The 72,089-nt window shown below is 42.1% G+C and overlaps 1 protein-coding gene across 1 annotated transcript; it reads left to right on the top strand.

Annotated features, from left to right (window-relative positions):
• Positions 1-39,183: 39,183 nt before the first annotated feature.
• LOC139286041 (piggyBac transposable element-derived protein 3-like) lies at positions 39,184-41,222 on the top strand. The gene is made up of 3 exons (XM_070906702.1): positions 39,184-39,310; positions 39,626-40,697; positions 40,940-41,222. The coding sequence occupies exons 1-3, from the start codon at positions 39,184-39,186 to the stop codon at positions 41,220-41,222; spliced, it is 1,482 nt and encodes a 493-aa protein (XP_070762803.1).
• The last annotated feature ends 30,867 nt before the right edge of the window (positions 41,223-72,089 follow it).

Genomic DNA, 72,089 nt, shown 5'->3' with positions numbered 1-72,089 from the left:
CTGTGACACGACCACCACACCAGGATGTTTCGTATATGTCGCTCAGTGACTTAATGAGTTAAGATCAAGCACAAAGCTGTATAAGGAAGATTCTGGGGCCTTTGAAGTGTGTGTTACACCGGTGTCACCATGGGTTCTTATGGGTTAAATCTTGCAAATCTCATTGGATTCAGTATGATTCAACTGCATTGCATTGCAGTTGTGGAGAAAGTTTCTCAACAAGATGAATTTTCAGCCCTATTCCAGAAGAACAGGGGGTACCTCAGCCGGAGTGGGAAGGTCACTCCAGTGCTGGAGAGCCAGGAGGGACAGGGGTTGAAAGTGGAGCAATGACCAGGTAGCCGCAGGGAAGGGGGAGCTATGCAGGGGGGCGCAGAGCTGGTGTGGAGGGCCGTGGCCTGGAGGTGCAGCAGTATGAGGGGGTGGTTCCTTCTGCAGCCTTGTGCACCAGCAGCAGGGCTTCACATCCAATATAAGCAGCCAGAGGTAGCGAGCAGAGAGGGTGCAGAAGGGGGCTGACACAAGAGAATTTTGTGAGGTTGAAGAAAACGTGGGCTGAAGTATTGTGAACAAGCTGAAGGGGTGAGAAGACCCTAGCCAAAACCAATTTCTCATTCAGAGCAGCTTACAATGGGTTTTCTTACAGCTCAGGCTCACGCAATTTTGTGAAACAGAGCTTCATGAGATGGGGTTGCTTTGTGATTTTGAAACTTTAAAATGCCATGCTCTGGACAAGAATTACAGATTATGTTCCCACACCATGAATTATATCATGAGGCAATTATGTTACGCTTCAGGTTAGGCAACCAAAACAACTTCTCCTCACCAAAAACAATAGCATTAGCTGGGTTTTTTTTCCAGTATGAGTAGTGGGCAAATTAGTGTTGTAAAAGTCTGGTACCATTTGCTAATAAGGCACCCTTCATATAGAGTTTCTAAATTGGATTGATTATGTCAATAAATAATGTATTAATGCTTTATTAGTCAGTAATAAGCCATTAAAAATGATGTGTTTTGCATTGCAATGTTTAAAACCACTTGCTTTTTCTTTTTAACCAGTTATCAGGACGACCCTCCAGCTCACTGAACTCTTACCTTACAGAAAGGTGCTGCAGAGCATCTGGACCAAAGTCACTTATTAGCAACTTAACATTAATGACTTATCAACATTTCAAATAGCAGACAATTTACTAATTTACTAACCTCTTCTGGCTTAATACAGTGGTTCCCAACCTGTGGGGTGGGACCTCTCAAGGAGTCACAAATTAAATTAAAATAAATAAGGGATCCTATAATGATTAACAAGAGAACATAAAAGGGAAAATAATATGCTTTGCAATTATGTTTCTTTTTTTAAACTTTAAACTTTAAATAGTTTTACTTCTTGAGGTTTTTAATAATTATCACGATAAAACAAGCAGGGAAGGGAACACCACTCTTTAGTTAAAATACTTTCAGCTCATAGATATGAAACTTATGACTAGGGGTTGCGAGTCGACAGTGCCTTGCCGTAAAAAGGGTCACAAGCCAAAAACGGTGGGAACTTCTGGCTTAATTGAAAGCAAGAAACCTGTGACCCATTATTAATGACTTCATTAACGTTTTACAGATTTTGCAGTCTTAATACAACGGTTTCCAACCTAGGGGTTGGGACCAGGTTTTTCTGACTTTTCTCTAATTGTTGCTTTTCTATCATGCAATACTATATAGATTTACCTCTTGAAGCCTCAAAAAATATATAAAAAAGAGAAAGTATTCTTTTGTTAAACTGCTCAGAACACACAGATCCACAGTATGCAATCTGTATGAGGGGTCATGCCTTGCCTTTGCTGATGACTTAATCATCAACCAGGGGGTTGAGACCTTCAAGGGGTCGCAAGATATATCAAGAAGAGTGTGAGATATATGTGGAAAATATATAGATATTTTTTCTCGAAATGTTTCCCTTTTGTTTTAAAATACTGGGTAGTTTTAACTCTTCAGGACTCTAAACACTATCTCAGAAAGTAACATTGCTCTGTTGGTGAGATGCTCCCAACTCGAAAACATATGCAACCTGTGATGAGGGGTTGGTAGGAGACAGTGCGTTGCTTTAAATGGCTTATTATAATGTGAGAAACCAATTGGTTATAAAGGGTACCATATTAGTTAGTGATGACTAAAGTCTCCATAGGAATGAGCCTGGGGTGGATGGTTTGGCATACAAAGTGGGGACTATGGTGTGCGTCCAGCCAATGGTAAAAGCTGGTCTCTTGTAGCTGTGGAGGAAAATATTTTCCTAACCTTAACTATAAATAAATAAATATATTATCTAAAGATATAATAATGATGCCAAATAATGTACACAAACGTATGTGTCGTTTTCTTGAACACTCATTCAGGTGATCTTGAAACGTCTATAGCTATTAGGACTTAAATATCATTGTAGCTGTCATTATTATTATTATGAATGACTAGAACAGTAGAATATGCAGTATTACAAATGAGATACATGCGAGACATACATAAGATTATTTCAGTACATGTTCTGTCCACCTGTCTTATCTCTCTGTCACTCTCCACACCATGCCGTTGATACAGAAGCTATCTCTAGCCAGAGATACCCACAGCTGAGAGTAAACTATTGATAGTTGACTCTGCCACGCTGGCTTAATGTCTCCCACTGCCTGACCTCTTCCGCAATCTCTGTGTTTGTCTGAGGGGAGGCCATGAATATCTCCCACCTGCTTTAAAGAGAACACCATCAACACAGGCTGAGCGAGGAGACATGTTCCGCTCCAACGGCCAGTGTGGACAGAGTGATAGAGGCCACTACGAGAAGCGATCCTCTTCTCTCTGGCCTCAGTGTCTGGCTGGCAGCCGGTCAATCACCTGTGACTTTGTAATATACAATTGGATTCCCCCTTGCCTGCCATAACATCCTTTTGCAGATTAGACTGCGGATGACCCTCCAAGGGGGTAGGTTTGAACATATTGACTCCTGTGCATATGCAACAGCTTGCTGGAGCAGAAAGAGAGAGAGAGAGGGAGGGGTGGGGTGTTGCTGCAGGGACCATTGACGGAGAAGGACACGCAACGTGTCAACTCACTTGAGGAAACCTGCATCCATTCCCCTCAGAGATAACGCATGCATCACACAGACGCAGGATGTCCAGCAGTGCAGCAGAGATGGATTTTTCCTCTTTCACGAAACAATGCTCTATACAGATGACAGTAAGGGGGGGGATCATTCAAAGTACAGAGACTTTGCAGCAACAAGCCCTCCCACTGACTGATGAGACTGTCCAGGTTTCGTGTGTGAAAATATTCCTAACACTGAGGGGTCTTTTTACATCTCTTTATTCCTGTCAGAGACACATTCCCACGCTGAAAAGCTGTGCTACTTTCCAGTAGATCATCTCTCTTGATTAGTCTGACTCTCTTCACTGTAGTTATACAAAGGCACACAATACCCTTTTATTGATAAAAGTAGTGATGTTTTACGCAAAATGTTATGCTTGCTTTAACCTCTTAATTATAGTGTGGAAGCGGTTTATCTAAAATACAGCTCTGGCTATGAAGAAAGAGCTAATTTTGAAGGCTGGATGTCCCCGCCTACTTTCCCTGTGTCTCTGACTTACTGTTCCAACCGCTTCCGTCTCTGTTTAGCTATTTTTATTCCAACATTTTTTTTTTCTTTCGATTCTTTCATCCAATTTCCTCTCAGACACAAAAGGTGTCTTTGTAAAAGAATAGGAAGAAGAATGACAAGTCCTGGATCGCCTGAAAAGTGTGTCAGCGTGTGTCATTTGGAAACATCATCTGAATATTGAGCAGGCGGACTGCGTTTGATGAGCAACCCTTAAAAACTGTCACATCCTACGTTTTATTAAATAACACGGTCGATCAGGGCTGTTTTTTTTCTTTCTTTTTCCAAAAAAAATTAAACGGTTCCACAATTTATTCTACAGCTAGATGTCACATCTTAGCTGTAAAATGTATTTTGCCACTGCGGAAACGACCCAAATGTTGAAGAGCGAGAGCCAAAAGTGCCTGATCAGGGTGACCGTTCGAGGCAAACACAGATCCAGCGTTGACACAGGGCCCTTGTGGGACTGACCTCGGTGGAGGAAGTGACACAGAGCCGGAGCAGAGAAAGAATGGCCCAGGTGTGACCTCTGACCTCCGGGGAAGTTATAACTAGAACACTGAGCTCAGTCGTGATGCTTTATCTTAATTTAAACCCAGGTTGTCTCAGCCTCTGTGGCCCGGACTGTGACTCATGTATGAAGGTGGCAGAGCTTTTTGTTACTTTACAGAAACTCCTCAAGGTAACAATAGAAACGAGGTTATTGGGATCAGTAGCAGGATTTTAAGCACTTTTGAAACAAAAAGCTGGGCTAAATTCGCAGAGGACAATATGTTATATACTGAAGGTACGGGACAGTGATGAGAAGACGGGCTCTATATAGTAACCCGGTTCGTTTCGTTTCACCCGCCTCTCATGAACATACTCATGAACGACTCTTCTGGTTCTGTATTTTCTAACGCCACCCAGCTCGCTGAATGAGAGTCTGTTGGTGAGTGGCGTCTCTCACTCGTTCTTCGGTTCAGGGGGCGTGTGCAGAGCAAACGAGTTACGCTACCCTGGGTCAGGTCAGATTTTGGATTCACTTCCGCTTGCGAATGGAGTTAACTCGTTCCTCTTTAAGAGTCGTTCAAAAGGAAGGATTTGTTCGCCAATCTAACGTCACTAATACTAAGACCAAAAAGTTGAATCAGCATAATTCCATTTATCAAACAGGAACTGAATTATTTACTTGTCATGTCTTTTATTTGTATTTTCACTAAACTACTGTGCCTTGTAAGCGCTGGCCTGTTCCTCAAGCGCAATTTGGGGTTCTGTGATAACGCGCCAACAGAGAGAGCCAAGGTTGTTACCATCAACTCCAACTCATTCTTGTAACAAAGCCAGTCGACAAGCAGCGCGTACATTGGGGAGCATGTAACCAATCATGCACACACCATCACTCGAGGTCTAACCACATCCAGTCCTATTAACACTGGAATCGAACACAGTGTAAAACAATAACACCACTAAGAAAACAGGGGCACATATAAATTATGTCCATTAGTCTGTTGCACTGGTGCATGCTGGGAGGCTTCCCTACAAGCCTACGCCAGGATGCTAAAATATAAACTCGTATAAACCACTACTTTTAGGTTGACTCTGATAATATGTCTTCAGCTGCCAAACGCAATTTAATTCAAATAAGAAATACCACTCAATAATAAAGACTGTTGCCATTATGTAATGTACACTGGATGAACGTACAGCTTTGTTGTACTTTTTTTCAGTGTAACACTTTTGGATCTCATCCTCCACACATGGCTGGAGGTTTAGGTGGTTGGAACCCCTGCATATCAAAGCAAGGCCAGCACCTCGCATGGCAGTTCTGTTCTTACATGTGGATGAGGGGCACTGTGGAGCTCAGGCAGATAAGCGCTACATAAGTGCAGTCTACTTACCGACGAAGCGTATTAAACATCATACAACATTAAGCAATTCAACACCACTAAGCTTTACAATTCAGAGTATTAATTGTAAAACTCCTCTCTTTCTGATGTAAAGCCCTTGGAGGCAAATTTGTGATTTTGGACTATGGAAATAAAATTGACCTTTTGCAAGATTTCACTTTTCTTATAGACTAAATCACTCTCCGTCCATACCCATGAACAATTCTTGTTCTATGTCTGGAGTATTACGAATAACATAAGAAACAAAATAGATGCATTGTCAGGACCCCCAGTTTGTCTCCCTGTGTTTCTTCTCTCACTCTCTCTCCCGTGTGTGTGTGTGTGTGTGTGTGTGTTTGTCTCCCCCTGTCCGTCTTGGAGAGTTGCCACCGAGCGGAGACAAGGAGGTTACTCCAGTTCACCTGTCCACACACCTGCTCCAATCACACACCTGCTTCAGATCAGCCAATCAAGCCAGACCCCGGTTCAGCTGCACCTGCCGGCCTGCTCCTCCTCATCTCCGCTCCGTTCCTGTGGATCTCCGGCCCTGTCAGCTCTCTCCCCGGCCCTCGCCTGCTCCAACCACCACGGCTTCCAGCCTCCTCCACGACCCCCCCCGGAACCCCCTCTCAGCTCGGCCTTCTCTCTGGCTCACGCCTGCTTCAGTTCCACGGCATCCAGCCTGCACTACGAATCCCCCGGAACTTTCTCTCTCCCCCATTTAACAATAAATCATTGTTTCAGAACTCTGAACCTGCTCCGCCTGTGTTCTTGTGTTTGCATTTTGGGGTCCAGCCAGTTAGCTTTCCTCACATGCATACTGCGAAAAAAAACAAAAAAACAAACTGGTTATACCGTCACATTGTTGAGACATTACACAGTCCAGCTACATACATTGGATGAGTGGATTACTGCTGTTATTGGTATTATTAGACCACAAATTCAATTAAATTCAGAAGGGACTATCAGAATTCTCAGGGTCTATCAAAGTGGGATATTTAACCAAGACCATTATCTTACACACACATTTGTATACGAATTTGCCAGATGACCCTCGCAGCGCGTGCTTAATTTGTTCTAACCTCATGTAATAGAAGATATTCCTGATCCACAGCGTGTCCGTGGGATTAGCACAACATGTCACTGGACAGACTGAAAAACTGGGTTGGATTTTCTGGGAACAGTCATTTACATTGTCATATTTTACTTTTAAAAAACACACACGTGGCAGAATCACACCTGATCATTGTCTTAAAATGACCTCTGGAATGACCATAAATGACTTTTTCCAACTAAAACCAACTCATGCAAATGGGGATAATGTGAAAAATGGGGTGAAATAGCAAATAATAAAAAAAGATAACAGCAGTATTGCTTACTTTATTTGTGTCCTTCCTGTAGGGACTTGTTTCGCTCTGCTTTTCTTTCTTTCTTTTTTTTTTTATTTCTCACAGAATGGAAAATTGTTAACAATAAATGTAAATGTAATAAACTCTTTTATGACAATAGCACGCAGCTATTTAGCGCTTTGATTTTACAAAAGCAGCAAATTAATTCCTCCCTCTGTGATCCTTCACGGTGTCAGAGGATTTCTCTGGTGTTTGTCATCAGACAAATGCTTAAGCTGATATCCTTGGAGAAATAACTTCATTCAATTCAATTTCCTTTAATTAGTCGCAAACATAATTCTGCTATTTTCTAACATCTTGGACAACGGGGGAAAGAAACTCCTTTCATGTCTGCTCAGGACAGAAACTGGCAAAGATTAAGTGAAAATTCTTTGCAGTCTTTGAGCCAAACTCACCAGAGTAAAGGCCCGATATTTTGTTGTTGTTTTCATTCTATATCACATCGGATGCATGTAGATTATCAAGAGATTTATGTGCATGCGAGATACAAGTTGATGACATATTAATCAGTGGAGGCTTCCAGGTATAGCCTACTTTTGTTCTGAATAAATATGAGATAACCAGCAACGAGGAACAGAACATTTAACACTGTTGTTGCCTGCCAACATTCAAACAGAGGAAAATCCCAGGCTGATTAAAATCAAATGAAAACAGGGAAGACATTGCCCAAAGCTTACTAGATGTTAAATCTCAACATTCTCTCCCTGTATTTGATTCTTACCGCGAGACTGCTGTCGACTAAATGTTAAACTGTGGCTCATCACGCGTGCAAATGAGATGCAAGCTATTAAAGCCTTACAGTGAATTGGCCATGTTTAGCTGTAGCTGTCACTGTCGTTTTTTCCCCGCTGTTTTCTTACTGCATCCATATATGCACTTCTGCCTAACAAATAAATGCCAAAGCAGTGTTATGATTGAAATATTTATTAAATAAATGGAGTCAACCCTGAGCGTATGATGGGACATGACGCCAAAAATCCCCAGTTAATGTAAAATGAACTGTATAAATGAGTGGTGATCAAAATATTGACTTTTTATTTTTTTAAGCCTGGCAGTTTTGTCCATGTGGTGCTTTGTGCGCCTCTGGCAGGTACACACACACACACACAAACCCCATAAAAAAGAACAAAAAATGAACACGACACACCTCTGATGCTGTACTTAAGATGAAATACACTCCCAGTGTTCATGGGTGCATAAAATGTTATTGTCCAACTGATCTTCAGCACACAGTGGGAGCTCTGCTTGACTTGCTGCATCTTGTCTGGGCCACTGGGTAATGACTGATGTCCGCCCATTCCCTCCCGTCTGACTTGGCCGCAGCCAAGCCGCTGCCCCCCCCCCTCTCCCTCCCACTGCAATCAGCCTGCCCTCGGCCCAGGCCAAATGGGTCTAATTCTAGGTGACACATTTAGCGCATGATTTACCTTGCAGACCTACAGCTGTGTCCCCGACTCTCAAGACAAGACCATTGGGGCGTCTCATGAGCATAATTAACCCCTTCATTATGGAAATAAGCAAAAACATTATGAATAATTGTGGCGTGCTGGATTGGCGGGCTGGATTAAAGCAGATGTGGCAGCGTGCTTGGCTGACTTTCCGCTGTCCATTCCACCAGAGATGATATCATTCAGCGGTCAGGGACCTTGACACGGGCAGCAAAAATGAGTTGTAATGGTTCAAGGGGAAAGAAACAGATTCATACACTCAGGAAATGGCTCCCACCAAGGTTCCTCTCTTTGGCTCAAGGTCCCTGTGTTTGGCTCATCTCATCACTCTCTATTCACCATTGAATTGTGAGTTTGAAAAATGATATGAAACTTACAGTCCAGAGCAGGGTCTTTCTTCCTTTTTGCAGAACGGGTAGAGACTTTCTCAAGGTATGTGCTGTAAGGCATACAGCTTAGAGAAATAGAAACTGTGGTCTCAGTTGATACATAGATCCATTTGAAAAGTGAACATTGTATAGACTGTAATGTTAACTCGAAAAGCTGACTACCGGTGGTACCTTGGGTTTTATGCAGCAGACAGAGGCAAATAACAGGTGATGACGCCAACCACTAGTGCATCAGAGTGTAATGTTCAAAAGGCACTTGTATAGATGTCTGATATTGGATGTCAGATTCAGTCTAAAGGCCACAGACTGGCTCTATCACACACAGCTGTAAAGCGGCAGGAGCACAGCTTATGGATCTTTCTTGCTGAATCAGTGTGCGTTTTCTTTTCAAAGTATTGATAAAGTGAAGTGATTATCAAAGTGCTTTGTACATGTTAGCCACCAATAGGACCCTGGAGGGTTGCCAGTGGTAGAACTAGTGAGTGTCTCTCACATTTGAAGACATTAGTTTGATGCTGAACGGAATGGTCTGACATTTTGGCAAATCCGCTCGTTTGCTTTCTTTCTGCCGGTGACCAGCTCCCCTGATTTTTCCAATACTCTGATTTATGACAAAATGACCTGCTAATTGCAAATGTTAGCATGCTAACACACTGAACTAAGATGTTGAACATGGTAAACATTATTCCTGTTTAACATCAGCATGTTAGCATTGTCATCGTTTCACCTCAAACGCTTGAGGAAATTCCAGGTATCCCCTCAAATACTGAGGAATTTCTACTCCTGCGCCATGGAGAGCGTCACCGCCTGGTACGGAAACAGCGCCAAACAGGGACCACAAGGCCCTGCAAAGAGCTCAGCTGACGTACAATAGGCGGTGCTCTACCCTGCCTATTTACACCATGCGCTGCAAGAATAAGGCTGGGGGAATCATTATCATTAAGGATCCCAACGTCCCGGAGAACGGCCTCCCTCCAGCTCAAATCTAGCAATATCACTGCGCCTCACAGAGCCTCTGGCTGTAGACTCTTAGTCTTGTTGCATTACTGTTTGTGTACAGATTAAACAAATGAGATATGGCGTGTCAAATTTATTACAATTCAAAGATGCTAGTAGGCGGTAGCTAATCGCCTGCTGGTCCTGGCTTAATCCATCTTGCCGACTTGGGGGTCGTCTAACTCTAAAAAATGTCGAAACTATTCCTTCAACCTGCTGAGCAAATTGAACCAACAGTCACCCAATTAAAATATGTGAAAATCAGACCATGTCTTACTTGCCTGTCTGGATTCACAAACCCAAAAGCAGTTTGGAATAAAGGCTCAGGGCCAGTTGGCAGCAAACAGTCATATTTTTAATTATTTGTCATTTTAGTGCGCACATAAACATTATATATTCTTTCATTAGAACTTCTATTCCAAGATTATAGGGTTAGATGTTCAGTCAATAGAACTATAAAACTATAAAAATATGTGTATTTTGTTTCGGTACAGTACATCAGGGCACCATAGCTGCCTTTTGGTCTTACAGTCATGTCCCCACGAGAACCTCTGCAGACACAAGAGGCTCTAAACACTCTTTCCTAAAGCGTAAATATGTATTTGACTACACGTTTGTCTTGTTCCTGCCTTCCACCAAATACACGTTGCAGACTCGTAACCCCATAAACTTGAAACACTGAACTGATGAATTTCAAGCACAGGCCCTAGATCAGTGGGATTAATCCAAAGACATTATACTGTGTGTTGGAATCACATGTCTATGTGTTTCCAAGTAACACGGATGCTAGACTCAGTTACACTTATTAACGCATACTGTGTTTCACAGTTATTTATCTGGCGAGGAATTCTTTATCTGGTCCGTCTGATGCCTAAAGACAATACCACACTTCCACTGTGTCAAACAAATATTCTACCTTATAGCTCAGTCACTGTATCTTCCTCTTCTTCGCTCTGAAGAAATCCAGTCACTTCTGTTAACCTCTGATCCTGCATGTTGATCATTTATTATGCAAATGATGGACAAATTTGAGGTTTATCATACTGAGCACAGTGTCAATGACATTTATGAATGGGAAGACACAGCTGGGAAGTAGCCCTTCAGCATATGCGTGTGTGTGTGTGTGTGCGTGTGATGTTTATGACGTGAGTGTATTTAATAGGGAGCATGGGCGTGTGTGTGTGTGTGGGTGTGGGTGTGCGTGCGTGTGTGTGTGTGTGTTGGGGCTGTTGGAATTCAATAAGGCAGATGGGCCTTTTTAGAGTATTATCTTTATTGCCAAAGAAGGGGCCAATCTGTTCCTCTCTTTTGCCAACAATACGCATCAATATGTACAGCACATTTCCATTTTGCTTACACTTTTCCCTTCACTTGCCTTGTTTTTATTTTTTCTTCGCCTTTTGCTTCCATTGGTCACAGCCGTTGATGAAAACACAAACGCACCTGAATCCCTTTCACAGCCAGAAAATGAACTGGAGGAACACAACAGGGGTGTATCGCAGGTTCCAAGAGAGAGGAGAAAGCGTGAACCTTTAGTGCGAGGCTTTTACTGCAGGGATTACTCTGTTCGGCTTGACAGCGAAAGCGAGTCACGGAGCAGACAGCCAGGGCCTCGGCGGAGTGAGGAGAGAACAGAGATGATCCACCTGTACCGTGGCTCTCAGAGGGCTGGCTAAGTCAGAGCTGTGTGGTTTCTAAATGACACGAGCACCTCGGCTTTAAATACCACTAAGCATATTCCTCCTGTTCAGCCTGGCAGAGAAGATTCGCACCTGCAAAGCTGCGAGCATAAAATATTACAATGAGAGCAGGGATGACATTTAAAGGCGAATTTCTTCTCCGTTGATAGGGATAATGCAGGGCTGAAGTCAAGTTTAAGTGCCAGATGTAGCTGTCATGTGATAAAGGTTCCTGCGGTATCAACAGATGGATGTTATTTAGAGAGGAATAAGTAAATAAAAATAAATAGGAAAGGTGCATGGAAGAGGAAGATATGTCAGTAAAGCAATATTTGCTGACGTCTAAACAGACTTCAGCAATATTTCTCCTGGTGCACTTCAGTCCAGAATAATATCTTCTGAAGGCATGTGGATGGCCGACTGAAATATTGTTCTAAATCCATCTACGCATTTTCTATACCTTTTTTTTTTTTTTTTTTTTTAATCTTGTGCAGCCTCTCAGGGACAAGTTATATCATCAATGGTAAATGCCACGTTTGCTTGTCAGTCCTTCACAGTCCTTCAAAGATAGATGACGGTGCACAGCCGGCGACGACTCCTCAGGACTTTGGCGATCTCTTGGCTTTTTAGTGCCACCATGAGGTTAACATTTGTGGTTTTGAGTGAAATGCTCCTGCAACTGTTGGATGGATTGCTGTGAAATGTTGCATCTCATGTCCCCCAAAGGATGAGTTCCATCTAGCAGGTCAAAATTTGTATTGGTCCAGAACTTGATCTATGACCGAAAACCTCCAACACCAGTGAAATCTCCCATCAGCCTCAGCTGTACTTTGTGTTTAGAGGTAATTAGCAAATGTTAGCATGCTATACTGTACTATACTTACAAAACATCAGCATGTTAGCATTTTCACTGTGCCAAAGTGAACACAGAGAAGCTAGCAAGGCTGTGGTCTTTTTTTTCTTCTTCTTTTTTACTTTAACATCCCTGTGTCTCTCATGGTACGTCAGTCTGACAACAAAAGGAGTCACCCAAGTCTCCTTTTTTTTTTCCTTTTCTTTGTTCTGCTCTTCTTTCCTTTTTTTTCTTCTCTGATCTCTGACCTCAAGCCTGGGTTATCTGATGAGACAGCCAGACTGGACCATCAGACTAAACCAAAAGAGCCCCACTAGTTTGAGGTTAAAGGTTAGCGCATGTGGTTAACACTGGGAGGCTAAGACGGTAAACATAATAAACATTATACCTGCCGAAGGTCCGCGTGTTAACATCTAGCTCCAAGCAACGTTGTGTCTAAATGCAGCCTGAAAGCACGGCTGCAGACTCTCAGCTCTTGTTTCAAATAGCTCTGGTGCTCATTGACGGTGGCTTTCCTAGTCGATGTCACAACAGTTAACTACCCCATGCAACACCTACCACGGATTCCATGTTGACTGAAAATTACTTTGTCACTCCTGTTTGGTTTGGGCTAAATAACTCTCCCTCCCAACAAGAAAATTGGCAACCATGAACACAATGACAGACTGAAGTGAGAATGCAGTGACAATTCAGTCTGAGGCTAGTTTTGAAAGTTCAGTTATCATCTAAGAAGCAGTTTCACCATCCATCCTCCGGTGGCTAGGGAAAGGCCCTTTGAGACATGTAGGAGAGACTCAGGTGGAGAGAACGTGGTCACGCCAAGAAATTAAGTAAAGCAATTAAGTAAAAACCACAATTTGTAGCACAGTAACTCCTGTGCTTGAGCATAACAGTGTGAGAAGATTTGATTAATGTCCCTTTGAGCAGAGGTCACATGTCTTGTTGAAATGGAAGTGATTTTACACCCTGTAATCAAAACTGGAACAGAAAACACAAGATATGACCGTGTCATTTGTTGACACGGGTGGTTTTCACGAAAAAGAAAAAAGAAAAAAAAACCCATGTTGCTGAAAACAGCTGTGTATGTGTGTGTGTGTCAAATGTATTAGCATGCTGGCACATAGTATTAGCATGTGGTGCATTTGTGCTTGACTGTAAATAAACACAAGCATGCACGCGTATGTGTGTGTGTACTTGCAAGTATTAGTATGTGCAAGCATGTGTGCATGTTTGTGTGTATGCCTCTGTGTGTGTGTGTGTGTGTGTGTGTGTGTGTGTGTGTGTGTGTTGCACAGCTGAAATGTTCTCAGGCAGAAAGTGAGGGACTTATGAATATGCATTAACACATTTTACTGCATATCGTCATCAGGACTCTGTGCCAGTGACTGAGGCCAAAATAAAGCCTGTGACTGACCCTGGGACAAGCTGAAGCTAAGGTCAAGTCAAATCACATTTATTTTTAGAGCGCTATGTTCGTCTCAGAGCTGTTTGCAGAACAACAAAGGGAACAGCAGATACAACTGGTGACATTCTGCAAAACAAATGTGCGAGCCTGCTCCACTTTAGGAAACAAAGTAGGTTAGAGTTCTGTTGAAGCACAGATGTTTTGGGGTAATAATAATAGGTATTGCAGATATAGTATAAGCAGCTGAAGTCCAACATACAAGCCACTATATAAGCAGTATATAGCTAATCATTTTTAACAAACACCATATTTGGCACCGTGGGAAAGGCTTGTGGATTTTCACATTTTATGGAAGAAGCAAGATGCAATCTGTAAAATCGTTTATCTCACACTTCAATCAGAGAAAGAAAAATGAAGAAGTTACGGCTTGTTGAATATTGTGGCCATGAAACAAAGTTTAAATCAGAGCGCTCCGAAAGACTTCTGTAGCAGTCATGCATTTAGAATACAGGAGCAAGAGAAATGGCACACCTCAGTCACTCAGCGCTGGATATTTAGTTCATGCAGCTATAAAATGTCAGTTATAAAATACAGTCATAGTATTTATTGCTTAGTATTTAAAAAATAAATTTAAAAAAATTGCATGATTACCCAAACGTTAAAATAATGTGTTTTAAATTGATACTTAAATATATGCTTTTTGTTTCATGCTTCAAAGTAAGTCTTCGGAGGATTATCATGATACGCCGAAAATGGGAAATGGGAAACAATAAAATGAGTGAAAAAAAAGTGAATTCATTCATGGGTAACACTTTATTCTAACCCTCTGATTTTAAAATGTATAACCAGAACATAAACACTGAATACAGTTTTATGACATACTACTATTACGACTACTATCTTCATCTGCAGATCGAGTTTTCCCTGTGAAAGATTCTGTTGATATTTTTTCCAAGCAGTTTAAGAACTTGTCACATGTTGGCTTAAAGGCTGGTATTCAAAGTTTATTTTTTGACCTCAGAAACAGCAGTTGACAAAATAATCTCACCACAAGGTCCATGTAGCAGACATTTAGTAGAAAAAGTGGATGACTTTGAAAAACTTGGAAATGCAAACTAAAAGAAATTGTGTGGAAATGCAAACTCAATCTACTAAAATAGACCATGTGCGATGATTGAAAGCTCCAGAGAAGCCACTAAATGGTGAGTCCTAAAACCTGGAAATTAGTTAGAAGTCAATGGGTTTCTGAATGGGTTTTTGGTGAGACGCCTGAAATAAGGTCTGTGGTTAACACAAGCTTAGGAGATTTCCATGTTTTGTTCTATGACATGAAATACGTCAGTAGGCACCCCACTCGTGACTTTTCAAGGTTTTTACGTCTTAAAAAAAGGCGGTTGCTAACGAGTGGCTACATGAGACCACAGAGGTTGTCAGGTCAGTGGTGGTGACATTAAAGTAATGCGACCGGGGTGTAGTTCGTTCATAGCCTAACATTAGCTTTTTACTTATGGCGATTCCATTCACGCTGTTCATTGGTGAAGATTATGTTGCTGAACAACACGTGTAAGTATAATAAACTTTTGTTTGCCCCAGAGCTCATTTTTGCCTCCCTGCAACACTGTTTTCTCAACTGCTGTTTCCAAGAATCAACTTTGAACTTGGCTTTAGCCAACATGGAGAAGAAGTCCTTAAGTCCTGTGGAGTATCAGCATGTCATCAATGACACCAACAACTATGTCATGTGATCGATAGCCTGCAGAACAGCTACTGAAGGGATGTGATTAAAAATGTTTTTTCAGCTGCTGTTTCCGAGGTCGAGAATGAACTCTGAACCTCACAATAATGTAGTCGCAAGCAAACAAAAACACATTTGAGGTGTTTAATGTTTTTGTCTGTTACAACTCTATGTATGAAAAATCCATAACTAGTGTATATACAGTTAATGAATGCTTGATAACACAGTAAAATATAGTTATAATTATATTTAATAATATATGATTAGCCTAATCATATATTATTCCCCTCTAATCATATATTATTCCCCTTAAATATTCATTTTGATGTATGTACAAATCATACACTGGTTGGTTTAAAATAGATGAAGAAATTCCTTAGATGAAATACATATACATACACAATAGCATGTTAAAATCTGATATAATCATACGTCCATTGTTTATATACTACTATTAAATGCTAAATAATTTAAGTATTACTAATGAAGGTACAATGAACTGAGCAAATAACCACAAATAAGCAAGCAACAAACAGGTAAAGTATCATAAGAGAAGCTGGGATAACTCTTGTAGGGGTCATTTATATTAAATGATTATTTGATAATTTTCTTTTTGCACACACACACACACACACACACACAAACATCCATACATCTGCAAACAAGCAAATTCCTTTCTCCCTCCCTCGGAGAAACTGTAGGGAAATCCACTCAAGCTACAATTCTCCAGAAAGCAAGAAACAGACAAGTAAACAAGAGAGAGAGAAAAAAGAAGTGCAGCATTTCCTCGTATGCTGTTGACAGCAGGGGTGGGGGTGTAAATACAGAGGGCACTGCTACCTGCTACTTCCTCTAATAAATACCACTGTTTGTCTCCCTTTTACGCAATTAACAGATGTTTTGATCTGGGTGTTTTTACTTTCATCCGCCGTCAGTAATGAGACGCGAGCCCCTGATACGCTCCCCATCTCTGAACTCCAGAGACCAGTTCTGACAGAGAAAAAGAGAAACATCACACCAGCCACACACAGGGAGAGAAAGAGAGCGAGAACAAGAGTCAGAAAAGTGACAGAGAGAGAAAGAAAAAATAAATAGATAACATAGAGATGATAGGGCACCTCGACAGGGGGTTGGTTCTATATAAAACAGCTCTGTCATCTCCCCTCTGTAATGTGCCGCTGCAGACAATGTTTTTATTAATGTACAAAAAAAACAAAACATGGCACCTTTATTGTCAGTGCAATAATGTGTTTAATATGTATTGGAGTGCGTCATGTGAACATAAGGGGCCGTAGTGCTTGTGGTTAGTTTCACTGTCGAGCTGAAGGGTCAAGGCAGAATATTTTCTAAAAGGGAAAACACTTTCTATTTGTCTGTGTACATATTTCCTGTTGTAGTTTCAATAAAATGAGATTAGATCTTAACAAAACCAATTTACATTTACTTGTTTGTTTGTTTATGGTACTTGGGGGGGGGGGGTTCTGTGCATTTTACATGATTCATTTACATGACAAGTGATATACGTGAGAAATGTAAAATAACTGAAAATCACATGTAAAATCTATGACTTTGGATATTTACATATAGTACATATTAGCACATAATGGTTTTTGGATCTTTCACATGTGATGATACGTGAGATACAGCACGGGGAATTTGAAAATCACACAATGTGTGAGACATGATGTGATTTTCATGTGCTGCAAGGGTTTGTCTCGCCAGGTGTTTCAAATGAAACCTGAAACACGTGATAATTTCACTTATGTGTTCACTTATATGTGGTTTTTCACAAACAACAATTTTACATAGTGTATTACACATACATCTCAATATATGTCATAATCTCATATAACCTTTGTGTTTGTCAGTACTCGCATTATTGTACTTGTTGAAAATGTTATGGTGGAACTGAAAATGTGCAGTATTTGTGACATTAGTGTTGCCGCGTATGTCACAACATTTGGAAACATTCTCAATATGCGCTCCACATGTTATAACCCGCGCCGTTCACGACACGCGTGCAATATATGTTTCGCCACGTGATCACATGTGGGAAACACAGGAATTTCATGTGATTTTTCCGCACGGGACGTCAAAGATGAAACACATTGCACATGTGATAATTTCACTTCCAAGCATATGTGTTTTCTTTACACGTGATGAATTCAAATACATGTATTACACCTATTTCTCAATATATATCATATAATCATATATACAGACATGTTTTTGGACATCTGAAATGGGATTATATGTGTCAAATTTGCAATATGTGAAATATCTGAGAATCATGTGTAATGTAAGATGTAATATCACATGTGAAACACCTTCACATGGTATCGTGTGAGAAATACGTGAAATGTAAGACATGGGATCTGAAAACAATGATCCCTTATGTACATGTAGTAGTACATCAAGTTTCATTTACATAATTTACTCTTATTTTCTGGGTCATTCGCAGGCTCAGATAGAAACGCTAAAGCACAAGTACATATATCTGTTTGTAAAAAAAATAAATAAATAAAAGAAATGTGCATTGTAAGATATGAAAATAAAACACTGAGGGTGTTCAGTTACACTGTAAATTACAGCGGTAAACAGAAAATAAAGCTCCACATCACCAAAAACAATTCCTCCTCCTGAAAATCCCTAGCAACAGCGTAATTACTTGCCTAATATATAAGCCAGAGTGCTGTGTTGTCTGGAGTATTTCTCTCACTGATGACGCCAGCGAGGGAAAGCGAGACGTTTCAAATGTATGGAGTCATTAAATGTCATTATTAGACATTTTCCTTTTGAAGTAGCATGTTTGCACAAATGTAAAAGCTCCATCCATCAAACACTAACTAGCTCAACAAAAAAAAATAACACAAAGGAGAGGATGATAAATCAGCACTGTGCTAATATGTGTGGTGCTTATTCATCAGTGGGAGAACCCCAATTATCCAAAGCTTGCACAAAATCTCACTCATGTTTGTGCTCATTAGAGAGGTCAGAGCATGGCAGCGTCGGTGCAAGAACCTTTTCTTTTTTCTTTTTAGGTTACGAGTTAGGCTTGCACTGATTGGAGGGTCCAGTTCTGAGCGCCAGGTCTTCTTTATCCAATGGCCTCCTACTACACCGACAAAGTGCCTCTGAGCTGTGCTGCAATCAACCTACACACACACACACACACACACACACACACACCGTGTGAGAGCGTGTTACTGTGACAGTAGGTTGACATAAAGAAGCATCCTCATGTCAGAGTTCATTTGTAATATCAGCAGTCTGACTCACCGGATGAAGGGCATTGGGATGAGTCGGCCGACTATTTCAATTCTCCTAACTGAGTGTTACCGTCTTGCAAGGGGCGCCGTTCGCTGCATCCCGGGCTTAGCCCCGCCCAAGACAATTGTGATTGGTTTAAAGAAATACAAACAAGCCAGAGAAAATGATAATGGGTTGAGATAGGTCAGGCGATGCGAGACTTTATCATCAGTGACCCAGCATGAGGCCAAACACACAACTTCATGAGTTGAGATGATGACTGCACACTAAGCGGCCAGACTCTGGCAATGATCAATACAAGTGTCAGACACAGCCCTATACATATACACCCCATCTTCTATACTTTTTGTTAACTTGATTATATCTATGACGATCTATTCATTATTTATGACGTTCTTTTGGACTGATTCTCACAGTTAACATCTGATATGCTTAGATGGGCTTACTTACTTGCTTTATAATTATGTGTCTATATATTGTATTACAAGCTTCTCTTTTTTTACCTATTGTTGAAATAATATTTTAATGAAGCTCACCGTGAGTCCAGTCAGGAAGGCTATCTTTTGCTCATTCGTTCACGTCCCTCTCTCTCTCGCTTCCTGTTTCTCCAATCAGCCGATCATGGGCGTTTACTCTCTCGCTGTCTATCCAGCCGGATTTTGCCACGATCTCCCGCCAGCTGTCATTTCAGTGCGGAATCGGAGCGACCCTCCTCCACCCCATTCACCTCCAGTCGCCACGTGAGCTCAGCAGAAGTCCACTCCACATCACATCCAGATCTTCAGCCATCCCTTCACCACCACCACCACCACCAGACTCCATCAGGGGGTATACTATACTACTAAAGGCTTCACTACCCCCTTAAAATATGATGGCGTCACAATGGGACTTTCACATTTCTCATCTTTATTATGCACATTTAAGCCTCTCCTGATTGAAATGTTGTTTGTAGTAATGTCTCTTGTCTTGGGCACCTAACTACTGCATACGCTTTTGTAAAGGCTAAATGAATACAGGCCCATGTGTCCATTTCTTTGCAGCCCTTGCTCTTAGATTGACCTCTTTAAGCTGCATTATTGAGACGTCTGGACAGTTGTCAGACATGCTCCTGTTCTTTTTTCCTTGTAACTTGTTGGTGACGTCATTGATGGGATTGTGGGATGCATATGTAAGGCCGTGTCTGACACGTGTGTTAAATTTGCCTGGAGAGTGTGGTCAAAACGTCCTCCGGAGGTGAGTGTGCGGTCATCTTCTCTATTCATCAAACACACAACATTACCCGCTATTACCTGCTCCCCGTATACTGTGACAACAATGAGATGAGGCAACAACAGATGAGACTAGTTATCATATAGCATTGAAAATTACATTTCGGCTTTATACATGAATGCATAAGAAAGAAAATTGGACAATGTCTGGCTGTATACTAAAGAAACACATAATTCAATAACCTCCTTGGAAATGTAATGAGAATATTGTCTTGTCTTATATTTCTCTACATCAGGACTCAGTGAGATACATTTGTCTTGTAAATGTTCGTTTCTAAAATATATTGGCAGCTGTAATGAACACAAAGTGATCTGATGTATACGAGCCACAAAAAAGCCTTCAGGTGGCATTTTCAGACATTCCCCTATTGTACCGTGAACTTTGTATTATGTTGTTTACTGATACTCTTCTTCCCACATAATGAAATTCAAGAATAATGGATGATCGATCCCAACCCGCTGTATTCAAAGGAGAGGAAGAAAACCATTGAGAGACTGATGAGTTCACACATTTTCAATGGAGATCTTAACATCTTGAATTTCAGAGCCAGTTTTGCCAGCAGACTGGATCCAGTATCAGTGTGCTCTATTTGGAACCCAGTTAAAAGCTGTTTGAGATCTCTTTGTAAAAAGAGCCAATTGATTGAAACGGGATGACACTTGGATGTTGGATGTAAATCCGTCTTCACACAAGGTTAAAGTCTCTGCTGATCTGCGGCGACAAAAGCGAGATGATGCGCTGCTAAAAAGGCAAAGTATAGAAGAACCACATGGTCACATGAATGTTTTCTGTGTGAGCACCAAAGTCTGAAGCGTTTAAAATGCTAAAGGTATGATGTTTTTCCCTGAGCTTTAGCCATCGAGGCACCATGATTGATGATGCATCACGCCCTGACATCCCTCATAGAAGCAGCTAATAAATCTGCCTAAACTCTTGTGCAACACGTTTGCAGTGCATTTGAATTGGCTGCCACTGTATGCCTCACCAACGACATGTCTTACTTTAAGCTTTTCTCTCAGCGTCTTTTATTGAGTAAATAATATGAACCCGAGCACAGATTGTGCACGGGTTCATTCCACAGTCTCTTTAATGTGCTATTTCCTTGACAGTTTCAATCATAAGTACATGTTTCCCTCCTGCTTTTTTAACATTAATGTGTGCAAGGCATTGTGAGCGGTGGCTGCCGCATAGCAGCAGCTGCCCAGTGTGTTAACGGATGAAGCAAAATGAAGGTGACTGGTAATGGTTATTGTTTTGTCCCTCTCTGCCATTTAATCTCCTTTCAGAGAGCTTCATTAGGCGCTGGAAGAGCAAACGGCTTGTAGATAAAACTTGATCTGTAAGCCAGGGACATTCAGGACGAGCCAATCTTCATTCACCTGCTGGCCCAAATGGCATGAGCACCAGTCCAATTTTCTGTCACATGAGTACTCTGTCACAGATCAGAGGGTTTTCATTCTATTTCATTTTAGAACATGATTTTTCAAAAATGTTATAGCAAGGTAGGATTAGAAATGTATCAGTATAAAGCAATTACAGGGTGTGATGTTAAAAATACATAACCAAAACACCTGGAATATCTGTAGCAAATATCACAGCTATCCATCCCACAGATATTTCACTCTGAACCACAAATGTCAACCTCATGGTGGTGCTAGTGTCAAATCTAGGGCTCCTCTTGCGGGGAACATGAATCTGTGTCCATTTTTTTCTCTGTGATCCACAAATGTCAACCTCATGGTGGTCATTAGAATACATTGCCTGTGAACCATGGACGTCTGTACAAAATGTTAATTCAATCCATCAAGTAGATGTCAAGCTTTAACATATTATCATGCCCAAACATAAAAAAAAAAAAAACATCCTTTGCCGGTGAAGTTGGTGCCTCTATTCACAGTCCATTTCTCCATGTAAACCCACAAGAGGAAAAGTCAGAGGATCACCAATGCCATTAGATTTTATCCTCTAAGGACCATGACTGTAGCAAATGTCACAGCAATCCATCAGATAGTTGTCAAGATATTTCTCTCTGAACCCCAAATGTCAGAGGCAAGGGATGGCGGCGCTTAGAGGAAATGTCAGGGGATCACCAAAGTCAGTATGATTTATCCTCTGGTGACCATGAATGTTAAAGTTAGTTAAAGAAGTAAAAACTTTGACCTGCTACAGAAAAAGTGCGGGGATCACCAAAGTCCTTAAGATTCCTTTTCTGGGGACCATGAATGTTTGCACAAAACTCCACGGCCATGCATCCAATAGTTGTTGAGACACTTCAGTCTAGACTAAAGGGGCAGGCTGATCGACAAACCGACATTGCCATCCATGGAGCTGTGCCGTCAGCATGGCTAACAACAAGCTATAAACGAATACGCCATTGCGCTGCCAGCCAGACTCAAACCCAGAACTGCACGAGAGGCCAAGTTGGCTACTTTAAATCCAATCTCTCCTTGTATCAAAGCCAAGAATGGCACTTTGAATGTAAATGAAACATGCCAATCTCCCCATCCCTATTTTAAATCCGCCGTCCATGGCGGCGGAAGGAAAGGTAGAAAGTACTTTGGCTGTGATTTGTTTCATGTGAGGCACCAGGGAAGTGTGGAAATGTTCAGTTGTTATTAGGAAGGACACGGAGGAGGAGGAAGAGGAGGCAGAGATGGCTGCGGCTCCGGCTATGGGAATGGCGTGAGCATATCAGGCCGAGCAGATTGTGTGGTCTGAGTGGCTATTAAAAGTGACAGGATGGAGGCCTTGGAGTTGGTGAGCCGCCTGATTACACCTCTCCTCCCCAGTCCCCCTATTGACTGTGGTTAGGATGTAGCTTTCCATTTCCTGCCGAAATAAATTAAAAGTCAGAAGTAATTTGCCTGATGGGGGGATGCAGGTGTTTTCTCTATCTCCTTTTTTTTTTTTTTCTGTGCTTCAAAGTTTCTGAATAAAAATTCTCCTAGCCTGGAAATCAATTGAACCCTTGGCTCTTTGATAAGGAAAGGGCTTATTTTCAGCCTGTGACAGTTTTGTGGCAGGGAGGCAAAAAAGGTAGGGATTTGATTAAAGGGGAGATAGGGAGAGATTGAGGTCTTGTTCTTGCCATAGGAAAGATCAAGGTACGTAATCATGTCTGCTACAATGCCGGCTCCACCGCCATGCTCCTGCTCCCTCATTGTCTCTCTCTCTCTCTCTCTCACACACACACACACACACACACTTGATTTCTTTCTCACATATACATGCACAACCACGCATACATACTGACGTCTCCGTCATCTGATAAGTAAGGAATGAAGGAGGGCCAGTGCTTTATTTTCCGCGCTCACTTCTGTTCTGTCCGAGATCCCGGCTGAACGCGCTAAGATCCCCGTTTGCCGCGCTTCCTCCGAGATTCTCTCCTACCTGTCAGACATGCAGCACCTACACAACCTCTCAGCAATATCCTGTTGCTGTTCACAAAAACTTGCTCTTTACAACCCTCTAAAGCATGCAGCACCGCCCACACGGTGAGAATTTCTGCAGTTTTGGATAGATGCCTTGAGAGCGCCAAAGCAAGGGCAGGGTGTGAATACTCCCAAAGCTGTTAAACTGGTGAACTGCAAAGCTTTCAACAGCTAGCTGCATGACAGTGACGACTGTATGTGGGTAGACTACTGCCATCGGGATAAATATTGCATGATGCTACGCCGGGGTAAACAATGACAAACAATGCTGCGAGATGAGCGCTGTGAAAGTGTGTCAAAAGGAAACTTGTGTTGTGGCGCATTTTGACTAAAATGAGTGTAATTACTTGACAGATGAGACAATCTCAATCCTAAAGCAGGTCACCCCTTTGAGAGGGCCTCGCGCCACTTTGACCTCACGTGCCTGTCCACAAAGGCCCAAAAAGCACTGCTCTCCCGCTCGTTGCTCGTGCTCGTGTTGCAGTCGAGAGCAAGGTGAGCCCCTTGAACATCAAACAGGCTTTCATGTTTCTTTTATTTTAAATGGCAGTGTTTGTACAACACCAGGAATCTGAAGCTTTCCCCTGCTCACGGCTCTGGGGGAGCTTCCACGTAACCCAACCTCCCCCCGCCTATCCACCACGCCGCCCTGGGACACCAAACCATCCCCCATCCTGAGAGCCCAAGAGGGGACGCACGGAGGCGTCGGGTGTGGGCGAAGGAAAGAGAGGGAGCAGCGGCGAGAGACAGAGGGGGTCGAGGCGTGCGGGTTCCCTCCCGCTCTTTGAGCTGCACAAATGAAATTCACATCAGGTGCGGCGCGATCAAAAAAGCCGATGACTCAGTGTCGGGCCGCGTTTAGACGCTTGGCTTTACAACTTCAAATGGCACGCAGCCGCAGATCACACCAAACCCCCCCAACACCTCCTTCAGAAGCACCCTCACTCATACACACCACACACACACACACACACACACACACACACACAGCTCTAGCCCATCTGGGAGCGAAAAGAGGCCTCGCTTGAAGTGCTTCCCAGTCGAGGTGACTACATAAATAGATGGAGGAAGGAGAAAGGGGGGGGGGGGACTTCAGAAGATGAGGAGAGAACGTGTTTGGGCACTTTCACCTTCGTTAATTTTAGATGTTGTTTATTCCCTCCTTTAAGCTTTCCCAGAAGAGAGCTTATTGCCTCAGTGCATATTTTGGTTTTTTCCACCAGTGGCTGAGCTCCTGCAGGATAATTTCATCTGACTGTGATTCTGGACCTGGTGATCTGAGTGTGTTCACTTGGAAAACAGCAAAAAAAAAAAAAAAAAAAAAAAGGCTCTCTGTGTTTAGACACTCTCAGACAAACGTGTTTGTGTTTTCCAACGCGAAGACATCCAGATCTTGATGCTAAGAGGGGAAAAAAAGGATGACCATGCAATGTCATTTGCAGTTGCAGGCACAAACTCCGCATGTGTGTTGTAGTCACCAGTTACCGTGTGACATTATGGTGAATTTGACATGTCTTTTTTTGTTTTTGTTTACTGCTTGCCAATACACGAAGTAAATACCAATAATAATGGTAACTAATAATACACACCAAGCCAAAAAACACCTCAAAATGTAATGATTAAAAAGCTTTAAGTCTAAATACACAATTTAAAGGATCAAGTGGGTGATATTCAGTGTATTTATTTTGTCAATAAATCCCATGAAAAGACCAAAGGATTGTGTGTGTATCCAAAGTCTGATATGTCTTAGTCCTCGGTGCCACGGAGCTCCATTGTTGTCCAAAAATGATTAAAAGTACTTCAGTGAGCCACACTGGGTGACGTGTTCCTTCATGTCCATAAACACACACTGTAGTTTATTTTGACTCAGTCCCACACACACCGCCCAGACGCCGCAAACAGTCCCCAACAAGTACACCTTGTACTCACTCCTGTTTGAGTATTTGCTGAAAACATCAGCTGTTTGAGGAAATAAATGACCCTAAAAAAATAAAAAAAAAACTATATATATATTTATGACCCATTTTTAAAGAATAACTTCTACAGTAGGAATCAATGGAGCTGAGTGTCAGAAAGTATGGAGAGATGTACTAACACATTATTGGTGTTTTTTTCCAGGTATTTGTTGACAGCATGAAAAATATAGAAAAATGGCAGTCAAGATTATTTAAAACAGCTGCCTGTCAAATATGAACAAGTGCATAAATACTGAGTTTTGATCCATGCAAACAAAACGCAGTCTCTTTGATTTCACAGCGCCACATCAGTCGGGGAAACTGTAGCATTTTGGTTTTGGAAAAATGTTTTGGTTCGCGGTGAAATAAAAAAAAAAAAAAAAGGAAATCTCTGGAAAGTGAGAATTTTCTTCACAGTAGAAAAGTTATTTCCGTGACTCGGGAATTGAAGTTTGTCGGAGTTGAAGGAAAAATCTCGGTTCTGGTTTTTTGTTTCATTCACCTAATGCTGTCCAGATGGGTGAAGCTTTTTTTTTCTTTTTTTTTTTTTGTGCAGGGACTGCACATTTGCATTTTAAATCATCATGCTCATTTCATCAGATTTCACAACACCAGAGCGAGACAGAAGAGGAGGAGAGACATAGGGAGGGATAGAGAGAGAGATGGAGAGAGACAGGAAGGTGAGACAGATAGGGAGAGGAGAGAGACAGAGGGAGAGAGAGGGAGCAGTGTGCCAGAGGGAGTCTCTCTCTCTCTCTCTCTCTCTCTCTCCTCTTCAGCAGGAGCTGTCAGCCGGTGCCGTCAGAGTGGCTATAAACAAAAAGTGTTTTCTCCCTTAACAAGCTCAACAGGACCTTCAGTGGGGAGACGACACAGAAATGCTTACTCTCCAGGGGTGACAGCCACTGTCTGCCATCAATCAGTCAGACTCACTGCGCTACCCGCAGACAATGCCTCAACAAGGGCACCGCTCAGATTCATCACAGAGGGGGAAAAAAAACCAAACAGGCATGATGAAATATACACATCAGCACTGCAAGTCATTTCATTTTACGCCGTGATAGGGTCGATTATGCGGGAGAAATCGCAGCGACAACATCTAAAAATAAGCGTCATGTACCGTAGCGCGTGTTTTTCTCTTGCATGGCATTACAATCACGAATGTCGTCGCAAGCGGCCCACCGTCGGCGAGCATGCGCCGGGGCGCGCTCGCCTACTGTACGCCTGCACCTACACACTCAGGCTCATGTAGACATTATATCCTTTGAAGCACTGTCAGTGTTCCAAAACTATGCTCTCTGTCACAGAAATCATTTGAAACACTTCTTTCAGAATGTCACAGCCCTGTTTGGGCTTTGATCAAAGCCAGCGATGTCAATTTTGGGAGGAACTGCTGTGTAGTAATGCATGACGAAACTGTCAGAAAGTTGTTTCAGCTCGCTCCCCTGTGCATCTTAAAATAATCATTTGGTTGCTGCCTCCACATATGTCACCAATTTTTTGTCACGTTGCAAGGGTTTCCTTGATGGTTTTACATGCATTAGCTGACAGGAAACAAAATGGCTTACATTTGTATGATAAAATATCCTATATTACTGCAGGTAATTTACATGTGTAACTGATGTTTGCTTCCTCTGACAAATGCTTGATCTGATGATTGTCAAGATGCCTTCCACTCCAGCAGTTCAACTCAAGCGAGCATGGTGGTGATATGATAAGTCATATAGTGATTGCGTGCTATATGGTAAATTCTACAACCCATGAAGAAATTAAACACACTCCTGAGGTTTGTATGTGATACTACAAGACAGGGAGACTTCCACTTTTGTCATCTTTATTCAATAAAAGCACACAGTCACGCTTGCTTGTTTCCAGATATTATGTATATTCAAAAATCTAAATGTAATGTAATGTAAATGTAAAACATGTTCATACTCATGAAAGAAACATTAGTTAGTTAGTTTGTTTACTTTATAAATGGTGACTTTACATTTCTTATATTTGTAAGTAAAAGAAATGCTCTTTTCTAGACCTACCAATGTTTGTGGTGCATTTTTCTTTGTTTCTTTTTTCCAAGTGCCACATTATTAGAATTACTGCCCTAAACACTTAGATCCAGATGAACCCCGTCTCCTACAAATTATGTTTAAATGCAACTATTCTTTTACCTTAGTGCCAGTTAAGATGACAGAAAATTGGTCCTATGGTTGCACCTGTCTTTTTAAATTGGCTTCAATGTGACGTTTATCGGGTTTTCTTTCCGTAACTAGTATATTTACTATATTATCAAGATAAGTCAAGTCAAGCCAAGTCCTTTTATCTTCATAGCTCAATATCACAAATCACAAATTTGCACTCAAGGGGCCTTAGACCCTCAATGCGGATAAGAAAAAACTCGGAAATAGAATAGACCAGCAAAGTAAAATTACACAATGGACGATCATGATGACAAAATGGTATATAGACTGTAAACATATATGAAGATTCATAAGCTCTGAATGAAGTAAAAAGCTGATGGTGCAGCACCAGCCAATCATGAGTGCTGGTCGTGGTTTTGAAAATCTACTCTCCTTGCCTTCATGTCACATCATCAGCTGAGGCTGACGGTCATCAGCTTTGCAGGTATTTGGTCATAAACCAAAGCCGAAGTTGACCTGCTGGAGGCGCTGCCGTAGATGAAAAGCCATTCATTAGTCGTTGAGATAATTCAGTCGGGACAAACTAAGAATTTATAAAAATTTGAACTGACTAACATTATTAGCCTTGAATAGTTAACCAATGTACAAAGAACAGAGCCCAGAGTGATGGTCAAGGCCAACATAACGCATGCTTACAGCTAAAGATGGAGCTAAAACGTTTTTCTTCTTTCACGGTACAGAATCTTGTCCTTTGTTGATTCATTTCCAATCAAAGCAGCGGTTTTGCTCTCAGTTTTGCGTGTGCCACCTCTGTCTTGCCATGTGAAGCCCATGCAGGTGATGGCTATGCCCCCCAAAGGCGGAGCACGGGAAGGAAGCAATGCTGTAGGAAACTTTAAAATAAAAATAAAAAAAGAAGAGAGAAAGATACACGTTAGAAAGGGCTTAATCACACTGTGGATCCCCTCACTCTGATTCATCTGTGAATGGCCTTGGTGCCTTGCAAAAAAGAATAATGCTGAAGGATTTCACCTTAGATTTGGCATCGCACCAGTCGAATCCGATCACAATCAAAACATCGCTGTGCTCAGGAAAACACACACCTGCACACTTCAATGCCGGAAAGAACAGGGATTACTGGAAATGAACAGGGCTTCTAATTTGCATTGGCAAACACATAGTTTGTGCTTAATGTCTGGCCAAGGGAGCCGGCAGTAAAGACACCAAAGCAGTTTTTAACTTCGCTGATCAAAATAAGGCGACCCAAAAGCCCACTCACTTACTGAATCTAGATTGTTCTGTCTGCTTTTCAACAGCAGCAAACCTCTCGTGGATATCTTGTTGTGACTAAATCTTCTCATGTGAAGTGTCTCCTACTTGTGCAGGCACGCCGTCGGTATCTCTCAGGTGTTGTCAAGAGGATTACAACAGAGCATTCGGATGACAGCGAGTCTGGCTGCGGTGCATCTAGACTAGTCTGAGGAAAGCTCTTGAAGGGGTTGGTCCGAATTCATTTTCCTGCCCTGACCCTTTGTGGTTAAAGCGAGGCTGCGTAACTTCTGAGAGAAGAATTAGCGCATTGTTCCTCTCACATATGAAACGTTGAATTCATAAAACGAACCTTTGGAACACTGAATACACTCACTAGCTGAAGGCGGGGAATGTTAGCTAACTGCTGTGCATTAGCGACTCAGTTTGCTGACTTCACAGTAGCTTAGCATTTTAGCTAAATGCTAAAACGTAATTGTCACTTATAGTCATAGTGGCTGTGCTGTTCAGTAAAAGTTTTGTTTCCCGTAAAAAATGTGGATTGTTTTGATGCTGAATATTAATACCACTGCCACATCTTTGTGTTTCTTCCACAAAAGTGTAAAATAAAAGTCTTAAGACTTATGAGAAGGAAGTGTCTGCACCATCATCATCATCATCTAGCAATAATTCCCATCACACCTTTCTTGGCAGAGGAGTGCCCATCTGAGTCTATAGATCCAATTGCTGAGTGTGCCCTGCGTTAGGCTATGAGCTTCTGTACATGGAAAATAATCCTTGGAGCAGCTGACGAGGCAGTATATCTAAACACATGACGGCACCATGAGCCAACATAATTTAACAACGCATTAATCTCTTCACTAATGCAGTCAATAGCATATTAAGCGAGCTACAAAAGCAAAATTAATGAGAAGTAATGCGACGCCAGTCTGCAAAGCGCTCCAGTGAAATCCTGAGCAGTCAGCAGGACTGCTTGTGCCAACTCATTTCTCAGCTGTGTCTCTTGCTCTCGCACAGGGATATGCCCTTGGGTGAAGAGGTGCTCAGATTCCACAGATGTCATCCACAAATGCCATATTTCAAAAGGCCGGGGAAGTGATCTTCAGCCTCACTTAAAATACAATTCCCATTGTGATACTAGCAGAGCGGTGAGAAGACAAACCTGAGCCCCAAGTCTTTGAAGAAGGACCAGTCATATGAAAGTGCACATTGCTGCTCCAGGAGATTCTCTGCAGATTCACGAAATAGAACAACCACTGATATTGTAATAACTTATCACCCTTAAGATTTCAATTGTGGTTAAAGACGTCTTAAAACACTCGTCATGTAGTTCGGCAGTAGACATTTATCGAACACGGGAGAAAGAAAAGCAGAAAACACACTTTGAGCAGCTACTCTGTCAGAAATACAACAGAAGACGACAAGCAACTCATGTATCTGAACATTTGATGTCGTCTTTATAAATTGCTGTTGCCATATTTGTTAGATTACATCAATACGTATAGGCGTTGCGCACGTATGATGTGTCCAGTGCGGGAATGGCGGACTCTGCCACTGACAATGCAAGCTACTCTAAAGAGAAGTGACTAATGAATGTAAATACATTTAATGGCATTGGGATGATAAATGAGAGCCATAAATAGTATCAAAAACTGGGTTTAATATAATTAATTATAACTTTAATTAGAGAGTAGTAGCTGATAAACTCCAATGTCAATGCGTTTAATGCACACTGGTACAACTGACATACTCAAAACAAAGCTTGGTAGTTCATTTGCACCTAAATAACACATTACTTGAATGTGTTCAAATGTGACATATGTTCATGCTTTTAAACTGCTACAAATGTACACAACATGCACATTATTTTGTACTCATGGGGCGCGTCAAACTAGATTGCAGTATTTGATTTTCTGTAGTCTTCTGTATCTTTTTTTTTCATCTTCCGCAGGTAAGACCTTGAAGTATAGAAATCATGCCTCTGCTATATTTATTATTATTATTAGACATGTCTATTAAATGATATTGAATAGACATATCTTGCTGTTGCTTTTGTTGAATTAAAAAGAGAAAATGGTGTCTCAAATGTTGTCATTTTTAAGTAGAAGGTTTGAAATGACGAGGTGATGAACTGCTGTCACTCATGTTCACTGTAGTGGTAATGGCCTCACTATTACAGTGTAGCCTGTAATATTTACTGAATGAAAGTGCCGCAGGGTGACATGACTACTGAGAAAGTGAAAGTTCTTGATTGTTACATGCTGTAAAAGCTCTGGACTTGTGTGTTTGACAGCAACAGAGGGTCACCATCGTTCTGAATATGGAGAAATCGGAAAATGGACCATGATTCAGTAAACCTTCCTCCCTCAAGAAGTACTTGTAATTGTGTCCTTGAGCAAGGCGCTTAAAGAAATACCCTTAGACATTCTTACATGTCCTTACTCTGTGTTCGGTGTGTCTTCCAGGAGTGATTTTGTCGTGTACGTGTAAGTGTTGTAATCAGTCTTCTGTCGAGAAAAGAGAGTGAGAGTTTCATCCTTTAACAACACAACTGGTCTGATGGATGGATTCATCCCTGGATGATTGTTGTAGGTGTTATTTTTGTACAATTATAACACACATTACTAATAACATACAGTATACAACTATTATATTATGTGATTGTGACACCATCACAAAACTGACAACGTTCTATCATTGCATGGTCTGCTGTATGTTGTCATTATTGACTGATTATCAACACTGAAGCAGTGTGAGATCCAGGAAATTCGATACTATATCTTCCATCCATCCATCCATCCACACCCTCCCGGGTTCACCTCTCCTCCCTCCCAAGCCCCCAGAACAAAAAGAACAAAAAGTGTGGATAGATTAAATTGCATCAAATAGTAGCCAAATAAATACATAAATAAACGCAATATACAAAATACATTTACATATGCAAAAATGAAATGAAAAAAAAAAACAAGCCATATATGAGGCTATTTCCTTGAACCACATAGAGGTGGGAGGTGGATTATCATTCTTCCATATCATACTAATACATTTGTTTCGGGCCATTTAAGTCAAGTTTAAGCAAATCACACTTTTTGTCTTATCTAAAGGCAATACTGATGTCTCCACCGGCAGTCTGGGTAAGCAGGCTACATCAACGCCTGTAATACTGTGGTTGTGTCTCTGCCCCCAGGTTTACACTACTGCAAAGCCCATGCGTGAGGGTCCCCATCTCAGTTTTACATCTGGGGCACACTTCTTGTTGCTCAATGTTCCAAGCCTATTGGCTCTTCATAAGGGCAAGATCTGTGGTTTATTAAGGCTTTTTCCTCAACATAGCACCTACTGTCAAACATTCATATCTTCCTCTCATGTTATATCTCTGTATGTTATCCGGTAATAACAAGAATAAGAAAACTATTTGTGTTTCGATTCCTCATCATCGTGTTTCTTGGGGGAAAAACGATGATGGGAGCTAAAGCAGTCGAGCTCAGGCCTCCCCGGAAGAATGAGGGTGAAGCTTTTTTTTTTTTAGATCCGATTATTTATTTGTCATAGCAGGTAAAACACAGTTGTTAACTAATAACATGAATGATTGCTCCGTTCTAGTCAAGCCATGACAGTGGGTCAGCATGCACAATACCAGGACCCTGAAACCAATTCAGCCGTCATGTATTTAATCATTTACATAGCTGATACCTTCAAACCTGCAATAATTAGGATGTTTGGCCACTTGGGGGCAGTGGGGACAAGCTGTAAACGCAACACTGACATATTACCACTTTTTAAGCTAATATGGAGAATGTGTTACACCACATCCAGCAGTTATGGAGCAACATTAGCATTCACTTTGTGTGCGTCTAGCCACCTGGCGAATGTAAGGCCAATATTCACTCAGCTCTGAATTTTGGTGTCCGCCAACTCCTGAGTGGAACATCTTGCTCTCTTGTTGCGGAATGTTCCACTATCACCAGCTAGTGTGTGAATTTGTCGAACTGCCATTTGATGACGGGCAGGTATTGTACAGTGGACAAAAGCTGCTGTGGCGGACAAAAACGGCATTGATGAGAACCATATAATGTCCATAAAGGTGGATGACATGACAACTCACTCACACTTCTATACATTTTTCCCAAAGATTTGTGTTATTGTAGGTAGTTCATATCAAGCTGATGTATGTTCAAGTGTTCATGTTTCTGATGAGTTTGGTTTTATTTATTAAATGAGTTATTTGATGCTATAGAAAGTGGGGCGTGACCTTGAAATCTTTATATACAGTCTATGATGAGAACAGAGACCAAAACAGTAAAGTTGTGGGCTGGAAAACCAAAACAACGCTAATTGTGATAATTGATAACTCTCTGTGGCTTCGTCACTATGAACAACCCCTTTCACATTACATATAGTCATGTGATGCATTGTAAATGGGAATATACTAATAACTGCTGTTGTTGTTGTTACTATTAAAACACTGTTTCAAATCCAGCATGTTTTACTCTCATCTAAGAAATCAGTGACTTTGTCTCCACTGAGTCCTCTTTATCTATATAGTATGTGGGTGAAATCATGAAGGCATATGTATGTGTGTGTGTGTGTGTGTGTGTGTGTGTGTGTGGCTGGAGGAGGAGGGGAGAGGTTCTCTTTTTCTCTTCATCAGACGAAATCTACATCATGTGCCCAACAGCAAACATACGTCAGAACAAGCCTGCAGTGCAAACATTGTGTTTGCATTGAGGGGAGAATAAGCCACTGGAATAATGCATGCTAACTGTGATATATACCCCAATTAAGCATTCCAGGAATTTACATAACAGAAAAAAAAAACAACTTCAATTACCACATGAGCAATGACTGCTGGCATTTGATTGCAGGAGGGAAATACACGGGACAATAAACATAATTTACAAGATGTTTAATTTTGTGTTTGGAAAATTGAATCCACCGGCAGTGAGAAATATGCTGCATGTTTGTGGGAAGAAGCGGTGGTTGTGATTGATTGGAGGAAACTAATCTATGTTTGTTTGCACTGCACAAGCAACATAACCCAACCTTTAACTCTTGAATGGCAAAAGCCCAAACAGAAACAACGGTGCATGGCTGTAGTGGGGGGAGGCACACGGGAAGGAGCTCTTGTGTGTAATTTTGTTGCCGTTCAACCTCATCAAGTCTACCTCTGTCGTACGCAGATCCCCATGGAAATATAGAGATTCATCATCTTTTTTACTCCACGGTTCACCGTCCCTGAGTACGAGGAAATTATTTCAATTTCTCCTCTTGATGAGCTTCTACTCATGGGCAATTATCTCAACACAATAGATGGTACCTTGGTGAACAATTCCGCTGTCGCTGTCCACAATATGAGAGAGACAGACAGGGAGAGAAAGGAGGGAAGAAAGGGAGCTTATGAATCTCCCACCGCCATCAGAGCCAGAGAGTCCGGGGTGAGAGAGCTCCAGCACTGTCTAATTTGTGCTTTGCAAAACATGACAGCATGTGAATTGTAATGGCAACACATAAACCTTTATTGATTGGGTTATGTCATTTCTGATGACCGGATAGCAATAATGATAATAAGTATAAGACGGGGAAAGGCAATTCAATAAATAACACAGCCAAAGCTCGTGCCAGCCAAAACAACCCATTGCTCCAGTTCAGGGAACAATGATCCGGGAGTTACCAAGAAGACCATGTCACTCAAGATCTCACTTGCTAGACTCCTTCAACTGAGGTATACACTTTCAGATACCAAGGCTTTGTGGTTTCAGTCGCCTGCTATTGAAGACATTTCGATACTCAATATCCGTCCAAGAAGCTTCATCGGTGCAACTGAAAGGTTTAGATTCACCCAAGTTTTGGAAAATCCATATTTTAGAGAAATATTCTCATGTGAGAGTCATTAGAGTCCTGAGACAAGGTGTGGATCGGTGTCAAACTACCGGGGTGAAGCTGTTCTGACCGCACTGTGGGTAGTGGACAATTGATGCAGTCATCCTGTACTGTAAAAAAATACTCAAACTGGCATTCATTGACTTTCTGGCCACTTTGGGGCAGTAAAAGCTGTAAACCGATCATTTATTGCTTTTCCTACTGTGACATCCCAAAAGGTCTTCTGTGAAAAAGGCCTATAGTAATAACTTTGAACCTGCAATAATTGAATGTTTGGCCACTTTGGGGTAGCGGAGACACGCTGTAAACACAACAATGACATATTATCACCTTATAAAGTTTAGCATTAGCATTCATTTGGAGTCATGACTCTGGCCCCTTAACGAATGCAAGTCCAATATACACGCTCACTTTTAGCTCTGATTTAGTCTTCACCAGCTCCTGAAGGAAATATCTCATTCTTTAGCAAGTTCAGCTAGTCGCTAACTTTGCCAGTCGACCAGTTGGTGGTGGGCAGGTAGCGTGCAATGGGCTTTTAGAGCCATTTCGCTGAAAACAGCAAATAGACAGTAAAGTTTCGGACTATAATACCAAAACTATTACCTAAAAGACACTAAAACTCTAGAGGTGACTAAGAGGTGACCCCTTCGGCACGTCACATAGTTATTTTAGTTATTTAAAACGATCACTCAGTAACTCAATAAGCTAACAAGGCTAAGGCTAATATTTGTCAAAATGAGTCAACATTCCCTCAGCACTTTGGGTGAAAGTGAATATTTAAAAAAAGGAACCATGAAATGATTCCAGTCAGTCTCAAGGCTGCTCTGGAATAATGACACTATTTCTGGTACATTTCATTTTCAGTCACTCCATTTTCATGTTAAAGAGTGACGGGCCTACATGCACGGACACTCACATGTAATGAGTTTAACTGATAGTGTTCAAAGACCACGCTTCCCAGGATTGTCTTTCAGCATTGCAAAAGGCACCAACTTCCCTGCAAACGTAAAGAAACTCTTCTGCACATGTACTCTCTGTGTCTTTCCAAGGTCAGTCTCGAAGAGTAAAGCTAGCAGAGGTGCAACACATATAGATCGGTTCGTGAACTAAAACAAGCCCAAAACGTCCTGAAAAAACATACAACATTCCCTTTTTGGGAAAGTGTGCAAATTCAACATCACAGCATATCTACATATTTATATTTATTTTTCATCAACAGCACTTCACAAAACAGGAAAATACAACACTGTCAATGTGTACCTTTCAAAATAACAGTCTCCACTAAATCTACATAGAGTCAACATCCCATTACTACACAATGGTGGGGGGGTGGGGCAGAAAGCAACACATAGACTGTTTTACCAGGTTTGTTACATTTTCCGACAAAAACTGAAAGATGCTACAATCACATAAAAGCTCATAGCGGCTTTAAAGTAGACACGGTGGATTACGTACATCTTGTCAGGTTGTAAATGCAGCATGGTTACATATGGGGCAAAGGTACTTGAGCTGAATGTAACTGTGGGCATGGAATAAAATGCAAATGCTTGCAGTCAGAGGCAGGGCTAGCGGTGTGTAGATCTTCCACAGCACAGGTCAGACAGAAGTGACCGGAGTTTTCAAAGGATGAATTCCTCAGCAACTGTCCATTTGAACATTTGAGTAAATTGGTACTAATCAAGATCCTTGTCAACCCCCCATGGATATGTTATGGTAATATATGGAATGGGGCATTGAAAATCTTACTAATTGCCTCTTGTATGTGTATTGTATCGTAATTAAAGACAATAGAGCAGCTGTGTAGCATTTCACATTATTAAGAGTATTTTTCGAGTTGAGTGCTCTTCTACATTACAGCTGTCACAGATATCATAGATCAAGCACCATGGTACGAGCGCCAGAGCCTCAGAGCGAAAGCATTATTTCATACTCTTCTGGTTTTTCAGGACTTCCTGACTGTCGCACGTGTCTGGACTCCAGGTGTGATTCTATAAAAGTGGCATTTTTTGATTTACAGGGCCATTACCGACCGATCCGGAGACACTGGTTTGGTGTCAAAAGAGCATATCATTATTCTGTTGTATGACAAAGCAGTTTGCCAAAGGAGACTATAATTACATCATTGTCTTCTTTTCGGCTGACTCCCGGCAAGGGAATTATTGGTAATCATCCATGTAATGTGGTGCCACTCAGTTTTTGACAGCTGAGTGAAACCACAGCGCTGTGGTTTTGTCCTTTTAGATGTAAAATCAGAGCTAAAAACCCCATCTGTTCCCTGGGCTCAGCATGCTGTTTCTTATGTGCGTTTTCTCACCGGCATCTATGGCGGCTTCAGTTTTTATACATACAGATTTCTACCATATCAGCCAAGAGGTGATGCCAAAAATACAAAATAAAAAAAATATTATGATACAGAATATTCCCTTGGAAGTGTGTCATTACGCTTGATCAAACACGCATACTGTACCACACAAAACAACAATAACCTCCATCTCCAAAAGGACATCATTATTATTTAAAGCATCCATCTCTGCTCTTAAACCCCTTCACCTTCCTCATGCTGTGGATGCCCTGTCCACATGAGTGGCCTGCCGTCTTTGTGCTGCCATTTAATAAGCATTCTTTAACCTCCAGGGAGACTTCTACTGACTCTGGCAATGCCAGACAGGAACGCTGTGACACCAAAAAACCAGACCTCTTATCTGCCGTCTTCCCTGCCTGCGATTGTCAGCAATAAAAAATAAAAAAAGAAGAGAAAAACAAACTCCACTGAAGCTTCCATCTCCAAACCGGTGGTGCTGTCAGCTCCTATTTAGAATCTGTGTTTATTCTGCACTCCGGCTTTTTATTTATTTAACAGAAAAATATGCATTGGGGTGTTGACTCGCAGGAAGACATGTCAAGACACACAGTGAAACCAGCAGTGTCAGGGCAGTTAACACTTCAGTAGACAGCGCTGTTGGTAAGAGTGCTCACACAGTGATTGTATTGTGTGTCAGTGTCAAGAACAAATGCCTAGGCAACGCCATGCTTTTTTTTTTTTTTTAAGCCATGCAATCCATACCTTGCATGTACTCGAAATCTACATTGATAGAAGCAGCTGTGACGTGCCATTAAAGAAGTGGCGTCAGTTTCACGGTGCGACCAAAGTCAACTAGAACATGAACAGCTCCAATAATCCCTCAGTTCATTTGTCAGTACTAGAGGCGTTCAGGTAGCAGATAGGCGGGGGTGGGGGTGGGGGGGGGGGCATTTTGGCAGAGCATTGTTTGGCTTTCAGTGGATCAGGCCTTCAGCAGAGGAGAGAGTGAGTCAGATTAATAAATAAGAATGCATAAAGGGTGAGCAGTGCTAGCGGGTCTCCCTTGGATATTGCTGAGGAGTCTACACACCTGCCCAGACTGTCAAGCACCAGTAGGCTTTAGTGATTTGGTTTAAGGTAAATTTAGCACAGACCACTGGGGATTTTACATCCAATTCTCTTTTTCATAATACAATAGACGTTGGAGTGGAGGGGAAAGCCAAATAAATCATCTACAGGTGGCCAGTTGGGTCCTCAGTCACTGACTTTGTCAAATTAAATAGTTAGAATTCAAAAGTTGCTCACCTCCACATGGGGTATGTAGTCATATTGATGCATTACAGGAGACTTCTATAAAGTGAGACAAGTGGCCGATGACAACCCATTTTGCCCCACTGGCAACAATTGTTGCCGAAGTATATCACTGTCATTTTCTATTCACAATAAAAAATCTCAAAGGTTCTAATGCATCTTTTTCCACTTATATGCTAGTAGACAACTTAGACTAAGGTTTTGATTTATAAAAAATAATTTCCAAGTGCTTCCTGTCACATGACATCACCTGCTTCCTGCTCCTTCCGGCTGAAGACATGGCGGATGCATATCCTCCTGGAAAGAGATAATTTTCATAAATTTCTTATGATTTTTCCCCCCAAACATATTTATTATTATTTAATCATTGAAGTCTCTAGAGTAACCCTCCCCCAAAAAATTGTACCTGGGATAAATATTTTTTTGTTCATGGGCTTGTTTCTGTGAGTGGCAACAAAAGTTGCCAGTCGGCACATAGCTTGTCGCTAACTAAAGGAAAACACTGTCTGCAGGATTGCTCATAATTTACTTATTTCAAATTGTAGAATGATGTACAATGGCTCTTTTTAGTCCTCTTAGAATACTCTTCCTAGCTAAATAAATTCACAGGTATTCAAGGCCTGTGTCTATAGGATTTTGATACCGTACCATACATCATTTTCTTGCTAGCTGCTAAGCGATCTTTCTTTGTTAGCTAACATTAGGTTGTGTTTCACTGAGGTAAAAAAAATTTTGATGTGCAGTTGGAGGTGCACTTTTATTGACACACAAGTACTTACCATAGCCAATGCCCACACCTAAAACGCCCCCCCACCACCACCACCTCTACACCCCCGCCACAAATCCCCCTTTTCCCTCTGGTATACTATGTATGTAAGCAATTTTCATAAAATAACATAGGTCAAAATAAAAATCAATCATGTATGTTGTCCTTTCCTTAGGTACAACATGGCAGAGGTCCTGGCCATGCTGCAGGACTCTGAAACTCTGGCGGACATCACAGTTGTGCCTGAGTCAGAAATGCATGCACATGACACAGACTGTGACAGCGACCAATCTGATGACGAGGCCACTGGTGACCATAACCGCCTCCCATCGAGATTACTGAAAGGTGAAGGCTTTCTACCTAATTCAGACATGCAACTGCCAAATCCCCCCGATGATGATCCTGGGTGCTCATCCTCAGTGAGTCAGACAGAGACTAGAAAGGTCAGTGGCACAAATGAAAAGGTTACCAGTCAGATCGTTGGGCCCTTGCTCCACAAAACCAAGAACCAAGACAGGTAATTCAAAAAAATCAAGATTGCGGCCAAAGCACCAGCACAAGCCAGCAAAATATATAAGATCCCTCGCTATGTCCCCAAAGAACATGATCCTGGCTTCACATCAGATGATCCAGTGGATATCTTCCTTACATTCTATCCCAAGTCCCTCAGAGATGCCACACTGGAAATGTCCAATCTCTATGCCAAACAAAAAGGGAAAACACTCAACCTGACTGAGGATGAACTTCTGACATTCTATGGTATTCTGTTGACCAGTGGATACAACACAGTCCCAAGGCGGCGTCTTCTCTGGTCAGACGATTTTGATGTCAGCAACACTGCTGTAAAAGATGCCATGCGGAGGAACAGGTTTGATGAGATTATGTCTTCTGTTCATTTAGTAGATAACATGAAGATCACAGCTGACCCGTTCTTCAAGGTGCGTCCCCTGTTTGAGCATCTGAATAGCATCAACAAAGCAATCCCGATAGCAGAAAACGTGGCAGTAGATGAGATGATGATTGAGTATTTTGGAAGGCATGGGTGCAAACAGTTTATTAGAGGGAAGCCCATTCGTTTTGGGTATAAAATATGGAGCTTAGCATCCTCCTCTGGATTTGTCCATCAGATGGAGCCATATGCAGGAAGCCACACACGTCTGGTGGAAACTGGACTTGGTCAGGGTCCAAGTGTGGTTCTTGGCCTGGGAAAGAAAGCTGAAGTGCCACCTGGAGTCAAGTTTTACCACGACAACCTCTTCACAACCCTGTCCCTGGTTGAGATGACCCTGAGAGGCTATGGCAGCTGTGGCACGATGCGACAAAATCAGCTCCACAACGTTCCCTTCACATCACCCCAGACCTTCAAGAAGACACCCAGAGGAGATGCTGAGTATCTGGTTGAGGGAGAGAAGCTGATTGTAAGGCGGAATGACAACAGCGTGGTCACTGTGGTGTCGAACATGGAGAGGGAGTTCACCGAAACTGAGGCGAAGAGATGGAACAAACAGAAGCGGAGCATGGACAAGGTCAGACAGCCCCATTGTATCCAAGACTACAACACACACATGGGAGGAGTAGACCTGCATGACCAGTGTGTCAGCCGCTACAAAGTCAACATCCGGTCCAAGAAGTGGTGGTGGCCATGCTTCAGCTGGGCCCTGAACAGTGCCATGGTGAACAGCTGGTGCTATTACAGGTACACAAGGCTGTATGTTGTTTAGCGATATCACAATCGAGTTTGTGATGTTTGACTCGAGGTCATCGATAGTGCTCTTCGGTCGACAAGAGCAGCAGTGATGATATCCAGACCAACATCACAAACTCAAGTGTGATATTGCTTTTACAGAACATTCTACATATGGGGTATGACGCTGTCATCTGCAAACAAAAACATGGCACGTTCATGCATCTATCATGCTTGTTTTGTCATTCATTTAGGTCCTGGAAAAGCGGGGAGAGGGATCTCCTCTCCTTCCAGAGGCTGGTAGCGCAGACCCTCCTCCTGCGCCATGGAACAAAGCCAAGTAGGCAGGGCAGAGGATCTTCGATGGTGGTGGCGATAACTGATGCCACCAGGTTTGATGATCTCAACCACTGGCCCTGCAACACTGGCAGCAGGTACAAGCGATGCAAGCAATGTGACGGACGCACATCATTTGCATGTGAAAAGTGTAATGTGCCACTACATGTGGAGTGCTTCAAGAAGTACCACACTGCGTAGAATATGAATGAAAGGTAACGGAATGTATGGGAAGAAATACGTTTTTAGAGATTTTATTTCCACCAACTTGTTCCCACCCTTGTTTGGCAGTTTTTCGATTGGCAGTGTGAATTCAATGTTTCAAACCTTTTGTTGTTATGTTTTAACCTGTTGGAGATTGTTTTTATATTATACAGACTTGGTCTGAGATGTAAATCTGTTACAAAAGTTATTTATGAATAAAGAAACCAGTTCAAATTGTTTGATGTTTTGAATTTTATACAGGGGGAACCAGGGTTTGAACCATGATCATTAGCTACCTTCCTGGGATGATAATATCCATTGGTATCCATTTACAGTTTTACACCACCCACCCCCCCCTCCACCTTTTTGTTATTATTTATTATTACAATATTATTAATTTGTTATTACTATGTTATTATTATTTCTATATTATTATTAGGTGACATTTGACCTAGTGACAAGCTGTGTGACTACTGGCAACAATTTTCTTCAAAACAAAGTACAAAATGGAAGAAATAAATACATAACATGATTCAGAGGGACTCAACTGATAAAATTATATGCCTTACAACTCCGAAAAAAATTTGGGCACAAATGGGTTAATATTGGTGGATTACGCCACGGGCTTATGGGACATTTTGCATTTTATATACTTTTAGTGAGAGTCAATATTGGACGATTCTGCAAAACCCCAGTTTACGTTCATGGCTACTAACACTCTTAAAGTTGGGGAAAGATTGTGGTTACGGCTGAGAAAAAAAGGCATACCTTAATGGCAGGTTTGTGACAGAATGCAAACTCTGGTCTCCTGCATGAGAGTCACACATGCTACACGTCCATCCACCACCCCAACCTACACACCCTTACTTTCCGACTTGCTACATAAAGGGAACACTGCTCCCTGTATTGACACTGAATGTTGGCGTTGATTTTTCATCTTCAGGGGCGTAATCATCCAATCCAAGACATTGAGAGTCAGGTCATAACATTGCCTCTAAGTGGTTAATCTAGCCAGCCTGTGACAACAGGACGCTGAGGTTTGTACTGTTAGTGACTCCCTCATCCAGGGCTGATGTGGACATTCACAGTTTACTTGAAGGGTCTCCAGACTCATCCATTTAGGCAGCTGCCAGTAAAAAAGAAGATTTAGTATCCCAGGCACACACTGCAGGCCTTGACTCGCTCCTCATATCTGATACTTTTGAATGGCGCTTCATTTCGTATTATAGAATGTGACTGTGGGTTTTGACTGACTTGAGGCATATCCGCAGCTGTGAAGCTGGCTATTGCTCTTCTCTGAATTCATTGTTGTGTTTAAAGCCCCTACAAATTTGGTTTCAAATAAGTATTTCTTTATAACATCAGATATGCATGACTACATACGCAACAATCCAGAAAAAAAAAACATAAGTTGTTATTTATTAAAAGCTAAACATTCAAACCCCACAGAAAAATGCCAAAACAGAAATATAGACATTTCTCATGGAAAATAAGCAGAGCTGTTGTAACTCTGGCCTCATTGATCAGAGGTAAGAAGACTGCTGAGAAAAAAAGAAAACAAATCAGTGATTATGCTGGTTTAGCCAAACTAACAAAATGATGACAGTGATCAGTTAGTCATTGCCATCCTGGATCATTATATGATAATTACATCACAATTATTGATTGCCTCAAACTAATCTACTCATTTGCCCTGAATGTGATTGTCCAGTACAGTCCTACAGCGCCAATAAATACTCTAAACGTGACCCTTAAACAACCGAAGCATGTCTTCTTAATAATGAGCTGCAGTAAGAGAGAAATAGCTGTATAGGGGAGAAATTGACAATGCATTGTAGAAAAGTATGGAACTACATGGAGTTTCCAGGTCAAAAATAGATGGAATTGTAATTTATGTTCTGAGTCCATGACGTGGGCACATACATACAGCAAACGTACATACAACCTCCTGGGAAACTTCTACTTCCTAAAAAACATGGCATCCTGACCTCATGTGGCACTACTGGGTGTGAGTACAAAGTCCAACCAATGAAGTCATCAACATTTTTTGAAAAATCCCACCTTCTTTTTTATTCCATACCTGGTTGCACATTGTTTTACACTTGATTGATCCGTCACTGCCGAATGCCCAGCCCCTAGTTGTAGGTAATTATACACTTTCATCTTGAAGTCTACTTGTGACCAAAAGTAGGCAAAAAAAAATGCTCTATAACTGTTGTGTTATGTTAACACTCATATTCACACTGCCATCAGTCGCTAATCTCACACGATTAGCACATCTGAGTGTGTGAATTACTCAACTTAACTGTTTAAGAGGAAGTGTATTCACTGCACATATCAGCCTGTCTGTCTGCTGTTTATTTGACCAATGGGGAGGCTGATGTGGTACCAGAGAGGGAGAGAGAGATAGAGGGGGGTGCTGGCAGTGGGCAGCTGGAGGCACGTACACTCGTTAGCCCTGCTCGCTCTCCCTTTCAAATGGGGCCTTAATGATTTATAGATGTTTGCTTTAAAAAGTCATTGGCATTAATCCCATGGCTCATTAACTATTTAATTAAAATTAAATTCTGTGTTAGGACTAAAGCAGATTGAGAGTATTTCCTCCTGGTGGGAGGCTGTTGAATCACCTCATTTTCGGAAATGCTTCATGCGAGGGGGATGTGTACCAACACGCAGCTGACATGGAAGAACAACCGCTGGCGAAATCAAAAGCAGGACTGACCACACAGATTGATCTCAGCTCAGATTCAGGCTACCACTGAGAACACGTTCTGATTCTTTGCATTTCGCCACAATATGCCAGGCATGATTTCCTGTGGCTTATCGACCTGGGATAAGAGTAACTAAAATTCATTAAGCACAAACCTCACTGAATAGTTTTCTGAGAGGCAAAGGTGAGGAGTTCAGAGTTGCAAGAAGTGTTGTCCGTTTATCCTCATCAGCAGCATCTTCAGTGCACGTAAGCTTCAAGTGGACAGCAGGTGAGTCATGACCTGCATATAGAGTAAAGTCTTTTTTTTTCCTGCTGGGAATTAGTTGTATAAACATGAGTGTGAACTGTGACACCACACTCATAACCATACTGGCTCATATTTTTGTTTTCCAGCCATTTTTGGACTCCAAGAAAATCTCCCCGTGCAGCTTTTCAGGGTTTCTGGTGACCGCTGCACAGCATCACTGTGCAAGACTGTTATATAAAAAAGCCAAGATTTTGGATTTGCCCAAAATAATTTCTGCTGACCACCTTGGTCACTGGTGGAGAAGTGACACCTTGAACAGACATAAAGTGCACTGACCTAAAGCATATCTGGGGGTGCTTTTCTGCTACGAAGAAGAGAGCATGCAGTTCACTTACAAACTTATAGAATTGTTTTGTGAGCGTTAAAGGTGCTGGTAGGTCGATTTTGTTACCTTTGGACAGAACCAGGCTGTTTCCCCCTGTTCCCAGTCTTTATGCTAAGCTAAGCTAACAGGCTGCTAGCTAGGGTTTTATATTTAGCATACAGATGTGAGAGTTGTCAATCGTCTCATCTAACTCTCTGCAAGACAGCAAATATATTTATACACATTGTAAAACTATTTCTGTCAAACCTCAACAACAATGATATGAACGATAATTTTGGGCTAATTGGTACTACTTAAGTGCCCATTGTGTCATGTAAACATACATTTGGTAAAGGCTTTGGTAAAGTGATTACCATCAATAAGCTTTATCTCTGAAAATCTGTATAAATACACTGTGTCCCTATTTTCTGTATTTTGGCCTCTAAGAGAATATTTGTTGATAACAATACCCTTGGATCCATCTATCACAGTAACACAGCAACAAGTCATATCGGAGAGCTTTACTGCAATGGTGATACAGTATAATTAAGAGACAACACTCCATCACTGGCCCGAGAATCTGTGTAGTACCTTAAATTGCTTTCTAAATGGGTCTATGTTACCCAATATGTGGTTTTTCTCTGCGTGTTTCAACAAAGTGAAATGAACTTGGTGGGGGGATGGGAGTAAAAAAAGCAAAGATTGATCGGTGTGCTCATTGGAGTAATTCAACCCCAGTCATTTTCCTCTGCAAGTTTTTATAGCATTTAAAATAGCAACGCGGTAATGGCCCACACACACACACACACACACACACACAGATGTGCGCACGCAGAAGTACACATACGCAAGCACTTTGCAGGACAAGATGTGGTCTAAAAGTGCTGGGAAATGAAAGAGGGTCGAAGAGATTAATTCATGTCTCCAGAAATACTCCTTTGAAAGTGTATTTGTTTGCCACCTATGTAAGCTGAGATACGATGGTCCATTTTGGTTATCTGATCATCTACTCCACATATCTGCTCATTGAGAAGTCAAGACATTTTTCCAGACGTTTTCAAAACCGTCGTGTGCTGTATGTTGCATGTACAGTATAGGCTGAGCTTCTTACTGCCTGAGCAGTTAAGCCTATAACTCTTATCACTGGCAACCACTTGAGATATTGTCCAGAGCAGAGGCCGATTTACAGGCTTACTCATTCAAACTATAAAGTAAGCCAAGCACAGCGTAGCATTCGGTTGCCATAGCAGATTGCTTCGAACTTCTTGGTCGCTTTGCTCACCTTCTCATATATATATATCTATATAGATATATATATATTTTGGTTATTTGTTTTAAGTATATTGCCTAATAGAAGCTCTAAATAAATGTATCAGTGTGACATCGCAGTTAAGGCTGCCATTAAAAGTGTGAAACAGCCAGTGCCTGGCCACTGACATGCAAAACTAATTGCTAGGAAATAACAGCATAGTAAGGAGGTATTGCAGTTCCAAACTGTGAACTCTGTACTGCAAAGCCAAAAGGCGTGTTTTTGTGCCACCACTGAGAAATAATTGATTCTCTTTTAATCTTGATACACAATTCAAAGAGACACACGAGCAATTTAGCCTTGCACTTCCATACAGTTGGGCAACTTACAAGAGACAAATTAAAAAGCATTGTGAAAATTGGCTCAGAATAGCCTGACATATTCTGACCATTGGTCAACCCCCCCCCAAAGAAAAGAAGTAGTCTCCAAGCCCAAGCCAAAATAACACTGATTATTAAATTGACTGAGTTTTTTCCAGACTGGAAAGCTCCCTCCAGAGCCACAGAAGACACTAACTGTTTTCACCGGCTGAACAGTACTCTGTGCAACGAGTAAACTGACCTTTTTATATTAAAATTAGTAAATTATATTTAAAGTCAAACCAAGATTAAATTGCATGTTTTGTTTTGCTGCTACAACATGCATATTTGCGTTCTCCTTTGAGGAAAAATCTGAGACCATAAGAAATGTTTGTCTATCCTAGCATTCAGTCAGTTGTCTGCTCTGTTTTTCTCTCCCATCTAACTTACAGGTTTAATTACAGAACCAGCCACTCCCTGCTGGCCTGCAGTCACTTCTCACCTGACCTTCCCCGCCCACTTACTCACCTGCTTCCATTTCTCTGAACAGCTTGGCAGTGTATATATACCGGTCCACCTCCACTCTGTCTTTGCCATATTGTCTAGTTTGCATCCGCACAGCATTAGTACTCCGTCTACGTGGGTGAAGAACTAAGTCTTCATACTGTCTGTCTGTATTTGCATACATCAATACCATCACTGTTCTGTCATGGGCTGAGAGTCACGACGACTTACAGTCACACTAACAGCGGCCTGCTACACAGCACAACATGCACATGTGCATTAGCGTTGCTGCCATGCATCTCCTTCTTATATAACTTCCAAACAGCGACACATCTTGTTCTGCACATTAGCTTGAGCTTGAGCTGGATAAACCACCAAATAAACATCCACTCGGGAAAAGTGCACTGCTAGCATCAGTTTAGTAGCGATTTAGCTAGTCAGCGCATTAAACCGCTTAAAAACCTCCAAGGAAAATTGTCATTTGGTGAGTTTAGATGCTGGTGTGGTCCTTACTCCTCCACACCGCTGCTTACAGAACACAGCCTATCCTTGGCTTGAAACCCACAATTCCCACATTCCCCTGCCTGGTCTCAGGCTGCACCCAAATTGCTTCCTTTTTTCTTAATTGAATTAATCATTAAATCATTATTCTTTACATACATCAAAAAAACAGGACGTCTAACTGTGATTTCAGTTGGACAGGATTGGTTCACCCAAATGATGAAAAACATATTTTCTCACTTCTGATGGTATCTACAAATGACCAAAATTCCCTTAACCTTCACTGTGTTGGGGTGGAAGCAGAAATGTCAAGAGCCAGATACACCTGGACAAATAAAAACCCAAACTATCTGCATGGCCAGATTTGAAACAACCCTATAAGAAAATGATATTAGCCTGAAGTACAATCCTGGTTTCCCCGCTCTTCACCATGCACTGTCACTGTAGAAGCAACAACCTGAGGTACTGGCAGCCGTGAGTAAGACATGCACCCCCGTTTTCATTCCTCGTTAGGCCAATCATGTGCTATTTGCGAGTTCTAAATATTTGCCTTTGTTTGACATGGAGGTAAAGCTCCTGAATAATGTAGATGAGAAACACATTAGCATAAGGAAATGAGTAACGTGGCTGCAGGTTACTGCTGTGGATGCAGGTGTGTGTGTGTGTGTGATGTGTAACACATTGCCTCGACGGATGTTGATGTGTGCAAACACGGCTCGGAGTATAAACCCTCGAAAAATGGCCGCCTCACCCTGTTGTTTGGGCAGACAATAACAGAGCTGCCGGTGGGTTATGACTTTTCCCACTAATGTCTTTGCTAAAGTCTGGCTAGCGGCCAGTGGGAAGAGGCAAACTGGCAGACGGCACCACATCAATATCCCAACTAGCCACCAGAGCCCGACTCAAACGATCGGGGACTTTAAAGGTAGCAGCTGGTGAGTTGATATGGGGCTTCCCGTGTTCTGCCGAGGGGCTTTAGATTCATTTAAATGATAGAGATTACTTTTAAGCGCTACACACATTAATTGATGTTGAGAGCAGTGAGATATGGAAGTTAGAGGATATAGGCTACCAGAGATGAACATGAATGGGTTATCTCTTTGTTTTCGGCGACTAAACAGACGCATATTGTGTCCACTCACACACACACACACACACACACTCAAAGAAACGTCTCAAGGACGTTTTGTTCCACCTATCTGTCAAAAGCAAGCAGAAGTATAAATGTAGATCCCCTAGTGCTCTGCTAGTTTGTTATTCTTTCAAAGAGAGGATATGCTTTTCTTGACTCTTCATCTCTGGAGTGTCTGAAGGACTTTTTTTTGACATAGAGTGCTTTTGATAAAAGTATCAACACAGTGCGCGACCCCTGCCCACACCTTCCCGTTTGTATTGTGCATTTGGTAAAACTCCCTTATCCCCCACCTCTCTCCTTTCAGTGTCTGCTTCTCGCGGGCCTCATTGTAATTCTTCCCCTGCTTGGTTTCCATCTTCCCTCACTTAGTGGCCCAAGAGGTGCTGCTAGTTCCCTGAGGAGCCGGCTGGCTCGTGGTCAGAGGCCCTTTGAGCTGCCAAGTCAACTGAGGCCGTCGGTCCCCCTACTGTGTGTTCCTGCACAGAGGCTGCCGGGATGCTGGCGCAGGCCCATTGATTTACTGCCTTTGGCTAGGACACTCTCCAAGGAGCTCCCATTCTGGCTGGGATATCATTTATTTGGGACACATTTGGCAACGCCGGCATCTTGGCCCTCTTTGAAATGCATCGTCCAGAGACAAAATAAATGAACGGTATCAAAGACGTGTCAACCATGATGCTTTTTTCATGAAGGATGGGAGGAAGGGACAGCACACTAAAGCAATTGTGTCCCCACACAGCACAGCACCCTGTTCAGACAGACAAAGCGCCGAGGCACAACAAAGCTTAACATGAATAAGACTGCTTCAGCTCTGAATGCATGTGTAATACGCGTGTCAAAGTCATCCGATAGAGCCGTGTCTGACATTTCATAATTTCTCGACCGCCACTATGTGGACAAGTATTTTTGTTTTGCCTCTGATCAGACAGATTTCAAAAGCATCGCATTCTGTCTGTCAAAAGTAAGTAGTAGGGACGAGGCAGTGTGACAGTGGCAGCGTTTGTTACTTCACACTTTGTCTGCTGGGCACCGAACAGCCCAGGCATTCTGAGCTGTCTTTCTGTTTCACTGTTTTCTAGGTGAAATTTCTGTGTTGATACTTACAGACAGGGGAGGGTGGGGGGGGGGGTGTGAAAGCTGTAGTTGAGTGGCAGCATTTTGTTTTGCATTTGTCTCCAAACAGATGCATAGCTGTCATTCAAGGTCCCATTGAAGATTGCTATCAAATGTAATCGCTTCAAAGCTTATTCCCATGGATGCCCGCTTACAGATACAGCTTTTTCAGGTGTCTGTCAAAAGGATGTTGCAGAGGGGCATGCAGCAAAAAGCTTCAAATATATGAATTTAAATATAGAAGGGGCAAAGACATTATGATTCACGTCAGGCACTCCTAAAGCAACACAACGCATTTGGTTTCATTTTATTTTAAGCTGTATTGCTCCATCATTAAAGGCTATTCATTTGCTTTGACCAAAAAAAAAAAAAAAAAAAAAACCCCAAAACAGAACAGAATCAGATTTCAGCTTGTAAAATGTTTAAATGCTGACATTTTGAAAATCATGTAAATTATGAGCGTTGCTTCGCATAGTACATCAAACAATCTATTCAGACATGATTTGCAGCAAACCAAGGTTGTGCAGAGGCAACAATTGCTTGTATACCTACCTTGATCAAGCAGTTGTTCTCTCTTGTCTTCCCCAGCTCTCATCAGAGCTGCTTGGCAGGGCGGTTTAAATTTTGTTCAGCAAATTGTCTCTCAAAAATCAATTAAATCTGACCCCGATGTTCGCCTCTGTAATATTTGGAATCAATCAGCTCATGGCTTAGTATGGATTTGCAATAGTACACCCTTCAGTCCTCTTAAGAGCAATCACGGCCTTTCAATCACACCCTGTAGTCACCTCTGGCTACAAACATGTCGGCTTGGAGACGTTGCCATTTAAAAACCATTGAGTTGTTCTTTTCGTTGAAGAGCTGCATGAAAAGAAAATTGTTTTAAGAGCATGGACAGCATATAAAAACATTGTTGACACAAGTGTGAGATGTGAAATACCTGATAACTGAGGAAAATGACATTTTTCTTCCTTTTTTTTTTTTTTCCAGAAATGACATGATTGTGTGTTGAAAGACAGCACGGTCCGCTAACTGAAAGTGGAGGCAATCTCCTTGTTACTCTTCAAATTAATTTCCTCAGCTGATATCATGGCTGATATTGTTTTTTCCTCAATAAAACAGCCAGGTTAGACATGCTGAAGACAAGAGCTGAAAATGGCTGTGAATACCTGCAATTGCCTATGTATTGTATCAGTGTTAAAGAGGTAATGCTGTAAATGACCAGATGAAATGCATTATAGATTGAGCACGCTGAAGTATGTTCTATAAGCTGTGAAATCCAATGAAATGTGATATTGGCAGAAATACTATCAATCCTCTATGTCAGAAATATTTATCTCTATTGCCTTCTGGGATCAAACACATGGCACAAGATACTATCTTTGATCACATCAAACCATGACAAACTATACATTGTTTGTAAGCGCAAAGCTTCATGATTATATGCGTAAACCATTTTAATAGAATTCCAGTTGGTTATTTTGTGAAAGGAGCTAAATGTTAATGTCAGAATTGCTCACAGTGACAATGGTGACATGCTGATGATTAGCATCTTAGTTTAGTGTGTTAGCATGCTAACATTTGCCAATTAGTATTAAAAGTACGGCCGAGGATGATGGGAATGTCGTTAGCTTTGCAGGTATTTGGTCACAAAGCAAATTATTGGACACATTATAGAATTTTGACCTGACGAGAGAAAAAGTTCAGTTATGTTAAGTTATACGTAAAAACCACTGAGCTAGAAAAAGAAGTACTTGTGAATTTGAAATTGTTAAAGGAGTAATTCAACATGTCGGGGGGTACAGGTGTCTGCTTTCTTTCTGAGAGTGAGATGGGAGGATTGATGCCAGTCCCACGTCTCATGTGCGTCGGGTACTGAGCTGGAGTCAGGATGTGTGTTGGCTTAGCATGGGGACTGAAAGCAGGGGGAAGCATCTCACCAGTTCCTGTGTAAAGTGAAGAAAACGCCTGCAGCAGCTCTAAAAGCTGGCTTATTTAAAAGATGTATCTATAAATGTATAAACACCGAAGTTGTTTGATGTCTGTATATTTCATGGCATTCCATCCAATAGCTGTTGACATGTGAAAAGTTTGACCTGCTGGGGGGGGCTCGTCCCTAATATTGATCCTCTGGGCACCATGGATATATGTACCAAATTTCATGGTGATCCTACCAGTTGGCATTGAGATATGTAAGTCTGGACCAAAGTGGCGGACAGACTGAGAGACAGAAACATTTTTGGTATCACTTAAAATAATTAGGACTTAAACTCCAATGAGTTGCTTGTCAGAAGAGACCAAGATCATGACTGTAATCCAAAGGGTTGAAGAGCAGCAACTATTTATTGTGGATATGTCATTTTTCAGGGGTGCTTGTTAAGGTGCTTGTCAATGGCAGGTCAAGGACATTTTAGTTTGGAAAAGAAGCCTTGTTTTTAGGTTAGAGGCTTCATTTTGGGGTCACACTTAATGTTAGCTTACAATGGCAAGTCCTCTCACAAGGAGTGTGTGGTGGTGGTGGTGGTGCGGGGGGATATGCATGTATAAGCAGATAGGGTAAATCCTTGGGGTTGACTATAGTAAACAAGTCCCCTTCCCCTCCAGAGGACACAGGCAGCTGTGGCACAAACTGAGGCGTGCCATGCCAAGACGCTTCATGCTCTAGTCAAAGATGACATGTCGATGCTTCACACCGCATATCATTGTCACATAATGTGTCCCTGCTGGTGACAGGCTGATGACCACAGTTACCCTGCAACCCTTGAGTTAGCTCAGCCCAGCCGACTGGACTGCTCCGGAGGCCGCAGTGGAAATAACACTGGACAGCGAGGTGTGTGTGTGTGTGTGTGTGTGTGTGTGTGTGTTTAAACTGGAGTCACTGCTACTCTCTTCTGACACGTGCCATTGTTGATTTAGGGTGAACACTTACAAAACAATCTCATCCTCATGGGTTACCCATCAGCCCCTGATGGATTTTATTAAATGAGAAAGTGAACAGGTGAAGAACAAAAAAGTGTTTGTGTGGTGAGAGTGCAGCTTCAAGACTGTTGCGTCATACCTCCGTGCACACAGATATATTTAAAGTAGCAGTTGTCATGTGCAGTAAATATGACGATACAGCCAGCAGCCAGCTAGCTTAGCTTAGCCCCGCAAAAACAGTGACGTGTCATTTTTACTCTTCAGTTTTTTGCATGCATTAAACAAACGAGATATGACGAGATAATTGGTGAATTTTAAATGTGCTGGCGGGTGTACTTATGTGGACAGAATCAGGCTAACGTTAGCTGTTTCCCCCTGTTTCCAGCTAAAAGAAGCTAACCAGCTGCTGGCTGCTAGCTTCACATTTACTGCATAGATATGAGAGTGGTATAAAGCGGATAAACATATTTCCCAAAGTGTCGTACTATTCTTCTAAAAATAAGTCTTATCTATTCAGTATGCTTGTAGAACACAGGGCTATACTGTCTATCCAACAGTCCATCAAAAACTGCGAAACTGAACACCACTGCAAAAACAGATGATGCACTAGAGGGGGGTCGAATGCTCATTTGATTGTGAGACACATTAAACTCATTCGGATAAACAAACAGCAATCTTAGACAGCAAGAGTGTCTCTGCCCACAGAAGTTTGTCGAGTTCTTGGCAACTTGAGCGCTGAACGCCGCCTCGATCCCAGGTGTTCAGTGCTGAATGGATTATTGCCTGGTTTGAGGTCAGATATGATGCCTTATTAGCTCATGAAAGAGCAGGACAGAGTGCCAGACCATTGTTCTCCATACTGAGATGAAAGGCTAGCTGGCTAATGAACATCTGCCAGCCAGCATAAGGACCCCAGCAGACACACAAAACCTTGAATTGACCATTGCTGAGAGCAGCTGCTCTGATCAGAAAGATTTTGATGTAAATTTAGACTGAGGGTCCACCATGGAGCAGCTGTAATAGCCAAGGACCAGGATCAGGGGGAAGGCGTACTGTGCTCCTCTTATGTGTGTCAGAAATGCCGAAGTTCATCAGCCTAACCCCTATCAGGCTGTAGAGCAGGGTTCGCCTGTCATGTCCGCTGAAACCAGGGTGATAAAATAAGGACGATGTATGATTTCAAAGATATACATTCACTGTCACCTTTTCAGGATATGAGAAATTGAGTCTGAATCTGATTTTACCTGGGACTGGGATTGAAGTAAGGTAGAATTTTTCTGTTTCTGCAGAATATTGTATACTGTATGGCTGTCTGTACAATCTATGGAAACCCCTTGGTAAGATCCAAGAGTTATGTAACACACTTCATCCATGAAAATATTCATCTTTTGTGGCTTTTTTTTTGTGGTTATTATGTGGTCCAGTGTTTCTCTGTAGAAGCATATTCTCTATTTGAAAGTACCAACGTTTGGAAAGAAATCCCTGTGAATCATTTATTAAGAGATTAAGACTCAAAAACTCAGCTTAATCTGCTTAATCAAGACTGTGTATGTGTGGTTTTATTTGTTTATTAATTTAATTATTTGGCTTTAATTACCAGTGAACCGAACAATCCACCAACTGTCATCAGATCATGGTGATTCAAACGTTGATAAATCCGGAAGTATTGGTGCCCGGAAGTATGTGGCATCACCTTTCCTCAACTGAGCCCCATCCACTTCAAACCAGTGAGCGAAAACAGACCCAACTTTGTCACAAAATGTATATTTGCTTAACAACAAAACCTGAAAGACTCCTGTCTGTCATGTTAAGTACAAATGGTGAGGGACATCATTAAGTTAGCCTCCGCGTGATACTGAAGTCATTTACATAATGCAATAAGTCTCAACCCTAAAGTGCAATTACATTGCTCATACCACCATGCACTAGGAAATGATTCCCCTAACTACAGTGTCAGAACGCATCATGAAACATATCAGAGCAGGATCTGAATGCGGCAAAGGCCACAGTGCAGTGTTAATTAGGTTACTGATACTTTCCACTGCACAATTACTCTGTCAGAGTGGCTCATCTTTCATTTTCTCTGGTCACCTGCTTCCGTCTTTGAGGCTCGTTCGGGTAAATTTCGTCTGCTCTGCGTACACCTGAAGGTAACAAGGAGGCTAGAGGCTTACAACAACACCTATCACCTAGTCTTTTTGTACTAGTAGTACTCACTGCACACGCACTGTGTTTAACTAGGTTTGAGGAAGAAAAGGGAGTTACTTGAGCAGTTTGCAGTGGTAGGGGGGAAGGCAGATGGAGGCTTTAGGAGCAGCTCTAAGAAGCTGGTATAAACAGTGCTAGAGAGCATCAGAGCTTTTGCTTCTTGGACATATGTAAATAGAGGCTTGCCCGGGAGATAGTGGAGGACTTTGCGGTAATTGTGCAGAGATCCTCTGCTCACCATTGAAGGGGGGCCGATGCATTTTGGGAGAAACCTAAGGGATTAAAGGGAGACTCCAGGCAGAATCGCTGGGTCACACAGCCTGAACCATCCGGGCCTGAAGCCGAAAAACAGTCAAATCAAGGTGCTGCTGTGGTCGAGTGTGTGCCTGTGGGTGTGTGTGCATACATGTAAGTGTATCCCTGGGAGGGAGTGCATGAGGCAGGGGGTAATTGGTATTAGCAGTGAGGACGCTTGCCTCAGACAGAGGGGTTATCACCTGCACTCTGAGCTAATCTCCTTGCATTTCAGAAGGAGCTCTCTCCAGCCTTGCCAAAGCACCACCAGTGAGGGCTACTAGACCATTTACTGAGGCCGGCTCTGCCAAGCCATAACTTGCCCATGGGAGAGACCAAGCCTGCATGAGAGAGGAGAGTAACTTGGCTCACCGCACAAGTATATGGTGTACGTCAGTACTCTGGAGTACTCCGCATGAGGCGGAGAGTATTTAGGTATGAGTTTTACTGAGAGTTTGAAGCTCTGTTGTTACAAGCTGAATCCGTTACCGGCCATACCCTTCATGGTGTGGTCCATCTTTATGGTGAATTCACCTGCTAGTCAAGGTCCCCTGCATGGTGCATGGATAGGCAGAAGTGAGAATTGAATTGAATTACTTTTGAATGATAATGATGATAACCAATCCCACAAAAAGTCCAAAAATGCGTTAGACTGTCTCTCAATACTTTCCAACTTCTCTACCTTTCCTGTGGAAATCAGCCCCAGGCCCATTTGTTCCGATTAAAGGTGTAAATCAACGGGTCACAAATATATAGTTTCATTTTTAAAAATCAGAATCAGTAATTTCCTTAAACAGCGGGGCACTGTAGTTTTTAACTGGCGGTACTCAAATAGGAGTAAACAGTGCATTTGTTGGGGACTATGGCTGTGGATTAATACACATTTGGTGCTCTAGTGAGTGTTTACAGCAGCAGGACGTTGTATGTGGGATTGACTCAAAATAAGCTAGTGGCCATGTTCATGTTAATGAAGGAACATGTCACCCAGTGCAACTATGTGGCTCATCAATGTGTTTTTAAATTTGATGGACAACTATGGAGCTCTACAGCACTGAGGAATAAGATATACTGTATATCTTTGTCTATACAGACAACACATGTTAGTGTGTGTTAAATGCAGTGTTGGTTTTGGTCTTTTCTTTCCATGGGTTTTGTTGACAAAAAAAATAAAATGTTAAATATTGCCAGCATGATCCTTTATTGTGCTCTAAGCTAACTGCTCGTGACAAACAGTGCCGCATCCAGAGCATTGGTGGTACTACTCTGGGAACATGTGAAAGGAAATTTGACAAAAACAGCCAATTTCTGAAATGGCGGTGTTGTCTCATTCAGGTTAAGCTGTTTGCACGACTCTCTGATACCCTGTGATTAATGCTCCCTGTTGACATGACTAAACCAGCTGACAAAATATTCTTATCCACAGATAGAACCATCCGCCTGCGAGTATGAAACGTTACACCCACCAGCTTCCCACACTCTCCGAGTGAGCAGGAGAAGGTTATATCTAATATGTGGAAAAGAAATGATGATCCCTGTTATACGGCGCAGTGTTTTTTTTTCTTGGCATCAAAATGCACCCAAGACACCATGTAAGTCTGAATTAGTTCAGACAGTGAAAATCACAAGTCAGAGCTTTATGATGTTTCCATGCCAGAGTGGCCAGCAGGGAAGTGACACCTCTTCCTAACTGCACGCGATGCAAACCGCCCGCCCGGGCTCTACTTTAGCAGAATTTCCGCGCACTTGCTCCCCCTCCAATTTATTTTCATAGGTCAAAACATCTTGTATGATCCACAGCATCATCAAAAAGGACGACGTGTGGAAGGAAGTCGAGGAGCTGTTGGGAGTTATAAGTAAGTAAACTGTTCTCCAACTATATAGAAACGAGGCTGACGTTAGTTGGGAACGTTAGTTATGAATAAGAGGGAGAAATCACAACAATGGCCAAAAATAATCTCCCCTCGTCGCGCTGCGGCGTCGCTCGTACAATTTTTCGCCAGAGTTCGCTTGCATGTTTGGAAAAGGTGTGCGTCAAAGGAAATAAAATAAAGTGGATACGAAACAATAAAAGTCACAATGATGCTGTATGGTCCTATAATCTGGTTTCTCATCATTAAATAAGTAGGGTTGTGTATGTGTATGATACGTGCACGATCCAATACAAAAATGATACACGTACATTTTAACAATGCAAAACAATATTTAAAGCTGACGCAATGAGTTTCCTCACAGCTTAATTTAAAAAGGAACCATAACCAATAGTTTCCCCACTTTATTTCATTTTCTTACTCTTTTTATTACATGCACTTCATCAGAAAGGCCCCAGAAATGTACGTCTACTGCCACACCAACAATAGAGAACATGAGCAGTGACACCCTGGGTGCCCTTTTGGCCAGTCCTTAATAAGGAAGAATTTCTCCTGAAATGCTGCAGACTGGGTATTGTTCACCTCTGCTCCTGGCTCAGTGACATTCATCTAAATGTGGTATTTCAACAATGCTATATGGGCACATGGGTCTTGTAAATAAAACAACTAATGGCTTCAGTTTTTGCCTTCAAAAAGGTTCAGGGTTCGAGGCCAGTGTGCTGTGTCCCTCAGACTTTGTTTCGATCTTTCTTAGCTGTGTATTGATATGGGAAGCCAAAAGTGGTGCAAGCTTCATCAAATCACAGGCCAAAAGTGAGCGTCCCTCGCTGACACAAGACTTCACAGGATCCCTCTCACCTGGCTAACCATTTTTAAAATGTCCGTCCTCCTTCTAAAAGTTTTGTTCTGCAACAGCAATTACATTTCAAACACAAGTTGTTGTACACTGCGGCACACACCAAAGTTATTTTATGGTGCTGATAGCAGCCCAGGTGGAATTTCAGTAAGCTTACAATGACATCAGTCCTATTTTATGCATGAAGTTTTTATCGTTTCACTGTGGGGTTTTGACTCTTATTTTAAGTCTTCATTGTGTTCCTGTTGTGTATCTCTGTAATTTACTCATTTAAAAAAGTGTACTTTTAAGTAATTCTTTAAAAGCAAGGCTATTTCAAAGGTTTCAGCGTGTGCAAACTTATAACTGCCGTGTTAGTATTTCTATGTGTGTGTGTACACCGATGCAGCTGTAACACAGGCATGGTGCACCCTGACAAGTACCGAAGAAAAGCTCAGCTGCATCTCTTTTTGTTGAAGAGGAATTGTTTGGGAAATGAGGAGGAAAAAATAGTTAGAAGAAAGTGGCGGTAGGTTGCTTAACAAAAAAAAAAAGTTTCATTTTTACAATTCAGCCCTTCTTCTGAAGCATTTGAAAAGCTGAGGAACGAAGTGCAGCACTAATGCCCAACGGGGCCTCGATCGATACATGATAGAGAACTTTTTATGACGGCCACTTCGCTGTGTGTGTGTGTGTGTGTGTGTGTGTTTTTGAGCAAGTGTGTGTGTGCGTGCACAGTGTGTGCAGGTGTGCAGGCACGCGTGTGTGCGTGCAAGCGTGTACGCCATAAGTAATAAAGGCACCGTGGCTGTGTCGGTGCAGGGAGCCTGAGTGTGTGACAGCCACTCTTAGACCACAGGGGAGGAGAGGACGGCTGCTCAGAGCTTGAAATATTGAGCTCTACTACAGGCCTGTAAGCAGCTCGCCTCCAGCTCCTATCGTCGTGAACCCTCTCTCAGCCCAAGGCAATTACAATGGATGGGAATCAGGAGCTCAGGAGCACAAAAAGCCTCCTGCAGAAACAACACAATAAAGAGTAATTTCCAATTCCACCCCTAACCGCATGTATTGGAAACATATGAATGTATTCTCTTTGCACTATCTACTTATTAAACACAACAGTGGAGAGGAGGCGACGCCGGTAATAAGAATGCGCTGGGTTTGTGCCACGCTTGAGTGAGCAACGCTAGTGTGCCACGGATAAATAACAGTGAAGAGGAAGATGACAAGGCTGTGCTGTACCTGGAGCAGCCGAGCCGGAGCCAGGGGGCTACAGGAGCAGCATTGTGTTGCAGTGTAACAGTAGAAAGAACCACCTCTCTGCTACCCCGGCTCCACTCACCTGCTTTGATCACCAGCCGGAGTGTCATTCATCACCTACAGCGCTGCTGAAGGCTGGCGATGGTGTGTGTGCTCTGTGCATGCGAGAGAGAGAGAGAGAGACATTTCTGTACACAAGTATTGTCTCTCTATTTCATTTCAACTTTATTTTTCAGAAGGAGGAGTAATAGCTCAGAAAGAGAGTGAGGCAGACAGACAGAGGGAGATTTCATTTGGAGAAGGTTTTCATTTGGGGAAGATTAAAAATCTAATTTTGCCACGAAATCAATATTCTGATCCCTTGACCAATTATCATATGACATTGACAAACATGAGTCCCTTCCCTTTTATTTGATTTCGGAGAAAATATTAGCATAGAAAACACATTCTGGAATTATGAATTTCCTTTTAGTCGACTTGAGAGCCGAGAATCACACAAAAGAGGACGAGAATTGTACCATCGAGGATGTTTACGCCTGTCCGTCTACATTTCGCTGCTGCTAATAACAGATCACTGAAATTCGGCATAAACACTGCCAGTGACCTGCTAACGATGTTGCTTCAAGCGCCGGTTCTGACTTCTGCATCTTTTTGATAGTCGAACTGAAATAAACCCAAGCTGCTGTTGTTAACTTTTAACTTAACGTGCATGTTAAAGTTCAAATCTCCGCAGTAACCAGAGACCTGACGACAACAAAGTGGAGTTATTTTGGTCTGGAACATAAAAAAAAAAAAAAACTTCCTTGAAAGGAGATTAGAAGATCGGCTCATTAGCATGGCTGCATGTTCGCAACAGCCTTGTGGCCAGATAAACAAATATAACACTTTTTTAAAGGATGCCAAATGTATAAAACCTATAATAATGTATTACAGCTAAATGTGTTTTTGTAGGGTAAACGCTGTACTTTATGAGTCGGGTGTGATACAAGGCTTTGAGCGTGCGAGCTGCAGTATGGCTTGGCAGCGAGACCACCCGGCCCACCCTCATCTCCGCAGCCACAGGGGAGCTCAAGAGGCAGAGGGAAGCAAAATCTCAGAAGCAAGGTGGGAGTCTTCAGCTCAGCAAGGAAGTCCTGGTGGGGAGCAGGCAGGATCCTCCACGTACGACTCTATAATTTGAGATGCTTCCTCACCAGGCAACCCCCCCCCCAAAACTCACACACAAAAAATTGATGTTTGATATTTCCCCCCTGTGATAAGTGGTTGAGTTTTTTACTTTGAATCTGGGTGAGAGAGAGACACGGTCACTCTCTTCAGGCTGTAAGCACAAAATGCTCTTAGCAAGCTTGCTGCGATCCACACAATCTGTAGCTCAAGCTAAACGTATTCATGGCTGACCGGCCGGCAACATATATTTTAAAATGTATGGCAAGACAACAGGGATAACAACAGCCATTTCTGCAAGATCCTTTCAGCTCCCAGCGTACCAGCCAAGTGAGGGCTAACCATTAACCCTTAGCAGCGAATTCATGCATTTTGCATTAAAAGTCTGTGCCAACCAGTAGTGCCGAAAACCCAGTGGAAATAAGAAAAACAACTTTTATATTATTAACATATTATGCCTTACTAAGTATGGCATATAATGCCCTGTCAAAATGGCCATTTGCTTGAGTTGAAAATCTTTGGATATGCAATACGGGGAAACACCTGGAACTATAAAAGCAAACAAACAACAAAAAAAACATATATCATATAGTACCACTCTTAGCAAAATGATTGCATTTCTAAGTGGCATGACATATTCTGAAAACAACGATATACAACATATATAACATGCTATATGACTACTAGAACCTGTAAATATTATTATAATACATATTATTTTGTTAATGCAATTATAATGTAATATGATGCAGTTTGACAGTATAATACAAATTGTCCCAAGTAATTAAGCTAACAAGAAAGCTTCTCGTTTTATTTTTGCCCAGTATCCTCACTCTATGGAGTACCTCTGAAATCAAGGCAGCCACCATGCCGATATAATATAATAATAATCAATCTCTGACATGATGTGCAAAGACGTGCGCCGTCACATTACAACAGCGAGAGGATGAGCAACTCTCAGGCAACAGCATTAGAGCGCCAGTTGAGACGAAGGGAATGGAGAAAAGTGCCATACCCTCAGGTACATTGTTGCTTTGTTGCTCATTAAACTTGCACTGTTTGAAGTGTTTAGCTGCCCAGCCTGTTGACACAGAGAGGGCCGCGCGATGCACACGAGGCAAACAAGTTGCATTGCCAAGCAGGAGCTGAGAGCCTGTACGGGCGCAGTAATGAGCCTGGAGAAAATGTAAAGCAGGGGAAGATGAAACAGACTGTGTGATCCATCAGCTGCTCAACCTCGTGGATTTCTAACAGCTCCTCTGAGCTGCAATGAAAAAGCTGATTGACGCGTGGAGAACGGGGGCAGAGCGGTGGCTGAGGGAAGAGATGGGGTATCAGGTGGGGGAGAGCTCGGGGATTTTCACAAAAGCACACGTCTGAAATATTCAATTTAGCACTGATCAACAGTTGCCTTTTTCAAGCTCAGATTGAATTATCCTATATGGCAACACCATTGTCTTGAGGATTATTACATGCTCTCCAGGAGATTTGGTTTATTCATCTTGCCTATTGTTGATGATGACTGGAGCACTCCCCAGAGAGCAGCCCAGAGAATTGATTTCTGACAATCCATGATTCACCTCCTCCAGTCCCGCACTCTTCTCTGACACTCCTGCAAATCAACTTAAAGGCAGAGCCTGACAGCTCCTCACATCGCGCTCCATATAAACAGCCATTATTTCTTCAGAAAGCTCTTTTTGTCTCGTACGGGGGCTTCAAAGCCAGCGCGTCCCTGTTAAGACGAGCCACAGTTTAGAAGGCACGCGGCGGGACTTTGAAGCCCGGGGAGACGCGCGCGGCGTGGAGGAAGGGACGGGGCGGGAGGGGCAGGTAACGTTCTCTCAAGCCAGATTAGCAGGAGCTTTCGCCGTTCAGCATCCCCAGTGACAGTGTAATGTGTTCAAGCAGGGGAGCGACCTCTAACATGGAACTGCCAAGGTCATACGGTCAGTTTGGGTTAAGTAAGCACTAGTCACAGAAACATCTTGGCAAAGCCCACCCACCTGGTTCTCCAAGCAGGTCGAAGGGGTAATTTGACATTTTGGGGAATTTGCAGAGTTAGATGAGAAGATCAATAATGCCACTGTCATATCTGTTCCATGCAACATGGAGCTAGAGCCTGGAGACGATTAGTTTAGCTTAGCACGAAGACTAGAAGCAGAGGGAAATTGCTAGCCTGGCTCTGTCTAAAGGTAAAACAAGCTGCTGGCCGCTCTGTGAGGCTGCACTTAGACACAGCAGTGCTTTGAGACAAAGTGCAGCTGAGGCTGATGCTGCTGGAGGAATAGTCAGGAGATCGCCAAAGGCAGTGTGTGCATCATTTCATGGCAATCCATCCAATAGTTGTTAAGGTATTTCAGTCAAAAAGACCAAAGAGGTGGACTGACAGACCAACAGAGCATGCACCTCTAAAGTTCACAAATATGGCGCCATATCTCCGCTGTTAAACCCATACAAAGACGTAATGTAACTGAGATATCATGTGTTTATTAGCCAGTCTTCATGCTAAAATCTGATAACCGCCTCTCTAGCTGTAGCTACATTTTGAACGAATACATATAAAAATGGTTTCTCCTTAAACTCAGTAAGAAAGCAAATAAGAGAATTTTTCCAAAATCTCAAACTATTCCTTTAAAACCAGCACTACAGATGTGAATACTTAAACAATACTCACCTAGCAAGATATAAAGGCTCCGTCGACATCACAGTGTTTAACAACACATCCAAGACCCCTAATCTAGCTTGTGTTTTTCTCACTGTAAATATGTGTGATAAACAGGCTTCGGCTCCGAGCAGATGCACTTAATCAATCACAAATTGAATTTGCGATGGTACACATTCTTATTTAACGGTGTGGGGGCGATTCAACTGTGTCACAAGACATTCTGATGGATAAATGGCATAAGAATGGGCCCCCCCTCCAGCCAACGCCTCTATGTTTCTGACATGGCCATTCCACGTCACACTGCTTGAAAAATGAGCTCCGCAGAGGCATGCAGTCCTGCTATGAGATTGCACTTCATAAAGGGGAACAGCTCACAGGGGTGAAATTCCACTGTAGGGTTATGGATTTTCCAGTACATCACTGATAGATTGCACTAATATAACCTCAATAAAGAGTTTGAGAACAACTTTATGGATGTTTTCCCTCTTTTGTCATCTCATTTTTCTCCCCTTTGATGTGTGCGCCACTTGATTTGTTTGTTTTTTTCTCTTACTTTGTCTGGCTGTCACTCACGGGGGGGGGGGGGGGGGGGGGGAGGGCAACGCACTCTGAACACATTAGTCATGGGATGTGAACCATGGAGTGTTTCATCCAAAAGTTTCACAACTAGAACCTGGAGCAGCTCATTTTGTTTGTTTTTCGCTTCAAGCTGAAGCAGCAAGATGTTTTGGAAAGCGCGACGTGTACATTGCACATAAATTCCTAAACAGCACCACTTGGCACAAAAGAGAAGACGGGATCTGTGCAGCGTTCTCTTTGATTCATCACTCCGAGCCATGTCTACAGCTCCGCATTCACTGTAATTACTACAAATATTAGTGAGCACATTTTCTGCTACTGTATTCTGTGACCTCAAGTAACCATGTGTTTTTTGCTTTTCAACATTCACAAAAAAAGTTCAGAGCAGTTTCAATTATTTAACAGGCACACAAGCACGGGATTATACATTTGACATTTTTTGGGGGTATTTCTGCTTTATTCTACAGAGAGCCAGGAAAGACTGGGAGAGGGAAAAGGAATGCAAGTATTGTTGATTTTACAAAGATTTTGTAGAATATTGTACATTCTACTTCACTGCATTGGACAATTAAGGTTGCTTGTTACTTGGAAGGTTAGGATTTTCTCTAAATCTCCAAAAACCTGTGGTTTTGAATTTTTTGGTTAAAGTGAAGGATTAAGTGTTCTCATAGGGGTTAAGTTGCCCTACTTCTAAAGCTAAATAAGGCATTCATTTAAAACCACAGTGGTTTATCTGTAAAAAGCTGTTTTTTAAGCTCGTGAAAAATTGACATTTTGGAGATACATTTTTTTTTTACAGTGACAATGTTGCTCCCACATGCAGCAGTAATAATAATTTAGAAATATATTGTAACACTAATACTGTCAGTTTTGATACTTGATGTACATTTTGTTGATAATACTTACATAGTTTGAGTGCAGGCACTCTTTACTTTGTGGCATTGCTGCTTTTAGACTGAATATAATACTGGAACTTGTTCAATTTATACATAATGACTAGGAACATTGGAGCAATATGCACAAATGGATCGTTGTCTCTCAGGAAAACATGGCAGCACTGGTTGTTTGATCAAATCCTGAAAATGACATTACATTTTTCTGCATGTTGTGGTCACGTGAATAATGACTTCCCTCTCTTTGTAGCAGAGGTGGATGTTATGTTTGCACTGTGTGTTATGTACTAAGTTTACATCACAGTTACATCATATCATACCTGCTTTGCATTTTGTATATATATTTATATGTGATATATATATATATATATATATTTGCAACTGTTTGCTCAACTGGCTAGATGCTAAACTGGTGCTAATGTAATGAAATCTAATGTTCACTCAAAAGGGGATTTAATTACTGAATTTTAAAAGTCACTGACTGACTCACCTTGACTTTAATTACAATGAGACAGGACTACTGTCTCATTTCAAATACTGTAAGTGTGATCAAATTGGAAAATAAATTATGATGTGTGAATAAAGACCAGTCTAGCTGTGGTGCTTTCATGGGCGATGATGAAATATTTACAGTGTTTATAGAAAATGGCCCATAGTCAACATTTGTCTCAAGGAAAAAAATGAATCCTGTCTGAATTCTTTTCAAATAAGCCGACATCTGTGGTCCTGCTTGCTCATTCGCCCGGTGTTACCTGCTGAGCCCATCTCCAAGCTGCCTGACTGCTCGCTCCCACCACTGGCTTCCAGTCCGAGGCTCTGCTGTGCCCCTTCTCAACCCGGTCAGCAGGACCTTGCCCCCCACAGAAGCCTGTTACTGCACCACACAACCCTTCATCAGTCTCCCTGCTTTCTCTCTATCACTGCCCCACCTCACCCCCCCCTGCCACCTGAGGGAACAATTCAATCACCTATGACCCAATCCATCTTTTAATGATGTTCGGACACTCCAAGGCCCACCTGCGCCCTATGAAAGGCTCTTCCCACAGTTTGTATTCTCTCCTTGGTGCGTCTCCACTAAAACTGATCCTGCAGGGTATGTGTGTGCGCGCGGTGGACCAGATGCACGTGTGTGTGAACATCCCCTGCAGCTTTTCCCCATATTCCTTCTCTTCTGAGACCTTGACCAGTTTTTGGTTTGTTTATGAGTGCATGTTGGGAGAGTCCGGAGGAGGCGAGCCATGTGCCAGGAAAAACATATGGCGCTGGTGGGATACAGACACCTGCCGTTGGGCCGGTGAGAGCGCTTTCAGAATCATTAGGAATTAAAGGAATTTAATGACTTCACAAACAATGCACATTCATTTCCTGGGTGGTTCCTTTTACCCCCCACATGGGTAACTTATCCCTTTTGCAATGCAACCTGGTGTGTCTTTGCTATACGTCTGCGTGTGTGTGTGTGTGGGGGGGGGTAATTAATTAATGCTAATGAATTAATTAATTCATGTGAAACACAAATGTAATGGCTGTACTATGACTTAAAAATGTAGGGACTGGATTAAACGTTGTGTTTATCTGACCTAAGCTGCAATCATTAGCATGTTTGGCTAACTAGCTTACTACCTAAGACCCAGGAGTATTTTACTAGCTAACCTGGTCCTGGATGCTAGTCTTAGCTTTTTATTATTGGAAGTTAAACAGCATTCCAGTCTGAGCTTACATTTTTAGTTATACTTAAAATAGTATGAGCATGATGACGAAGTAAGAAACATACAAGAACAATGTCTCTTTTCTATTCCCATGTTATGGATCAACAGGTGAGGATACTGACTTCTTGCCTGGGATATGCAGCTTTAGCCTCAGTGTTTTAGCACGATATAATGTATGTAGCCATTAAGTACATATTTAAGACCCCCTATTACAAGATTCCAGTTTTAAAATGAGTCAACTGGAAACATGAAAGAGTCAGACAGTGTTTTCAACATGATTGGTTTTGGGAGCAATCACTTTAACGTGCTATTGATCAGTGTACTGATAGCCTGCATGCAGGTCAGTCAAGAATTATGAAAATGTTCTCAATCCCGTGTGTGCTGAACACGTTATTATTGATTAACTGTCTTTATGGTAACAGCATAACTAACAGCAGAGCTAACAAAGAGTATTGGTGTCAGATATAGAAGCAGTGGATGCACAATTGCTATAATGCAAACAGGCAGGCATGCATTTGAGTGTAATTTAGCTTTGTGGTTTTCAGGTGAGAGGCCCTGCTTCACCCTGCACCCCCAAAGCCTCCACAATTAGATGTATCCGTGCCAGTCAGGATGACTGCAAAAGACTGGACTCCTTTGCTTTAGCATCCAGTGTAAGTGCTTTAACCACTCACAAATCCACCCTCAAGAACAAATATCAGCAGGTCTTTTAATATATGGCCGCGCACCTGCTATGGCCTGTCAAAAATACTGCTAATAATAGGGAGCTAGAGAAAGAGAAAAGGGGAGAGCATCCAATCATATAGACAGGTTAGCTCTAATGGTCAGGCACTTTGTGATAAGATGTGATAAGATATCATGTCGGTGTTTTTTCTGCAGCTGATGTTGTCTACATGAAAGTAGTTTGTATAAGGACCTGTTGCTTTAGAAATATCCATGGGCAGGACTCACTTAGAGTGTCACAGATTCCTGTTTACAAAGCGGGTCGCTCGAGGAAAGCTTCACAATGAAATATGACCAGTTATCAAACAGAGGTAATTAGAAATAAAGGCCTGTCTCTAATACAAGCCTGCTTCAAATAAAGGCCTGGTACCCTCTGCATGTGAGGTAAATAATGGTCCCGGCCACTATTTGAGAATTTACTGTATGGTAGTATGGTGCAGGAAAATGATTGATCCGAGTCTGCATGCAGATTGCTGTTGTTTCGTATGTTGTTTTTCTACTATGTGAGCATCATGTCTATGCACGTCTCACATATGGGTGTAGCAGCCCGATGTGTCTGCTGACCCCAGACATGGGTGAGGCTTGGTAACATCAGTAATTGTAAGGCATCTCTCACTTGTTACAGTTGCAGTCGCTCCCCCAAACCTGCTTGACAATGCAAAGCACAGGATAGTTAGTGTACCCGTGTTAGATGTGTTGCAGAGATTTGCATTTAGCGTACGAATGAGTGTGTGCAGAGGCAGAAAGATGGAGGAAGAGGAGGCATGTTGTTGTCAAACAGAAGGGGAGTCAGTATTTTGATTAAACATTCATGAAGGCTCAGGAGGAGCCACTTACCGTCAGGTGCTAATTAAATAAAGGTCAGCCACTCAAGTTTTGTTTATTGAAACAAGTTGTTTCCTAAACCACCTTACAGGAGTCTGCCCTTGTGTTATTACACTGAATAACAGCTGAGAAATGTTTAAACTGAAAATGAGCTAATTGACTCCAGTGAAGTTGGATAGGGTATTTCGCATTTTGGGAAATGCGCTCATTTGCTTTCTTGCAGAGAGTTAAATGACAAGATCAGTGCCAGTCTCATATCTGCCCATTAAATATGAGGCTACAGAGAGCAGCCACTTAGCTTAGCTTAGCTTAGCTTAGCATAGAGATTGGAAAGAGGGAGGAACAGTTGTCCTGGCTCTATCCAAAGGTAACAAAATCCACCTACCAGCACCTCTGAAGCTCACTCATTAATGCTGACTGGACCTTCATGTTTACCCTACAGGCGTCAGTTATGTCAATCTGTGTCGTCTAACTCTCGCCAAGAAAGCGAATAAGTGTATTTCCCAAAATGATTAACTATCTAGCTAGAAGCAGCCATTTGAATAGTCTTACTACAGTCACTGTTCTGCTAATATAATAAAGATGCAAGGTACGCTAGTGTTCATGTGATGAGGGATTTCTTTGTGCGAGTACACATAGCAATTATGTGTTATGTAATCAGTAGATCATAGTGAGTGAATAATAGTAAGTAAAAAAAATGCTGTTAAAGAGTCACACAGTAGTGAGCCTAATGAATTATTTACTGGAGCTCTGAGTTGCTGTATTTCACCATTACCTTCAGTGGAGGACTAAAAGTGGTAAATATCTTATTGGTTGTCATTACTGTTAACCCTAGATAGGTGACAGAAACCTACTTGTGACGTGACGTGACCAGCCATTCCCCATGTTGTGGATGAAGTCCAGGAGCTGATTGAGCATCGGCTCTCTGATTAAGTGCTCTCTCTCTTTTTTTTTTTTTTTTGGAGTGTATCTGATTCTTGATTAACAATTGAAATCAATCCTGGGCCTTTACCCCCTCGAGCCCACTCACAGTAGGAGCCAATCTAGAAGGCTGTGAATATTTTTGAGCACATTCGCCGCATGCTTCCTGCTATCACAAACCCAAGGCACTTAGCGCCAATCACATGAAGGGTCATGAATGCTGCATAGTGACAATCAGCAAACTGACCCAGACTGGACGAGTGAAAAAGTGGGCAGAATCTTTCACCTCTCATACTCTTGATTTTCCTCTACAATTTCCCTTAAGTTTCTTGAACTTTAGAAAAATGGTTTTACACCCTTTGTGACAGTATCACATTCTCTATGCTTAATTGAAGCCAGTTGAGTGCAATATTCAAACCCAAGATGCCATGTTTTGGCCCCTTTCACTTTATGCACATTTCCCTGTAAAACATCTTTGGAATCTTTTGAAACATTGAGACATTTGGGAAAGTTGTATGTCTGCAAAAAATGCTCAGCCACACAACATGACTTTATGAAAATGGACCCATCAGTGGGTCCGGCATAATTCAAGGGGACACGGTACCAATAACTGACTTGATATGTCTTATTTAAATCATAGGCAGGGATTTGCAGCTTCAAAGCATTTCATCCAACTGAACTGATGTGACAGGTGGTACTTTGGGCTCGCAATAAATCAAAAGGCAAACAGCATAGTAAGCTAATTATTCCTGGGTTTTAGGGATTGTATGCTCAGAGCTGCAGACCTACGTACAGTCTTTCTGCATGCTCAAATATTTGCTTAGCGATCATGTTTGTTTGGATGTGTGGCCATTGATTTGCTGTGCAAACAAATTCCGTGAGCAAGACCAAAATAGCACGTTCCACTTCACTGGCTGATTCACATTAAAGGAGGGGCTGAGGAAGAAGAAGTGTTGACAGAATATAACGCCATCTCTCAAAAGCACGACAATGGTTATGAGGCTGAGGTAATGTTAAGCGCATGATGGATCTCCCTGGCCGTGCAGAGAGGAGGGGGCTACATTTAATGGCACAACTGATTAATATGGTAATGTGCTGAGTTCAGTGGCAGAGAGGTAGCTGTATTCATGGCCACATTAAGCCTTTAGGAGGCCTTGGGGCGAAAATGAGCTGTGGGGGCCCCTATTGACCCCACGTATTGGACACCTTCAAGTGCCGATCAAATACAGTACACATAGCAGACTGCACATGGCAGTTTAATTATATTTTGCCTAAAACCAGAGAAACAAACCTTTACTGGACGCGTGCTGGAATTCCACCTGGGCCCAGGTTTGCTGTGTGTCAATTAGGGTCTGGTAATTTAATTAAACACAGATTTATTTAGGAATATGCACCATGCAATAACTTAACTTAGTTGATATTTAATCACAATAGCAACAGAGACGGGCCCTCAAGGTGAGGTACTAATGTAGGACCTGCCTCAAGGCCCTTATCAGTTAAGTTGATATTGTGCTGCACTGATGCATATTCCCAAACAAAACATTGCATTTAATTAAATGAAGAACAGCTGACCCACAATGAATGAGCTGGGGTCAGCTGTCCTCTTTGACCCATCCGTAATCTGTTCTTAGTTGTATTCTTAATACACTCTGGAACGGTCCGATAAAGTATTCTGTCACTCTTGTGACTCCATTTAATTGATTGTTTTTTTTTTTTCTTTCTTTCTTCGCCCCTTGCAATATGTGATTGTTATTTGTTTGTGCACTCTATACCCAATCCGAAACAATTGTCCCTCCACCATCTTCATTGTTTAATCTGGATACTAATGCAGCCTATTTGACCATAAATGACGACAAATGTGGGAAAATTTGTAGCTGAGGCCTGCTGACTGCCGCGTCAGCCGCTATGCATACCAATTATGTTCTGGAAGAAGTCTCTGTCCCACAATCCCCCTCTCCCCCTCTCTCTCTCTCTCTCTCTCTCTTTCTGTGTCTCTGTCTCTCACTCCACCCTTCCTGTCTTCCTGTTTTCGCAGTAGCTGTCGCATCGCTCTTAACATTGCACTCACATTTTTCCAAGGCATCACCGAGAGGGGAAGGTTGAAAATCACGTTAATAGTGGCTGCATGACTGGGACAAAAGGCAAGGGGGGTGTATTTATTCATTTATTTTATAGCTTATTAAGAACGGGTCTCAAGGACTGGCCAACATTGTCTTCACAGGCTTGCTCATACAGGAATTGTGTGCCCTTGGCAGTAACCGGAGGTGTGTAACTACAGTGTGTAACAAAACATTACATATTGACAATCTGTTTTGTGAGAGAATCCATTTTAATCTATGATACTGAACTCTATACCATGTGTTACATACATTTTTAATAATACTAACATGCATGAGTTATATGCTTCGTTATGCTCTCATAATCAGTGTGAAACATCTACACAGCTGATGAAACATAACATTTCAAATGGCAGCCTCTTAGAAGTTGTCGGCGTGATAAGAATGTGTTTATAGAGTCTGTACTATTTGCACCTGCTCATTTGTCGTTAGTAGATTCAGAATCAGAAATACTTTATTGATCCCCGGGGGGAAATTGTACAGTACCGGTGCTCCCATTCAAGAGTAGAAAGTAGCATAATTTAGAACTAAAAGTATGTACAAAATATAAAAATGAGAAATAGAAAATAAAAAATATACACATTTACAGTATTTAAGTGAACAATGAGGTAATAAATATATACAATAACAATGTATATGTATGTATGTGTTGCACTGAAGTGTATGACTATACATGTATTGCACTTAAACATTTAAGAATAAATAGTGAGGTAGTATATGAACAGGTGAAGTAGATACAGATTTCCAGTCCAGAGTGTCTGACACTCAGAGGGAGGAGTCGAACAGTCTGATGGCCACAGGCAGGAATGATCTCCTGTGTCGCTCTGTTGTACATTTGGGAGGAATGAGTCTCCCACTGAAGGTGCTCTTGTGTCTGACCACTACGTCATGGAGAGGATGTGAAACATTGTCCAAGATGACCCGCAGCTTGGACGGCATCCTCCTCTCTGCCACCACCGTCAGAGAGTCCAGCTCCACCCCCACAACGTCACTGGCCTTGTGGATCAGTTTATTGAGTCTGTTGGAGTCCGCCACCCTCAACCTGCTGCCCCAGCATGCAACAGCATAGAGGATAGCACTGGCCACCACAGACTCATAGAACATCCTCAGCATAGTCCGGCAGATGTTGAAGGACCTCAGCCGCCTCAGAAAATAGAGACGGCTCTGGCCCTTCTTGTAGAGGGCATTAGTGTTCTTTACCCAGTCCAGTTTATTGTCTATGTGAACTCCCAGGTACTTGTAATCCTCTACAATGTCCACACTGACCCCCTGGATGGAAACAGGGGTCATCGGCACCTTGGTCCTCCTCAGATCCACAGTCAGCTCCTCAGTCTTTGTCACGTCGAGCTGCAGATGGTTCTGCTCGCACCATGTGTTGTCCACAGCAGCCCTGTGCTCCTCTTCATCACCCTCACTGATACATCCAACTATTGCTGAGCCATCAGAAACCTTCTGAAGATGCCGGGTCTCTGTGCAGTAGCTGAAGTCCGTGGTGTAGATGGTGAAGAGGAAGGGACAGAGGACAGTCCCCTGCGGGGCCCCGGTGTTGTTGACCTCTCTGTCTGAAACACAGTGTTGTAAGCGGGTAGTCAGGTACACAAGGGGAGCATCCACCTGCATCTCCGTCAGCTTCTCACCCGGTAGAGCCGGACGGATGGTGTTGAATGCACTGGAGAAGTCAAAAAACATGACTCTCACAGCG

This window comes from Enoplosus armatus, chromosome 1, assembly GCF_043641665.1.
Source record: "Enoplosus armatus isolate fEnoArm2 chromosome 1, fEnoArm2.hap1, whole genome shotgun sequence".
Lineage (NCBI taxonomy): Eukaryota > Metazoa > Chordata > Actinopteri > Centrarchiformes > Enoplosidae > Enoplosus > Enoplosus armatus.
Note: the sequence above shows the minus strand (reverse complement) of the source record. Positions and strands in the feature narration are given on the sequence as shown.

Excerpts from the sequence above, each read along its gene's own strand:
- LOC139286041 (XM_070906702.1), top strand. The coding sequence starts at position 39,184 with ATGGCAGAGGTCCTGGCCATGCTGCAGGACTCTGAAACTCTGGCGGAC. Across the intron at positions 39,311-39,625 it reads ATCTGATGACGAGGCCACTG|ATGATCCAGTGGATATCTTC; the intron begins GTGACCATAACC and ends GCTTCACATCAG. Across the intron at positions 40,698-40,939 it reads AACAGCTGGTGCTATTACAG|GTCCTGGAAAAGCGGGGAGA; the intron begins GTACACAAGGCT and ends TCATTCATTTAG.